General features: G+C 41.7%; 1 protein-coding gene across 3 annotated transcripts; it reads right to left on the minus strand.

Annotated features, from left to right (window-relative positions):
- Positions 1 to 18,550: 18,550 nt before the first annotated feature.
- On the minus strand, positions 18,551 to 49,057 carry LOC147620974 (uncharacterized). 3 transcript variants are annotated; one of them, XR_015270033.1, is made up of 4 exons: positions 48,884 to 49,057; positions 37,303 to 37,443; positions 19,077 to 20,122; positions 18,551 to 18,801 (listed from the first exon to the last, which is right to left on the minus strand). XR_015270033.1 is itself a non-coding variant. In XM_086825265.1 (2 exons), the coding sequence occupies exon 2, from the start codon at positions 20,055 to 20,057 to the stop codon at positions 19,251 to 19,253; it is 807 nt and encodes a 268-aa protein (XP_086681391.1). In that variant the 5' UTR covers positions 20,058 to 20,122; positions 48,884 to 49,056; the 3' UTR covers positions 18,951 to 19,250. The 3 variants fall into 3 exon arrangements, 1 of the variants encoding a protein (XP_086681391.1); XR_015270032.1 differs by lacking the exon at positions 37,303 to 37,443 and having other exon boundaries at positions 18,552 to 18,801; positions 48,884 to 49,056; XM_086825265.1 differs by lacking the exons at positions 18,551 to 18,801; positions 37,303 to 37,443 and having other exon boundaries at positions 18,951 to 20,122; positions 48,884 to 49,056.
- Between the last annotated feature and the right edge of the window lie 23,032 nt (positions 49,058 to 72,089).

Below are 72,089 nucleotides of genomic sequence, written 5' to 3' on the forward strand. Positions count from 1 at the left end.
CCCATCAAGAGGCACAGCCGTTGATTCCTATCCATAGGACAGTTACTATCCGGGACTTACTTTATCTATCGTAATAACAGAAATTGAGTCTCGATTTACGGATCCATCAGTCCAGCCTAACCCCATCCGATCCCATGGGTTAGCCAACCGCCCAACCACTATAGTGATGGGATCCAATTTGGAATTTGGTTAGGTTTTGTCTCGGGTACCAAGGAAAAGAGTTCCAAGGCCCCCTAGCCGGAAGTTCATGCAAACATAAAACTAGCCACACCACTTACACACCCAATATGAAATTGCCTTTTTCTTAGCATCAGCTAACTTTAAAACAATCCTTTAATGAAACCATAGTACCACTGATCACAATCTTCCAAATTTTCCGGTTGATTCTTAATTTTCCATCATTCCTTCATCAGAGTATCTATGGCATCATTGGCAACTAGAACGCTCACCACCTGTCCACTCAGGGGCCTTTTCAATAGTTCCTAGCCCATAATACTCGGCAATATAATCACTTATAAAAATCAAGATGGACTCTCGTTGAAGATCAGCAAGATCAACCAACAGATCCATAAAAAGAGCCATGGACTCATCCATTGAAGACCAGCAAGGTCAATCAACCAGATCCCTGCCCGGTTTCAGAAAACAACTCTTACTTCTTGTTCCAATATCTTCCTCGACGCACGTGTGGGTATCCTAGGCAACACAGAGCCCGAGTACCGTATGGTCAGCACCCTCTAGGATCCTTCGCAAGTGACCTAGCGTTTCACTCATAGGCCGCTTCCTTGGTCCCTCATCCACCGTACCGGAAGCTCACCATTTTAATCGAACCGAGGCTGGTCAAGACCTCGGCCGACTTTGCTACGCGAGACGTCCTCCATTGACTCTCCGTCTCAGCAATTGCAACTTTATCAATTAGGTCTCCACGAACTTAATCACAAGACGGTCAAAATGCTTTCCCAGCATTCTTGACATAAAACAGCCATTTACAAACAGTTTACAAATACAATTTCTATATTAACTCTCATTTTTCCACATTATCCCTCATCAATCCACTTTACTTATTCCACATTCCTTTTATATGTGTACTCATCCAATCACATCATTTTCCATCTCGTCACTTCAGATTCCTTCACATCACATATCATATATTCACATCCATACATATATCCACATCCACATCCACATTCACATCCATACATCCACATCTACATCCTTACATCCACATCCACATGCATACATCCACTATCACGTCCTCATTCATACATCCACATCCACATACATACATACATCCACATCCACATTCCCATTCACATCTATACATCCACATCTATACATCCACATACATACATACATCCACATCCACATTCCACATTCACATCTATACATCCACATCTACATCCACATTCACATACATTCACATCCACATCTATACATCCACATCTACATCCACATTCACATACATTCACATCCATATCTATACATCCACATCTACATCCACATACATACATACATACATACATACATCCACATCCACATTCCACATTCACATCTATACAGCCACATCTACATCCACATTCACATCTATGCATATACATCTCCATGCATACATCCATTTTCACATTCATACATCCAGACTCCCATCTTCATGCATACATCCATTTTCACATTCATACATCCACACTCCCATCTCCACATCCACACATCCACATACATACATCCATTTCCACATTCCCATTCATATAACCCCATATTCCTTCACATCTAATCTTTTACATCACATACATACATCCATTTCCACATTCCCATTCATATAACCCCATATTCCTTCACATCTAATCTTTTACATCACATACATACATCCATTTCCACATTCCCATTCATATAACCCCATATTCCTTCATATCTAATCTTTTACATCACATCCATTCTCGCCCTATCACAACCCATATACATCTTATCCTATCACATACACTTCTTACCTCATCCCATACACATCTTATCACATCTTAATTCATCTTATCACCTCCTAACTTATTTCATAAGCATCTTATCACCTCTTATCACATCTTATACACCTCTTATCACATCCTATCACATCTCATATCTATTTATAGAATACAAGAGAATTCTTATATTTGATATAAGATTTCTTTACACATTTATTTATGCATAAATTCTATTTAAGGAGATTAATACTTTCAAAGTAAAAATCAATCTTTTATGCATCTTCCTATGCATAAATTCATTTTAAATGAAAATGACACTTTTGAATTAAATTTTAATCTTTTATGCATTTTCCTATGCATAAATTCAATTTGGTAGGAATTACACTTTTAGAATAAAAGAATTTCTCTTATGCATCTAAGTTATGCATAAAATCCATTTATGATGAAAAATCACACTTTTAGTATAAAAAGAATATCTTTTATGCATACCTCTATGCATGAAATCCAATATGATAAAAGTAACACTTTTACAATAAAATAATCAACTTTTATGCATACCTCTATGCATGAAATTCAATTATGATAAAAGTAACACTTTTATATTAAAATAATAATCTTTTATGCATACCTCTATGCATGAAATCTAATTATGATAAAAGTAACACTTTTATGTTAAAATAATAATCTTTTATGCATACCTCTATGCATGATAATCAATTATGCATAATATAAAAATCAATTTCTCTAGGATTACAATATATATCTTTCGATTAATCTAAGATGATAATTCCTAGAATATGGTAAGAAGTCCTCTTTTTATGCTTTGAATGAAATTATTTTATGCGTAATTTTTATAAAACTTTTGCATAGCTCCGCTGCTATAACTAATAAATCTCAATTTTTCTAAGGGATAAAGCTTATCATTAAGAAAATAATTAGAATGATCCCTAATTGGATCATTAATCCATAATGGATTGAATCATCAATATACATAAACTAAAAGCATAGAAAAAAGCCATTAATTTGGCCTCACGCATAGATTAATCTTGGAATAAGGAAAAGCGTTATGAAAAGCTTCATTTAGATTGAGAATGGGTCATGAGTATGACCATTTCTTGAGTGAGAGAGAGAATTTACATAAAAACCATTTGAATTAAGCATAAATGGAAATTTATGTAATTCTTAACTATCATTAATCAATTAACTTCAATAGCATTCATCAAATTATGTAACTCTTCACTACCATTCATCAATTAACTTCAATAGCATTCAAAAACCATTCCAATTAAGCTTCTCAAGCTTGAGAGGGGTTGAGAAGCGAGAAGCATTGAGAAATTATAGAAAAGATCAAAATTCACCATTTACCTTACAATTTGCTTGATTCTTTGTTCACGGTAGAGGCCCCCAACCAATCAATTGGTTAAGTATGTTGATGGAGCCACCAATGGGGATTGAAGAAAGAGGGAAGCTCCAATTTCTTCAATTTGGAGAGAATTTTAGAGAATAGTAGAAATTAGCATTATTTCAGCATAACTCTAGTATAGCAAAATTCTTCTATATTTTTTTCAAAGGACTCGTATTCTATTTATAGGAGAGGAAAGCTCTAACCAAAGCTAACTGAATTCTAGAATCTTTCAAATTCACTTTGGTTGAATTTGGACTAGATTTGGACCTAGTTTGGTTACTTTTTGATTCAGTTTGGTTCCATTTTCATTTGGTTTGGTTCACGAGAGAGAAGAGATAAAAATATCACATTATTTTTGAGTTTAAAACTCATTCAAGCATGTGAAATATGCACCTCCTTTAAAGAACTCCCCTTCCTTACATATGTGTCAAAATGGAATCATTATACCCAAAATATCTCATATTTTTAATATTGCTTATAGTTTTTTACTAATAAACCTTGTACATTTTCAACTCTTCATCTTGTGTGAGCATTTACTCATTTTTGGATACCCAAAATATCTCATATTTTTAATATTGCTCATAGTTTTTTACTAATAAACCTTGCACATTTTCAACTCTTCATCTTATGTGAGCATTTACTCCTTTTTGGATACCCAAAATATCTCATATTTTTAATATTGCTCATAGTTTTTTACTAATAAATCTTGTACATTTTCAACTCTTCATCTTATTTGAGCATTTACTCATTTTTGGATACGCAAAATATCTCATATTTTTAATATTGCTCATAGTTTTTTACTAATAAACCTTGTACATTTTCAACTCTTCATCTTATGTGAGCATTTACTCATTTTTGGGTATCTTCTTTTACAAATTGGATTTATCTCCTCCCTACATATGGATTGATGCTATTGGCCCATAGGAACCTTAATTGGACCATAATCCAAAAATTTTTGAAAATCTAGACCCTTAGGCTAAGGTCCTTTATACCCATTTCCAATTAATTCTAATTGCACATTGGAAAGTTCTTTCTGAATTTCTGTTTCAGGGGAACTTCGTTTAATAAGATGAGATAATTTTCTATCCAAAAATATTAAAAATTTGAATATTCTCTCTCTAGAATATTTTCTCTCTCTAGGTTAAAACAGTTAGAAACAAGGTCTTTTATATTTCTGAAGAGGGATTGATTACAGGGGAAGATGCTGGACATTTTGAGAGGCTGGGGAGGAATCTTACATTCTCTCCCACTTGAAAAACGCGAGATGCCCTCATCGTAGACTGGGGGTAATTTCGCAAGATGCACAAATATGAGACTGAGAGAAAATTTTTAATTAAGATTAACCACCAAGAAAAGTCTCAAAGAGAGCAAGACTCAAGACAAGAACAAAGATTTCAACTTTATTCATTCTTGGAACATATACAGTAAAGATAGAACAACTCTTTACACTTCCATAAGCCCGTCCATCATATGGTCACAAAAGCAGCACTCACAAGCTGCACACGTATAAGGTAACTCATCTATGGGAATAATTCGGCTGGTTATACTTTATTCATTCTTGGAACATATACAGTAAAGATAGAAGAACTCTTTACACTTCCATAAGCCCGTCCATCATATGGTCACAAAAGCAGCACTCACAAGCTGCACACGTATAAGGTAACTCATCTATGGGAATAATTCGGCTGGTTATTGCAGCACCTACCTCAGTGGTATGAGGTGATCTAACAAAAGGACCTCTAAGAGGCAAGCCGAAAACGGGATAAAGGCATATCTTCTGGTGAGGAAGAAGGCACGCTAGTAAGAAGACCCGCTCAGAAAATCCACCATGCCTTGATCTCATCACGCAGTAGTATCGGGGACCCAAACCCAAAGCTTCAATAACCATAGCCAAGCGGACATTGTTACGGAAGTGCTCTCGCTCCCACGGTGTTACCCTAGTTATATCTCGACAGGTCCGCCATTTGGTCTGAGCTACAGAAGAACTCCCAAGTGAGGGAGAAGTGAGCGCTCATACAGTTCTATAAAATCCTTCTTCACAGACTCGCTTGCATCTTGAAGGTGAGAAATCATCATGGATAAAACCAATTCCTGCTGCAAAGCCATAAAGGAGATTAAGAAAGAAAGGAGATCGATGGAAGTAAGATTACTGTGAGTGACAAGTAAGCGTTACGACTTATATAAAGGAAGGAGCTAGCGTAACCTAGAAGCCAACGGGGTATCTTGCCACTGAAGTTTTACCATGTTTCCATGATTTGGTTTTGGCACATATTCCTATAGAAGGCTTACATGAGATACATTATGAACTTTGAGATGAGGAGATAAAAGAAGCTCGTAGGCTAAGTCACCTACTTTCTTTGAATTCAGATAAGGCCCACAATATCTGGGGGATAATTTCTTATACTTCCTAAGAGATAAAGAACTTCTTTTGGGCCATACTCGAATGAAGACCAAAACCTTGATATCTAAACACCGATTTTCACTTCTGAACTCATTGTTCTCTGAATCCCTAAAACAGGTGGGACTCCTGAGAAGTATTCTAGGAAAAGGGTCTTCCTTTTTTAAACAGAATCTTTCTTTTATTTTAGAGAGAGAATAATTATAAGATCAAAAAGGGAGATTCTTACTCCTGTATACCTCGAAGGCTGGAGAGGAATCTTACATTCTATCCCACTTAAAAAAGTGCGAGATGTCCTCATCTCGCAAGGTAGAGGACAACTCTTTTTCTTAAGATCCAATTTTATTCTGGGGTTCCTTATATTCTGGTCAACCCAACAGAATACGGGGATAAGTATCCCTTATATAGAACTCATCAATAACAATTCATTCAGATCATATCATCCATATTTTTAACACGATAATGGTCCATTAGACTGAAAAATTTCTTTCTGAACATTCCTCCACGGAAATTTAAGTTAAGCAATTTCTCAATTTGTCATCCCTTAACTTGATCTACCGTGATAAGAGTTAATAGTAGCAATTTGACAGCACAATCCACTAATCTCATAGTGATTTGCTGAAATCATTATCATCATTCCAGTTATGAATATCATCACAGGGACTCGTCCCATTCATCCTCATTGAGGATTCGTTCAGCTTATTACATTTCAACCAAATTTCAGGGATCAACGTTTTTCAATCAGAATCCAAATCAACTCATCAGTTCTCAAACAGAATTAAAAATCATATCAACCACATTCGAAATCATCATCTGGATAGCATTAATGCTTATAATTTCAAGTCTTAGATTTACTCGTATATACTGCCGGTAAAGAGCTGCAGTTATACCCTTGGTATATACGGGTAGTCATGCTACTTGGAACTATAAGGTAAATACCATCATGTCTAGGCCTCAAGCAAGTCAGGGTTCCATATAATTGCGGTACTTCCATTTGAAGACCCAATTACTAATTTACAAATTTTTAGTTTGAACATCAAATTGTATGAATTATATCACACAATTACAACCTTTTTGTGCTTCTTGATAAATTTTTTGACATATTTGGCTTCTCAGTTGATCTTTATTAACCAATTGCTCTGATACCAACTGTGAGATCCCTATTCCCACCGCGCAACGGATTCGGGTTACTAGCAGCGGAAGTAGCACTTCTTGCGCGAGGCAGGGTCCCACACTCGGGGCCTCGTCCACCACGGATATCCGGACAAAAGACTAATCCGTCGGTTTTTCCAAAATCGAACCCGGAAAAACTTCCCTTATCCAAAAAGCACGGGCGATTCCTCCAGGATAACTTTTTACTCTAACGTAGTCAAGACCATTAGTGATCAAACTGATCCGACTGCACCTATAAAGATACTCGGTCAGATCAAGGAAGAAACTTGCACTTGGATCATTGGGATCAACGCTTTTTTCCCCATCAAGAGGCACAGCCGGTGATTCCTATCCATAGGATAGTTACTATCCGGGACTTACTTCATTCCGATCCCATGGGTTAGCCAACCGCCCAACCACTGTAGTGATGGGATCCAATTTGGAATTTGGTTAGGTTTTGTCCCGGGTACCAAGGAAAAGAGTTCCAAGGCCCCCCTAGCCGGAAGTTCATGCAAACATAAAACTAGCCACACCACTTACACACCCAATATGAGATTGCCTTTTTCTTAGCATCAGCTAACTTTAAAACAATCCTTCACCATTTTAATCGAACCGAGGCTGGTCAAGACCTCGGCCGACTTTGCTACGCGAGACGTCCTCCATTGACTCTCCGTCAGCAGTTGCAAATTTATCAGTTAGGTCTCCACGACCTTAATCACAAGACGGTCAAAATGCTTTCCCAGCATTCTTGACATTAAACAGCCATTTACAAACAGTTTACAAATACAATTTCTATATTAACTCTCATTTTTCCACATTATCCCTCATCAATCCACTTTACTTATTTCACATTCCTTTTATATGTGTACTCATCCAATCACATCATTTTTCATCTCGTCAGTTCAGATTCCTTCACATCACATATCATATATTCACATCCATACATATATCCACATCCACATCCACATTCACATCCATACATCCACATCTACATCCTTACATCCACATCCACATGCATACATCCACTATCATGTCCTCATTCATACATCCACATCCACATACATACATACATCCACATCCACATTCCCATTTACATCTATACATCCACATCCACATTCCCATTCACATTTATACATCCACATACATACATACATCCACATCCACATTCCACATTCAGATCTATACATCCACATCTACATCCACATTCACATCCACATTTCCATTCACATCTATACATCCACATCTACATCCACATACATACATACATCCACATCCACATTCCACATTCACATCTATACAGCCACATCTACATCCACATTCACATCTATACATATACATCTTCATGCATACATCCATTCTCACATTCATACATCCACACTCCCATCTCCACATCCACACATCCACATACATACATCCATCTCCACACATCCACATACATACATCCATTTTCACATTCCCATTCATATAACCCCGTATTCCTTCACATCTAATCTTTTACATCACATCCATTCTCGCCCTATCACAACCCATATACATCTTATCCTATCACATACACTTCTTACCTCATCCCATACACATCTTATCACATCTTAATTCATCTTATCACCTCCTAACTTATTTCATAAGCATCTTATCACCTCTTATCACATCTTATACACCTCTTATCACATCCTATCACATCTTATATCTATTTATAGAATTCTAAGAGAATTCTTATATTTGATATAAGATTTCTTTACACATTTATTTATGCATAAATTCTATTTAAGGAGATTAATACTTTCAAAGTAAAAATCAATCTTTTATGCATCTTCCTATGCATAAATTCATTTTAAATGAAAATGACACTTTTGAATTAAATTTTAATCTTTTATGCATTTTTCTATGCATAAATTCAATTTGGTAGGAATTGCACTTTTAGAATAAAAGAATTTCTCTTATGCATCTAAGTTATGCATAAAATCCATTTATGATGAAAAATCACACTTTTAGTATAAAAAGAATATCTTTTATGCATACCTCTATGCATGAAATCCAATATGATAAAAGTAACACTTTTACAATAAAATAATCAACTTTTATGCATACCTCTATGCATGAAATTCAATTATGATAAAAGTAACACTTTTATATTAAAATAATAATCTTTTATGCATACCTCTATGCATGAAATCTAATTATGATAAAAGTAACACTTTTATGTTAAAATAATAATCTTTTATGCATACCTCTATGCATGATAATCAATTATGCATAATATAAAAATCAATTTCTCTAGGATTACAATGAATATCTTTCAATTAATCTAGGATGATAATTCCTAGAATATGGTAAGAAGTCCTCTTTTTATGCTTTGAATGAAATTATTTTATGCGTAATTTTTATAAAACTTTTGCCATAGCTCCGCTGCTATAACTAATAAATCTCAATTTTTCTAAGGGATAAAGCTTATCATTAAGAAAATAATTAGAATGATCCCTAATTGGATCATTAATCCATAATGGATTGAATCATTAATATACATAAACTAAAAGCATAGAAAAAAGTCATTAATTTGGCCTCAAGCATAGATTAATCTTGGATTAAGGAAAAGCTTTATGAAAAGCTTCATTTAGATTGAGAATGGGTCATGAGTATGACCATTTCTTGAGTGAGAGAGAGAATTTACATAAAAACCATTTGAATTAAGCATAAATAAAAATTTATGTAATTCTTAACTATCATTAATCAATTAACTTCAATAGCATTCATCAAATTATGTAACTCTTCACTACCATTCATCAATTAACTTCAATAGCATTCAAAAACCATTCCAATTAAGCTTCTCAAGCTTGAGAGGGGTTGAGAAGAGAGAAGCATTGAGAAATTATAGAAAAGATCAAAATTCACCATTTACCTTATAATTTGCTTGATTCTTTGTTCACAGTAGAGGCCCCCAACCAATCAATTGGTTAAGTATGTTGATGGAGCCACCAATGGGGATTGAAGAAAGAGGGAGGCTCCAATTTCTTCAATTTGGAGAGAATTTTAGAGAATAGTAGAAATTAGCATTATTTCAGCATAACTCTAGTATAGTAAAATTCTTCTATATTTTTTTCAAAGGACTCATGTTCTATTTATAAGAGAGGGAAGCTCTAACCAAAGCTAACTGAATTCTAGAATTTTTCAAATTCAATTTGGTTGAATTTGGACTAGATTTGGACCTAGTTTGGTTACTTTTTGATTCGATTTGGTTCCATTTTGATTTGGTTTGGTTCAAGAGAGAGGAGAGATAAAAATATCACATTATTTTTGAGTTTAAAACTCATTCAAGCATGTGAAATATGCACCTCCTTTTAAGAACTCTCCTTTCTTATATATGTGTCAAAATGGAATCATTATATCCAAAATATCTCATATTTTTAATATTGCTCATAGTTTTTTACTAATAAACCTTGTACATTTTCAACTCTTCATCTTGTGTGAGCATTTACTCATTTTTGGATACCCAAAATATCTCATATTTTTAATATTGCTCATAGTTTTTTTACTAATAAACCTTGTACATTTTCAACTCTTCATCTTATGTGAGCATTTACTCCTTTTTGGATACCCAAAATATCTCATATTTTTAATAGTGCTCATAGTTTTTTACTAATAAATCTTGTACATTTTTAACTCTTCATCTTATGTGAGCATTTACGCATTTTTGGATACCCAAAATATCTTATTTTTGGATACCCAAAATATCTCATATTTTTAATATTGCTCATAGTTTTTTACTAATAAACCTTGTACATTTTCAACTCTTCATCTTATGTGAGCATTTACTCATTTTTGGGTATCTTCTTTTACAAATTGGATTTATCTCCTCCCTACACATGGATTGATGCTATTGGCTCATAGGAACCTTAATTGCACCATAATCCAAAAATTTCTGAAAATCTAGACCCTTAGGCTAAGGTCCTTTATACCCATTTCCAATTAATTCCAATTGCACATTGGAAAGTTCTTTTTGAATTTCTGTTTCAGGGGAACTTAGTTTAATAAGATGAGATAATTTTTTATCCAAAAATATTAAAAATTTAAATATTCTCTCTCTAGAATATTTTCTCTCTCTAGGTTAAAACAGTTAGAAACAAGGTCTTTTATATTTCTGAAGAGGGATTGATTACAGGGGAAGATGCTGGACATTTTGAGAGGCTGGGGAGGAATCTTACAATATACCCATGCATGCCTTCAGTAATCATCAATGAAAGTCACGAAGTACAAGTGTTTACCAAATGACGGAGTTTGCATAGGCCACATACATCACTATGTACAAGTTGTAATTTGTGTGAGTGGCCTGCACAGAACCATCCTTTGGAAATGCAAAATGCTGCATTTTGCCCAAAATACAGCCTTCACAAACATGTTTCAATGGTGCCTCAAGAGGGGGCAATGAAGCAACCATATCAAATTTCTGCAAACACAGCAAACTAGCAAAGTTCAGATGACCAAAACAAGCATGCCATAGTTTTGCATATTTGAAACTACCTTTTCATCAGAAACTGCATTTGCTGAATCTTCCACACACTTGTCATAAGAATTGAGCCTATACAGCCCACGAAATAAGGTGTCAGATGCAATAATCGTATCAGCAGAAGTCAAATCATGAACAGTACATCTGTCATCCACAAATTTGACTATGAGTCCAAGTCTAGCAAGTGCAGAGACAGACAATAGATTCTTCTTTATCCCTAACACATACAAAGCATCTGAAAGTGTGAAAGCGCTGCCATTTTGTAGCAGTAAGCATAATTTTACCAACGCCCACATGTGACAGTATTCCCATTAGAGACAGCCTCAAGACAAGTGAACATATCACGATGCGAGTTAATGTGCTTTGTAGCACCACTGTCAAAATACCATACATCAGAGTCAACAGAAACTGCCAAACATGCATCATGTACAAATGGGTCATACTGGCAATACACGCTAAACGCCCATTTTGTATCCTGCACAACATTTGTAGAGTCTGCATTTGTAGAAGCATCCGCTATTGTGGCTGCATTTGACTCTTTCTTATTTGCCTCTTTAGCCTTTAGCTTAGGGCAATTCTTAATGACATGATCAGTTCCCTTACAATAGTTGCACCTGATCTTTTTCTTGCCTTTATCTCACGAGCCTTCTCAGACCTATTGTTGCTACCTGTAGAAGGAGAAGAAGTTGCAGACCTACTAATAGGAGAAGAAACAGTGGAAGGGACTGCCTTACCACTTCTTCTCTGCTGGGAAGCAACAAATGCCTGATCAACTGCATGCTGCCTAGTCCTATTTTGCCTGGATTGTGCTTCTTGCAAGAGCTTGTTGACTAAAGTATCATACTTGACAACATCGGGTTTGTCCTCAGTAACAAGTCTTCACGTGGAAGCAAAAGTCTGATATGACTCAGGTAAAGCATCAAGAACAGTCTGCACAAGAGAAATATCAGGAATAATCTCACCTGCAGAAATCAACTATTCCTTGAGATCTTTAATCTCAGCAAGAAAAACATTCATGTCATCATCTTCCTGCATAATCTTCGATTCTAGCTCTTTACGTAGGTAAGAGATTTTTGCCTCGTTACAACCTGCATACAAATCAGCTAGAATATCCCAAGCATGTTTTGCTGTTTTAGCTGAACGAATATGTGGAGTGATGTTACATTTGACAGAAAGTGCAATCAAGACATGAGCCTGCGTATCTTTACCATCCCAACGAGCTTGTTTAGCAGTGGGTAAAACAGCAACAACAGTAGAGCTGCTAGAACCTGCAATATCCCCAACAGATTCTACATCCACAGAACCTGGAATGCCACTTCATAGGGGGGGCACTTTTTTCCATTGGGTTTTCCCAGGACTTCTAGGTGTGAGCCTGACACCTTAGGGTTGGTTAGTATATAAGCAACCTCTCACCTTGTTCAAGGTTGCTGCTAATTTTGTATGTTCCTTCTTCCTTGAGCTCTTGCTCCAAGCAATATAATGAGTAAGAAATTTATATCACTCTCCTCACCCCCAAGCTTCCCAGGTATTGTGTGTGTGTGTGTTTTTTCCCAGCGTTGGTGTCAGAGCTTGGTTTCATCATTAAGCTTCCATTGAAGCTATATTTCAAGCTTTTCTCAAAGGCTGCTATTTAGCTTTACAACCAAGATTTGTGGAGCAGCTTTGGCTACAGTTGTCGGCACTTTGAGTCGAGCTGCAAGACTACTTTCTGCGCAGCCAGGTAGTAGCAGTAAGCTTTTTTTTTTTAAAAGGCTTACTAAAGCTTCAATCAACAACTCAGCCGTCGTGTCCAACACAGTGCAAGCCTATAACAACAGTGTCCCAGCTGCTACATGGCGGCCTTGCTTCCAACGGCTGCAGTAGCAGTTACACCAAGCTTTTATCTCCGACAGTGGTAAAAGCGCCTGTCGTTGGCGGCTGCAGGAGCAGCTACACCAAGCTTTTATCTCCGACAGTGGTAAAAGCGCCTGCCTCCAACGACAGCATCTAGTTAACAGTGTCGACCGTAGTGCAGCATCGCGTCCGTCGTCGTCAACTCCACCGTTTCTACAGCACACGACACCTATAGATAAGCTCTCTATTTTTTGATATTATAAAATCTCTATAATATCAGATCATCAACTCACGGGTTTGACCTCACGGGTGCTCCCGAATGTTTTTTTTTTTGGGGGATTTTTGATATTTGGTGAGAAATTCACAAATTTTTTAAGCTTCTTATTCACTACGAGCACCATTACCACATGGCTAACAATTCATCCAATGATTTGTTTGGGATTCTTTCTAAACAAGACAAGATAGTTGGGTCAACTTACTCTTTATAGAGTTTTATGGTCAAAAATATTCTAATAGTCGAGGGTATTTGGGGTCTAGTTAGTGGGACGAGCCCCATCCTAGACCAATTGCTCCCAACACTTCAACAGGGTGGGGGCCACCAACAGACCCAACCATAGGCCTCTAAAATTACTACTCCATCAACAAGATTCAAATGATGCATAAGCTGTGACATTAATTTCTTTGTCTGTTAAAGAACAATTGTTTCGCAAATTCGTTCTTGCAAAACATCTAAACTTGCTTGGGACACTTTAGAGACTGTATTAGGTTAAAATGATGCACGTTTGCTTTTGTCAAAAGGCAACTTAATAATAAGAAAATACAGAAGAAGGAACCCTTAACAAGCTACACTCTGCTATTGGGACAATCCTTGTAAGCATGGTCGAATCTGCACTTATAGCATGTGTCTCCATAAAGAATTACCTTGGGGTTTGGCACGGGATTTAGAGAACTTCGTGCACTCGGGGGATTTGCTGCAGGGTCTTTGTGAGGACGCTTCGTAATACAATGTGGACCTTTGCATTGGAAGTATTGCATTAGTGGCCTATATACATATTATTGAGGTCTCTTGATCTTTGTCGCACCATAGGTTTGAAGAGAGAGGTGTAGTCTGTGGGTGAAGGCTATTCAAGATATCCATAGGGAGCATACTATTTGCTGCTCATATGGGTCTTGTTGGTCATAAGACTAATAGCTCTCTGGTTCTTGATTTTATGTCTTTGTGGGCAAGTTTATCAAGTGTTGTTGTATTGGGTGCGGTTCTTGGAAGTGGATATGGCAATTGAGGGAGAACCATCATGAAGGACTTTCTTCCATCTAGGCATTAAGAGCTCTCTCTTTATCTCTCTTTGGCAAGGATCATTCCGGTGTGACAACAGATTGAGGACACTATGAACAAGCTAGCGCACCCACAATGGGAAGTTGCATTGTATAAATAATATTTAAATATTTGTGTTATGACATAAGTAATAATGTCATAGTAAAACCTTTGTAACCTATTAAAATAATACAAGCTAATGTCACATCATTGATTCATGTACTTTATTCTCTCTCTCCGAGTTCAAGTCCCACCGTTGGTCGTATATGCCCTCGTGTTGCATTCTACCGACGTTAATACCTCTCTCTCTTTCTCTCTTAATCAAATTCCATGTTGATGTTCCAATTCGAGCCCCCATGGCTACCTATAACCCTAGCTTATACACGTATCCTTCATTTGGTATCAGAGCCCTTCACTTGCGCAGCAGTTTGTCAGTTGATCCTCTACTGCCTATTGGTTGCCCCTCGCCTGTGCACTATGCTGCGCACACCATCTGCCACGCTGCTGGCCGCCATCGCTACAGCACAGCAGCTGCCGATGTTTCCTGTGTGACTGGCCATCATCAACTCCCTCTACATTGTGTCTGCTACTCCCGCTTGTAGCTACCTTCTAGAGGAAGATGCTATCAACATGTTCTTCACTTTATGTTGTGTGAACAACAGAGATGCCATAGTTGAAAAAGGAGGGCATGGAGGAGAAAGCGGAAGCAAAAGAGAGAAGAAGTCGCCAAGAAAGCCCACAAAAACACATTTGCATAAAAATGAATACATTAAACTACCAAAGTAAAGAAGCTTGCTGCTGATAGGTAAAATAGAGGTAGCAGCTCGTACAACAACATAGGCAACTTTTGCAAAAACAACACAAGAACGAAATTTGGGATTTTATGATTTTCTAAAAATCTTGCTTAATCGAAGCATTAATCTCAAATTCCACAACATATTTCAAAATTGAGGGCATTTCTCAAGCATTAGAGATTTGCTAGAATCTCCTATAGCATCAGATTCAAAAAGCCCTATTTTTTAAAAAACCCTAATCTCTAGTAAACCCTAATTTTTAAGAGCATAAGATGAAAAATCTTCTCTATATAATGACTCAACCTTTGACCCACAAATGTGAGTAGGCCAAGTTGGTATTAAGGAGTCGTGATAATAATTGTAGTGCCACAGAGCACAAATATGTGTTGTCATGTGCATGTCAAATGTCCATGTGTTTGTTTAAAGGCTTTTAAAAAGTCCAAGTTATGTGTTTTTTTTAATTCACTTGTGTGTTGTTTTTTGTTGCGGGTCTGTGACTTGATCTTGTGTGTACTCTACCCTTGGGATCACATAACTGGCACAAGAAACTAGGGCCTAGATTTATCCTTGACACAGTATGAGGTAATCTCTTGAGGGGGGGATTGTTGTTAGGAATCACAATCTTACTTGTGTGTGTACCCACCATATAAGTGTGGTAGTATGTTTATGTGTAATTCTATTAAGCCTGGTTTTGTGTGTGAACGGCTACTATTAAGCTTGAATATGTGTGCATGTGTGAACACCCTCTAGCAAAGGAGTAAACACCCACTTATGTGTTATGTATGTGAACCACCTCTTAGAGGGGGTATAAATAATATCGAGATATTTGTGTGTTGTGTCAATGTAAGCAATGATGTTAGAAGAGACCCTTTGTAACCTATAAAGGTACTTATACTTCATTGAAAGAATACAAGCTAATGTCACATCATATACTTCATTGAAAGAATACAAGCTAATGTCACATCATTGAGCGATGTACTTTACTTACTCTCTCTCTCTTATCAAATACCATGATGATGTTCTAGTTCAAGCATGCACAGCCTAGCTACCGGCAACCCTAGCTCACGCCTGTGTCCTGAAAATGAACCTAGACACACGAACTTGCATATGTAAAGCTACAGACATGAGCTTAGAGATGTGACTCTAGAGATATGAACCTAGGAGATGTGACTTTAGATACATGAGCCTAACAAAAAAAAAAAAACATGTTTGAAACTATTTTCATACAAAAAAAAATGAAAACGTCTTTGAAAACATATTTGAAACCATTTTTAGACATGTACAAGAAATTTCAAGGACCTTTGATGCGAACCCGATTTGAACTAATTATTGAGCTCCCTCACTCGCAGTCCTTACTAGCCTTGGCCTTGGATTGGCTACCCTTGTCTTTGCCTTTTTTGTTGTTGTTCTTGGCCTACGTGCACAAATATCTGTGTGCAAAGATGGTTTTGAACCATCTCATAAATCACTCAACTTACTCTAATCCCCCATCGGACGATCCTTGGGAGCATCAACAAAAGCTTCCAGAAACAAGCGAGAGAGTTATCAATTCGCCTTGTTTTTGCATAAAACGCTACCACTTTCTTTAATTCATGCTCATAATCGACGGGAATACACTCCTTCAAGACCTTGCGACAGTCATCCCAACAAGTCATGGAGTGGTGCCTAAGGTGGTCTTCCCACCACAAGAGCGGCACCCGTCAAAGCCGTATGTACCAAATGGAGCTGAAAAATAAATGAACCACATGTTATTGGCAACATGGCGCGCGTTCAAAATCCATCTTCAATTGCATGTGTGTCTATAGATGTGTTCGTACTGAGAAGCAAATCAATAAGTTATGAATCCATGAAGTGATCAAGGACCAGGTGAGGGATTTCAGCCCTTCACGATGAGATAAGATTTTGGTGGGACAAGGAAGCACAATAACCCAAGTACAATAAAGAGAACCCAAATATTAACTTTTCCCAAATCTAAATTTACACAAGTACCAAAAAAGAAAAGAAATTTGTAAGTTTTGTAGGCTCTAATACCAACTACAGAACACTCGAACCTATGTGCTAGGATTTTCTGCAAATGGAAAGAAGAGTGCAAAGGCATCACACATATAGCACACACAAGAGTCTAAACTATTTCTTTGTATTACGTACAAGGAAGAAGTTTTACAACTAAATTTCAAGTACAAGATGTGGCTGTGAATGAAGACGTCAAATCACAACCATCATGTGACCTGTTGTTCACTCTTGGCTGGCACTTCGCCTACATAGAAACGCTCCGTGAAGTACAACATTGAGGAAGCAGATGAATACGACAACCCACGCATATACATGCACCAATGCTCCTAGTCAACTAGTAGTAGTTGTCGACCAAACTGTATTTGATTGCCATGTCATCAGTGCCTCATCCATCACTAGCACGTGTCAATTGCGATATGACTTGCTTGTCGACGACTACTATCTGATGTCTAGCTCTTCCCTACATACTCGCAGTTGTCACATTTGGTGTGTCTTTGCTTCAACAAGAAGTGGAGATGGCACCAACTTCTACTTGAGTGAAGTAGAGATGATCATCAATACAATGGTCCGTTTTAACACTCAATGGATTTTCAAAAATGCAATGCTCTTCAAAAGCGAAAATGAGACAAGGTGTCAAACCTTTCGATAGTTACTTGGCATTGAATGCATGGTTGCAAGGGAAGCCCGTATTTGAATTCAGATCAAAAGGATCCTTCAGATCTTCCTATCCGAGGTGAATTACCATCTCTATTGTCATGTATTGGTGTGCATGTATCTCTCTTCCTTACCATGACTCGCAATGGCCTATCATGGTAGATATCTATTCTACTGGGACACAATGGTCTGTTGAAGACTATGAACACAAGGTGGTCTGGAATCCCTCCCTTATGGATGGACGTTTGTATAACTAGTGACGACAGACAACGAAGAAGTTAAAGAAGAGGTGGGGGACACCTCCTTCTTGAGAGCGCCACAATTATTCTACATAATCTTGTCATGTAATATATTACAATGACAACGGTAATATATTCTCATTCGCACTTCTCACACCGCTGGCAAAGAAAGAAAAAGAATAGGCCAGGGACGGGAACTAAACTAAACTAAAATATCCCTATTTCTCTCTTTACAAGGCAAGCCAATCACAACTATTAAGAGAAATAACTAGGTAATGAATTGCTTCAATCAATTCAAATATCACTGAACTTAGATAATATTTAGCAGAATGTCCACAATGAAATGTCAATACCATACTGTCAAATATCTACGTAAGAAATAGACATGATATAGGCTGGCACTAATGAGCACATCCTCTTATTCATCTGATGACTCGTGTTCATACTTTGAATTGACTATGGTGCAAAACCACAGAGCTTGCTCTAGGAATTAAGTGATCTTTGTTGGTCATAGATAAACTCTCCAATCAGTACTAAAACCTTTTGTCCCCCTAAAAAACAAGCCAGACAATAGTCAAGGAGTCAAGAGTCAACCAAGGAAGGTGATAATGCAAAATGATCCGAGTATCTCAAAGAGAAGGGGACAAAGAAAGAAAATACATTAACACATTACAAAAGCACAAGGGTTATGAGACCAAGGTGATACAACAAATGTATCTGCATGAACATTAGTATGAGAACAACGACATGGAGATAGAAGAAGGGAAGGGGGGTTGGGGGGGGGAGAGAGAGAGAGAGAGAGAGAGAGAGGGGGGGGGAGAGTTACCCCCAATACTCCGAAAAGTGGTACAACTGTCCTCTGCTCACCTCGACCTGCTCTGAACCCATTCCAAATAGAGGAAAGAGTCTGGACCTTGAAACTTTTCTGTATGAAGTAAAAAGGTATTTGCTGAGTCACCGCAAGCTGTGAGATGATAGTTCATAGAGAGCAGACCTTAAGTTAGCGTGTTGAATAGAGTGCATACTCTCTGAGTCTATACATGAAATACAACAGTTTTTTTCTGTCCTCTGGTTTCGAGATCCTGAGTCCCTTGCTCTGTGGATATCGGTATACAATGATATCATGGGCTGGTGCTTTGGTCAGAATCTGTTTAAAGTATTCTGCCTCAAAATCTATTCTGCAGAAGAAAAACTCCTCACCTAGCACCTTCAAACCATAGAAGGTTTTCACCTTCAGTTCTCCTCCTGTCTGGAGAAGGTTGGCCTGGCAAGCCCCAATTAGAGATGCAGCTAGTTGAATGTCACCTTTCTTATACCTTGTGTCAAACTTGTGGATGCATTCTTGAAGGATCCAAACTATTCCTTCACTATTTCTCCCTTCTCTATTAGAGATAATCATGTAATTTTGCCCCCCAGCTCTTAAAGAGAGCTTTGAAACCCTTGTGTAGAGGTTCAAGCCATCATTTAGCTGGCACTCTGTAATAATATAGTCTACAAGGTCATGAAGATACATATCAAATTTGCTGGAAGAATCAAGCCGGTTGAGCAGCACATCCTGCAGTCGCTGCGCAAAGAGCTTTTGCGATGCTGTCAGATTTGGATGATCATGGGACGTGTACTTGAGAAACTGAGAAACTCCAAACTTGTCAAGCTCCAGATGCTTGAGGTAAGGAGGCACAAAGTAGTTTACCGAGTCCGGAAAGATCATTAAAGGATCATCGGTTTCTTTCATAACTATCCTCAGCAGTTGCCTTTCTTCTCTTCCAAAGGTTGATCCATGACGGCAAACATCAAACTCATCTCCCATGTGGTTCTGAAGGCTGAATGTGTCTTCAAGTTGCCATGGTAGCTTCAATTCCAGCGAAATTTAGCCTAGAGTGAAAAAAGTAAAACAACAAAAAAACATGAGAGCAAACACACATGCACACACTCGACCCTAACCATTTCAAAGGTTCACATGGAAAGAAAAATCTCTCTACACTGAAACCCAAGAATACCTTGGTACTGCCAATCTTGAAACACTAAATGCAAGTCACATGCATCAGCCCTGGTTAGAATGCACTTTCATGACGGGGGGGCAGACTGGGAATAGGACAGACCCATTGTAAAGGGAGAAGAAAGGGCTGTGGAGCTGTAAGTGGGAGAACACGGAAGTGGCTGTGAGAGAGGCTTCGGTGCAGATGCCCGAAGGGGATTGATACTTTTATACTGCAGTGCGGATGCCCAACAAGGTTCTTGGATGGTGCCAGAGTGGTTATCGAGTCTTGAGAAAGGGTTGGGCAATATCCAGTGTCCACGGTACCTGTGTGGATTCCAGCCATGTACGTGTGTGCACATGGTGTCTGTGAGAATTTGGAGAATTAGGTGCACATTATGAGGATTCCCGGGCACCTGTCATCTTGTATTTGGAGCAAGCTCCTTTAGGGATATAAATCCATTTTTTTGTTTTTTTTTGGAGAGGGGGGGGGGGGGGGGGGGGGGTGGTGGTGTTCGGGTTGTTTGCCCCATCATTCTGGCCCTTAGTGTGGTGCACAATTTTATCAATTTGTTGTTGTGCCATGCTAGCATTTACACGCCCATAGCGTTACAGTGGGCTCGGAAACAATGGAGCAAAGAATGAACGTGCTGCTTGTTCCTTAAATGCCCATCATCTCTCTTTAAGACCAAATATTCTCTTTAAATTAGCTTTGGGCACATTCACTCCACTAAATTGAGGAATTCATGGAAGACACCCAAGAATCTCATGTGATTTCTGACTGGGATCACGTGCTCCTTGACTATGATCACGTGATTCAATAAAAAATGGTAGTTTTTTGCACTTTGATTCTCTAATTACTCCTGAATGATTAATCTAATGCTAATGCTACCAAAAGCAAAAATGAAATCCTAAGCTTTCTAACGAGCCCTACAATGCATCATTAACATGTTTGTGCAAAGATTAATGGTTGAATTGATATATTTTTTTGCCTAAAATACTTTTTATATATAAAAGAAGCTTGAAATAAAAGGAAAAGTGAAAGAACACCCAGCTGTTCACTAGGCGCCCAGATTTCCACTATGTCTTCGCAAGGTGGACAATGTTAAACCCAAAAAACTGCCGACTTTCTGGTCAAGGGCTAGTTATGAACAAGTAAATCCCCCCCCCCACACCCTTCTCCCTCCTCTACCTCCCTTTAAAAAAAACTACTTTATTGACAGATTACCACCCTAATATAGAAGAATAAAGTGGTTTACCCTATTTGTTTAAAGTGCACAGGACATAGGACACTTTAAAGGCATGTTTTATGCTGAGATCTGGTGAAATAAAAGGGTTGCAGCCTGATGTCCAACTGTAGGCGGATGCAACAGGCTAACTATGCAGAAGCGTAATGAATGATGATTAGCGCTACGCAATAAAGATTAACGCTAATTCATGCGCAATGATGAGTAGAGAAAAGGAGAAGAGAAAGACTCTTTACCTAACCTACTCTTGCTGTATATTATTGAATGAATGAATAATTACAATGATTGCAGACCATAAATCCGATCCAACTCTTGTATCTTGTGCATAAACTAAATGCTTCCTTGGTGTGGAAAATGCCATAAAACATCATAAAATGGGTTCATATTGTGCCCAATACTTGTCCCAACCATTGATGCATGTCCTGGGCAGCACGTATAGGGCTGTCAAAACTGTTCCAAACTACCCATATACAGCCTCTAATTTTTACCTTTAGGCGTGCAATGCCCATCAAAATGGTGTCCTAAGTGTACTGGCTAAGCACAAAGGGTTAAGCAGAAAGTCCACGTGGCATCCTAGTACAGTAGGTGTATGCGTGACACCAAATGCCCAAAGCCCACCGGATCATCGAACGACATTCTTGAGGCAGTCAAAAATCGTCTGGCCAAAACGCAAGAGGCCTATACTAGGTAGGCTAATAAGCACTGTAGAAACATCAAGTTTTGTCAAGGGAATTGGGTATGTCTCTAGATTATGATGCATCTCTAGATTAAGATGCAATGGTTGAAACAAGTGGGCAAGCATTGCCCAAAGTTGCCATTAGAAAAGCTTTGGTCCCTTTCCTATTCTGAAGAAAATTAATGACGTCTCAATGAAGGTTGGCCTTCCGCCTAGCTGGACCATGCGTAACATGCTTCATGTTAGTTGGCTTAAACCTTTTGCTAGTCCAATCCTTTGGAGGTTCCGGATGAGCTCGAACCAAACGTGATTGATGAGGTAGAGCTATTACTTCCAGAACATATTGTCCTCCATCGCTTCAAACATGACTCCAGCCACATCAAAAGCGTCGATACCTCACCAAAATTTCAAGATCAACTTCAAGGGAAACATGAAGCTGTTTAGCTTGACGAAGACTTCTTCACCAACTATCCAGCCTTGTTGTCTGACTAACACGTGCATCCCATGCTTGGGATGCCACATGGACATTACTATACACAACAAATGTAGGCTTGAGGTTGGTTACCAAGCATTATGTAAGCCCTTGTCCAGGGACGAATCGCTGGTGAATAGCAAGGGTGAGTCGATCATGTCATGCATGTCCCGCACCATTTGGTCGAGCTCATTGGGCACCAGCATTGTAACCCACTGGCAGTGTGAAGAGATGTACATGGTGACTAGAACACTTTGACTATTGTCAGGTGTCTTGTTGCTAACGCACAAGAGAAGTACCTCATGTTGAGTGCCCTTGCTGCCGATCTTGCAGACTCAAGCATATGGATGCGTACTGAAGTGCCTAGTGCCTCCTTTTAAAGGCTACAAGTTGAAGTGGAGAAGTAGTGTTCAAGTCGGTTTCCATAAAACAATGTCCAAAAAATCATATTTTGTGTCCAAACCAAGCCCCAAAGGTGTCCCATCCATGGGCGCACGTCCTGGGCACATCCACGGACACCATTTAGGCTGCCAAAACAGGCCATATCCTGCCGCTTATCTTGCCAGGATACTAGCTGCAACAAGCAAGCATGTGGCATTCACAGATGTGAATCACTTCACTAGGGGAATTTGATGGGGAAAAGTGGGATCTTGGAGGTGTGGGACTGTGGGCTGTTTGGAGGCCAAGCCTGCAATTTTTTGCAGCCAGGGAGAGGTGCCCATGGGCAGCCATCAGGAGGCACCCAAATAAAAGCACGAAAAGGTGCTGCAAGCACAGAATCTGAATACTACCTAGCTGGATGTACCTGCACACGTGTGAAGTACCTGATGTACCTGTTGCAAGTACAATACTTGAATACTACCTGGCTGGTTGTACCTGCACACGTGTGAAGTACCTGATGTACCTGTTGCAAGTACAATACCTGAATAGTACCTGGCTGGTTGTACCTGCACGTGTGAAGTACCTGATGTGCCTGATTGTACTTGCTGCAAATTGTACCTGCTGTACCGGAATTGTACTCATTGTATCAGGTGCCCTCATGTTTTTCTCATTTGTGTAATTCTGAAATTTGTTAATTTAAATTCAGACAATTCTTTAAGTTGTGTAGTGCAGGAGCAAAGCATGTATATGCTGACCATGCTCAGGAATGTTCTTCCTGGTGTGGTCAGTATATTTCCCTGTGTGGTGTTGTTAACCGCGCTCTTAGAGCTTCCGAGAGCCAGTGAAGGTTTGACTCACCAGTGAATTTGGGAGCAAAGCTCATTGGGGAGAACGAGGCCATGCTCCCTCCGCGGTGTACCCCTTGGCCTGCGTTAGTACGGGCGTGCCTGTTGGTGCATGGTCCCGGAAGACCAGTGAAAGGCATGTGTCCACCCAGTGAAGGTGGGAATGAGCCTGCAATTTGGGGCTACTCCAACCAACACCTCTTCATCGACTTGAACCAGTTTATTTGGTTGTTTTCACTCCCTTGTGGAGAAATCTGGCCTGTCAGGCCCGTGACACTTGTACAAATATAAATACTCCAAGAAATACAAAAAGTATTGAGGGGAGGGCCGGCCCTTTCCGGCCCCAGTGCTGGTGTCATTTGTATTTTCAATATTTCTAGTATTTGTGTTGCTGATGTTGTTTCCATTGTTTATTAACAGTTAAATTAAATGTTCTAAATATGTGTACATTGTCTTCTGATCTATAGGTCTCCTATCGGGAGCGGCTTCTAAACAGTTGACCTCAACTGAAAAGCCTCAAGATATGCCTGTAGAAGCTGAGGGTAGTCAGCAAAATAATCCTCATCTACCCACTTTGCATCAATTGGTAAATAATTTTTAAATTTCACAAGGTATCTCCTGGAAAGCTTCCCATGTGGTAACTTTCTCTCCTTGTGAAATACAATCTGCTCTGGCTGAGGGATCTCCTCAAGCTCATCAACTTCTGGCGGATCTTCTGTGACAGGCTCCTCTCGATCTGGTCCCACATACTTCCGCAAAAGACTCACATGAAAAGCATTGTGAATCTTCCAATGGCTGGGTAACCTGAAGGACACTTCATTGATCTTGTCAATCACTTGGAAGGGTCCATAATATCGAGTAGAAAGCTTTGGATATGATCCCTCTTCTCTTGGTCTCTTCCGAAGCCTAGCTTTCTCAAATTTCAGTAATACCCAATCACCTTCCTTGACTTGCATGTCTCTTCTATGCTTGTCAGCAGCCCTTTTATGCTTATCTTGTGACCTTGCAATGGCTGTTCGCACCTGAGCAAAGGCTACATCCAAGTCACGCACATACTCATCAGCTGCAAAAATCTCATCCTTTGTACGAAGGATGGGTGGCAAGATCACTCTGCCATAAATAATCTCAAACGGGGCCTTTCCAGTGGAGGGATGAACTGTGTTGTTGTAGGCAAACTCTACAAGTGGAAGATACTTCTCCCATGCAGTCTTTTGATCTGCCACATAACACTTCAACAAATCCAACACGGCTGAATTTGCAGCTTCACTTTGGCCATCCGTTTGGGGATGATAAGCTGATGAAAACTCAAGTTTAGTGCCCATGTTATCAAATAAAGCCCTCCAGAAGAGGCTCGTAGTCCTGGGATCTCTATCCCCAACAATGGACGGTTCCGAGCCTGGGAGGAGATCAATCTTGTGGTCCTCTGGCTTGGATGAGGGGAGCTGGGAAGGGAGATTGTCTCAAAGAAAAATCTTCTAGAACTTTTCATGGAGAGCTAAATACTTCTCGGAAGCACTGGCCACCGTCTAGGCATTCTGGATGTATATCATCGCACAATGTGCGCCTTTCTTGATTGCTCGTTTAGCCTGTAAGTGGCTTATAAGCGGAAAGTTCAGAATTCCTGGCTCACACTTAATGGTCACTGGGGCGTTTGACACATTCCGATTAATCTGGAAAGTATGCTTGCGAGTTGGGCTTACCATGGAAGCTGTGGAGGCTGAGGCGGCGGTCTTTGGAGCGGTAGTCTTCTCAGGACACTCTCGAGAAGTGTGTCCTTTTGTATGACAAAAGAAATACTGAAAATACAAATGACACCAGCACTGGGGCCGGAAAGGGCCGCCCCTCCCCCCCCCCCCCCCCCCCCTCAATACGTTTTGTATTTCTTGGAGTATTTATATTTGTACAAGTGTCACGGGCCTGACAGGCAAGATGTCTCCACAAGGAAGTGAAAACAACCAAATAAACTTGTTCAAGTCGATGAAAAGGTGTTGGTCGGAGTAGCCCCAAATCATAGGCTCATTCCCACCTTCACTCAATGGACACCTGCCTTTCACTGGTCTTTCGGGACCGTGCACCAACAGGCACGCCCGTACTAACGCTGGCCAAGGGGTACACCGCGGAGGGAGCATGGCCTAGTTCTCCCCAATGAGCTTTGCTCCCAAATTCCTTGGTGAGTCAAACCTTCACTGGATCTCGGAAGCTTTGAGAGCGCGGTTAACAACACCACACAGGGAAATATATTGACCACACCAGGAAGAACATTCCTGAGCATGGTCAACATATTCTTGCTTTGCTTCTGCACTACACAACTTAAAGAATTCTCTGAATTTAAATTAACAAATTTCAGAATTACACAAATGAGAAAAACATGAGGGCACCTGGTACAATGAGTACAATTCCGGTATAACAGGTACAATTTACAGCAAGTACAATCAGGCACATCAGGTACTTCACACGTGTGCAGGTACAACCAACCAAGTACTATTAGGTACTGTACTTGCAATAGCTACATCAAGTACTTTACACGTGTGCAAGTACAACCAGCTAGATAGTATTCAAGTATTGTACTTGCAACATGTACATCAAGTACTTCACACATGTGCAGGTACATCTAGCCAAGTAGTATTCAAATTCTGTACTTGCAACAGGTACATTAGATGCTTCACACGTGTGCAGGTACAACCAACCAGGTAGTATTCAGATTCTGTACTTGCAGTAGGTACATTAGATACTATATTTGCAGATTCAGCACATGGGAAGCAAGTACAGGCCGGTTCAGAGCAGGCATGTACAGGTTTCAGCAACAGTACAGCTCACGTGTGCAGGTGGAAGGCAGGTACAGTAGCCGTACAGTACTCGGGCAGCAGGTACCATTCAGGTGGGTAGCACGCGAGTCAGATTGCAGGAGAGAGTACCAGGCGATGGAGAGAGAGGGACTGCAAGCGATGGAGAGAAAAATATCCAACCACCACCCACGTGGGGAATAAAATACCAAACTTTCATGCAATACCTTTTTTAAAGATTATAAAGCCTTTATACCAATTTAATACTATGGGCACCATCAAAAGGAAATGTCCAATTCCTTTTTAAAATGTGTGTGAACACATTAGATTATAAACATTAAAGTTAACCATAGTTTTGGATTTTACCTTTTAAAAAAGGCCAAAATGCAAATACTTACCACCTGTTCACACGCCACACCACCAAGTCAGCACACAGCATTCCACGGTACACTGGGGTCGTCCCCATCTAGTGTACTGGCACGGCATAACAGGCAGACACGCAAACAAGTCATGCAAAAACAAATTTATGCATGCAGGCATAAATGCATATATACAAATAATGGACGAAATTTCCCTTCCATAAAACTTGTACAAGAGGTTCCCGTCGGGCATAACACTGGCGCGACAAATATAAATATGTCCTGGTCTTCCTATGGAGTGATAGTCCCATAGGTAAGACACCATCCTGGCCATACACGGGTGGCATCAACAGGCTCCTGTCCATACAACACGAAGCAAATCACACACGGGTGACACGAAACTGGTTCCCGTCCATGTGACGCAGCACTGGTCACACACAGGTGGCACTGATCTGACTCCCGTTCATGTGACACCGTAAAACTGGCCCTTTCACATGGGACACTGGCCTGGCCCCATGTGAACATGGCACAAATCTGGCCGCTCTATGGAAGTGGAGATGGACCACATGGTGACAGCATGTTTTCAGTAGAATACAGCCCGAGCTTCTCCTGCGCATGTACCTCCGTCCGAGGTAAAACGCAAGGTCTTTTCAGCTACTGTTTTGGGCAGCAACAGTCCTGTTTATATTCATTCATTACTCACCGCCGATACAAGTAAATACTTTCTTCGGAGAGGGGGCCCTTCAATGGGTATTTGGGACCCCATGTGGTGTACCATGCAACACTCTATATCTCTCTACTTCTCTCTTACCTACCGTTCTTGTGAGGATAACACACCGGCTTCTCTGTTGTATTAAGAAGTAAAAGTACCCCAAAATGTGACAATTCCACAAGCTGTTCCTTGGGGATAACCTCCCTCCTCGACTCCTGCCCTCTCATCTAGAAGATCATAAGGCTGACCTATGCCATGCTCAGAACCCAGGTAAGTTCCCACCATTTTAGTAAAAACTATGGAGGCAGAACTAGACCGCCTACTAGAGGAGTTTCTTGGGTCGGGCTTCATCTGCCCAAGGGTGTCACCCTTTGCAGCCCCAATTCTTTTTGTCAAGGACCATTCGGCACACTTATGCGTCGATCACAAAGCTTTGAATAAGCCGACAAAGGCCATGCTCTTTGTCTTGACCAACACACCAACCATGATTAACCGAATGATGATGAAGCCCTTGATTGGCAAGTATGACTATATCTTTTTGGAATATGTCACATGCACCCATGCAATGAGATGCTATGTGACACACTAGCTCATCATTAGAGCTACATTTGTTCAGCATTAGAACCTTTTTAGGGATTTATTTTTTGTACGCCGTGACCCCATTGTGAGCCCTAGTCCAAGGACATGTCAGGCACGAGCTACATACATCTTTTCCAACCCTTAGGTGTCAATGTTTGTCCCTTAACCCACTTGAAGAAGGGTGCCTATAGGTCATCCTAGCATATAGATGCATATAGCAAAAGCATGTGGCTGGCCATAATGGCCTTGCTCTTAGGGCAGCCCATGGGCCATCAAATGGGCCAAACATTGGCTTTAGTGCTCAGCCGGCAACCCCAAGGAGGCAGGAGGCCCAATCTGCCAGTAGTAGACTGTAGAACAGCCCTTGGCTCAGAATGGCCAGCACGGCCAGCCTAAGAGATGGCCTACTGGCCAGCATATCCAGCCCACCAATCACGTGTGAAAGCAATGGTGTTACATGTGGAAGCTCTGGGAGTCTTCTTTCAGCCCTAAACACATCCTAGAACATGCTGACACAGAAACAAAAGCAGAAGAGAGAGAAGAGACAGAGAGAGATCTAAGTATTCAGTATATTCGTATAGTACAGATTCTATAGCCATAGGCTGCCTTTAGGAAAAGGAGTGTAGCCTAGTCTAAGCCTAAAATCATGACCCAGTCTTAGCTAGACTGAATGCCTTAAAATGATGAGCATGATTGCCTTTTTCAAAGATAGCTTCACAGTCGCCTACAGCTTATGCACAGTTCTTCCCAACGTTTGGTCGCTTTGTCCTTGCGTTTGGCGGTCAGTCAATCAGTTTGTCCGCTCAGTCTTGTGGACACAGTTCAGCTCGTATTTAGTTCTCTAGAAGAAGAAACAAAGCAAATACTCCTGCTTGCAAGGGAAGGGGGGGGGCTTTCAGTGGGGTAATTACTAATTCGGGACCCCATCTGGTGTCGTCTCTACTACATCTCTTTTAGATTCATGTATGTTGTTTTAAAGGATTGCTAAAGACTCACTAAACTCAGGTTTAAAGAAAGGCTTCATTGTTTCACACGGTCCTAGTGTTAGAATTTGTGCATCTCAATGTATTTGGGCAGTGCCTATTTTATGGGCTTTTATCTATTTTTCACATGATTTATGGGTCTTGGGCTAGTCGGCCAGCTGTATCATGCAATCGGCCAGCTTTTGGCCTCCCTCATCACTTGTTCATCCATCTTGCACATTGTTCAACACTTTTGCTGGCTATTGCCATTATAAAGCTGTTTGCTATTATAAAAGGTGATCTTGTCTACAAGCTCTCTCTACTCTCTCTCTTGTTCAGTTTATGCTTCCGCCTATGTATTCTCCAACATGGTATCATTCGCTTAGGTTCAGGCTGCTCCAACACTCAGCATTCTTCTGTGTTGTGCATTTGCTTCCATCGCTTCTCCTAGCTGCAAATCAGTCTCCTACAGTGGCTGTGTTTCACTACCCGGCTGTGTTTTCTGGTCCAGCCACCATCTTCTGGCTGTCGGCCAGCCTTCTAGGCTGCATTTTGTTCTACAGAGGTAGGTTTGGAGCTGTGGCTGTGTTTTCTGCTTCAGCATCTATTGGTGGTGAGTTTTTCTGGTCCAGCCACCATCTTCTTGCTGTTGGCCAGCCTTCTAGGCTGCGTTTTGTTCTACAGAGGTAGGTTGTAGAGCTGTGGCTGCGTTTTCTACTTCAGTATCTATTGGTGGTGAGTTTCTTGCATGAGGTGTTGCCAGACAAGTGGCACTACATCTTCCTCTTCCTCCACAAGTCCCTGCTGAAACCGGCCTCTGGTAAAAACCAAAGTGCGGTAGACTAGCAGGCACCCAATCCAATTGTAGTCCAACCAATATACAAATAAACAGGAGCTAGAGTGCTCCAACACAAGAAAGAGAACGATACCTGTTGGCCCCAAAGCTTGGCGCCCCTTTCCGTATTTCTTTATTCAATTTCAATGGAAAAGTTTTAAATGATTACAACATGGCCATTCATGGCTCGTATGTCTGCAAGTCCGATCTGCCAATCCTCTGGACCTCTTAGCATAGAGGTTTCACATAGCTTTGTGTCCCAAGAACACCACACTGTTATCTCCTCTAATCTGCTAAGTCACTACATCCATGAGGCCTTGAATATGCACTTGACTAAACCATGCACATAGCCACAAACTCAGCCATGAAAACAGTCCACAAAACTCTTCCAAATTAGTCCACAATCTTGTCCTGTTTCCACCCTCTGAACTGCCGAACCCTTCCTCTCACAAAGGGCCAGAGAGAGCAACTCCGGAACAGTCATGAGGAGCCACTGAAAAGAGAGACTCAATAAGACACCTCCTGCAGTCCCACCTGCTCACAAAGAGAGAGAGAAACTTACAGTCTTTATGTCGCTTTTCACAAGAGAGAAAAGACGCGAGGAAAAGCCCCGTACTGTCCTGCCCTCTTGTCTTGCAGCTGGGAGAGAGAACCTGTGAGGGAACTTGCTGTCTAGCCTTGTGTTCCCCTCTAACACTCCACGCTTCTCAACATAGTCAACTTCTTGCCAAAAGCAAAGGAGAGAAAAGAGGAAGATCCTGTAGGCGCCTGCACATTCAGCCACATAGCAACCAACCAATCCTCCAAGAGCCAAAGAGAGAGAAAAGTAGGCCTGTGTCTCTGCCCTATAGCGCAGCACAGCAGCCAACTTTCACATCCCAAGAAACAGGCATAAATAAGTACTAGGCTGTGCCTCTGCACTCTACAACACAGCCCGCCGACTGTATCCCCTTCCAAGAAGCAACTTGTGACCAGCAGCGTAGAGGCCCTTGTAGTTGTTTTTTCCAAGCTTGAATTCAGCGCTACCCGCCAGCCCCTTTTCCCAAAAGCAAGAGATAGAGAGAGAGGCGTGTACTCCAAAAGTAGAGTAGCCCCCCCGCACCCCCCCCCATAAATAGCCTAGGGGCCACTCAAGGTTTTTAAAACCTTCCTAGGGGCCACCCAAGGTTATAAAACCTTTTGAATTTTAATTCCTTGGTCCCCCTTCACACTTGGGGTTGTCCACACATGGGTCAATAAACCTTAGCCCCAAATATGAACCTTTAAATATTTATCTTGCTCGCCGACCACCATGCTCACACTTATGCTACACCCATTTCATAGGGTCATGACATTTGCCCTTCCGGTAGGAGGTTCCCGGTGGTTCTAGGACTGTTTTGCTGCTGTCCAACCTCTTTCTTTCTCAGATTTGAGAGGGGGCTGATTGGTCCTAGTGCCTTGCTTCGTTGGAAAGAACTCGAGAAGAGTTTTAGAGAGCTGAGATTTGTGTTCTTTGTTGCTGTTGATATGGGTCCCCCCTTACGAACAAGGATGACAAGTTGAGCAAACCCATGAAGGTGTCTCTCAATAGTTTTGATAAGGCACTTTCTACAATTCAAAAGAAAGATCGAAGTCGTTGCTTCTCTTGTGGGAAGAGAGGACATCTGTCCAAGGATTGTTTGTCCAAGAAGAAGGACAAGACCAAGGGCAAGTCTTCGTCTCTGGGTAAAGACACGACAAACAACAATGATATTGATTCCTCTAGTAACACATCTAGGGCTCCCAAGGCAGTTCTGGCTCGGGAGGACCAAGATGGTGTACTTCTCTAGTATACAGACAGTTTCTCCCATGTGCTTCTAGCCAGAGGAGGCTTGTGGGCGAGAGAGGGGGCTGATTGCAACTCCACTTACTGGTGCATGGGAACCTTGATTCGGAGTTCCAAGCATTAGACATCTGGCAGGACATGGTTATCTTCGGGGAAGGGGGGGGGTCAGTGTGCATCTCAATGTATTTGGGCAGTGCCTATTTTATGGGCTTTTATCTATTTTTCACATGATTTATGGGTCTTGGGCTAGTCGGCCAGCTTTTGGCCTCCCTATATAAAGGGCCTACCTCATCACTTGTTCATCCATCCAATCCCTTGCACATTGTTCAACACTTCTGTTGGCTATTGCCATTGTAAAGTTGTTTGCTATTATAAAAGGTGATCTTGTCCACAAGCTCTCTCTACGCTCTCTCTTGTTCAGTTTATGCTTGAAGGCAATGGGTGTTAGGGTTAGGGTTTACAGGAGCTCAAGCAGGCGTGGAAAACCAACAGAGAGAGAACACGACTTCAGTCTATTGCTTGATAATCAAAAGTGAAGTACAATAGCCACATAATAGTGACCCTAAAGATAAGTGTTCACATGTCCGGCCATAAAATGTGCCGGGTGGACCAAAACACTTATAAACTGCATATAAGTGAAACTGAACTAAACTGGGGGAAAAAACCTCCACTAACTGAAGTAAAAAGTGCCCCAGTAATCTACTGATGATCACTAGCACTCCTCTGGGTGCATACACAGCATAAAACCCAACAATGCTTCCGCCTGTGCATTCTCCAACATGGTATCATTCGCTTAGGTTCAAGCTGCTCCAACACTATGCATTCTTTTATGTTGTGTGTTTGCTTCCATCGCTTCTCCTAGCTGCAAATCAGTCTCCTACAGTGGCTGTGTTTCACCACCCAGCTGTGTTTTCTGGTCCAGCCACCATCTTCTTGCTGTCAGCCAGCCTTCTAGGCTGCGTTTTGTTCTACAGAGGTAGGTTGTGGAGCTTTGGCTGCGTTTTCTGCTTCAGCATCTATTGGTGGTGAGTTTTTCTGGTCCAGCCACCATCTTCTTCTTGTCGGCCAGCCTTCTAGGCTGCGTTTGGTTCTACAGAGGTAGGTTGTAGAGTTGTGGCTGCATTTTCTGCTTCAGCATCTATTGGTGGTGAGTTTCTTGCATGAGGTGTTGCCAAACAAGTGGCACTACATCTTCCTCTTCCTCCACGAGTCCTTGCCCTTCCGGTAGGAGGTTCCTGGTGGTTCTAGGAATGGTGCTGTCCAGCCTCTTTCTCTCAGATTTGAGAGGGGGCTGATTGGTCCTGGTGCCTTGCTTCGTTGGAAAGCACTCGAGAGGAGTTTTAGAGAGCTGAGATTTGTGTTCTTTGTTGCCATGGATATGGCTCCCCCCTTACGAACAAGGATGACAAGTTAAACAAACCCATGAAGGTGTCTCTCAATAAATCTGATAAGGCACTTTCTACAGTTCAGAAGAAAGATCGGAGTCGTTGCTTCTCTTGTGGGAAGAGAGGAGATCTGTCCAAGGATTGTTTGTCCAAGAAAAAGGACAAGACCAAGGGCAAGTCTTCGTCTCAGAAAAAGGGTAAAGACACGACAAACAACAATGATACTGATTCCTCTAGTAACACATCTAGGGCTCCCAGGGCACTTTTGGTTCAAGAGGACCAAGATGGTGTACTTATCTAGTATACATACAGTTCCCCCCATGTGCTTCTGGCCAGAGGAGGCTTGTGGGCGAGAGAGGGGGGGCTGATTGCAGCTCCACTTACTGGTGCATGGGAACTTTGATTCGGAGTTCCAAGCATTAGACATCTGGCAGGACATGGTTATCTTTGGTGTAGCAGAGATTATGAACTGGATCTATTCCGAGTTCATTGTTCGAGGCTTTTGGGACGTGATGTGTTTTCCGTCCACTGCATTGTTGGGGATGATAGGCGTGGTGTGTCTAGCAGATCATCATCTATTCTTGGAGTTCACTGCATACTTGTGTGGGAATTCGTAGCCAAGCAAAGTTTCTTGCTATTCGTGGTGGCATTTGGTTCGGGGATTGGATCCCAACATTCGGTTCCCCGTTCGAAATTTTGAACCCCAGACTAATGACAAGGCTTTGACTCTTGCGCAAAACCATGAGACGATGCTCAATGGAGGCAAGCCCAAAACCGCTCCAGTCATCCCCAAACCTCAGTAGCAGACGCAGACCACCTAGTAGAACCAGGAGTCTAGCCAACAGGCAAGTAAGGGGGCTCCCAACAACAAAGACCAAAAGAAGAAGGGCCAGACTAGCACTCGGAAGGAGATGTCAGAATACGCAGCGGAAATGATAGTCAAACTTGATAAGGGCGGGCACACCCACAACAAAGGCCCTGGTGTATAAAACTAGACAGGAGATGACTTCTAACACCCCCTCTCAGCTCCTGGCTGTGAAACCAACCACAGGGAGCTGGGGTGCCGCCTGAGCAAATCCTAAGAGAGCGACTTCGTGAAGAGGTCCACCGTACTGTCCTCCGTCGAACAGAACTCTAGCAAGATGTCATCAGCAACGATCTGTTCACGAACAAAGTGCCTCTGGATGACCATGGGTTCCTCGAGTGGAAGCCCAAACCTGCAATGCAACCTCTGCATCCTCACCACCTCACAAGTAGCATCACAAACAGCCCGGTACTCTGAAAAGGGTGGGTGGGTGGGAACAAAGAAGAACTAAAACCTGCAACAAGTGGCTGTCCAGCAAATCAGCCCGCCTTCCTCTTGCACCTTCTCTTCCCAATTAGCCCAAAACAGTCCACCAATCAGCCACAAAACAGTCCCCCTCTTGCTCACACAAATCCCAAGACCTATCTAGAGCCTAGGGCTCTGATACCATGTCAGAATACGCAGCGGAAATGATAACCAAACTTAATAAGGGCGGGCACACCCACAACAAAGGCCCTGGTGTATAAAACTAGACAGGAGATGACTTCTAACAGGAGAGACAAGAGGACCTAAGAAGAGCCCTGAATAAAAGATCAAGGAAAGCCTTACAGGAGGATTCTTACAGTCGGATGAGAAGGAGCGGTACTTCAAAGAGAACCATTGTTTTTTTTGCCACCACACTGGACATGCCAAGAAGAATTGTACCAAATGGCAAGCGGAAAAAGGAAAATTGATAACTTTGCACAATGCGGAAGTAAAACATAGGAGAGAGGGAGAGCAAAGTAGAGAGAGAGACATCAAACAATGAACATCATGTTATGTGCTTTTACAATGGCAATATCAACCAAGAGATGATATAGAACATGTGCATGTCAAATAGATTAGATGGATATAGTGATGCAAGGGAGCTGGCCGACTTCCCACGACCAACTAAAAAGGAAGAAAAAATAGGATAAATCATAAAACCCATAAATAGGCATTCCCCAAAATACACTGAGATGCACAATTTCTAACACCCCCTCTGCAGCTCATAGTGTGCAAGAGTTTGAAGAAGATATGTTGATGAAGATGCAAGCATGGACACTCTAGTATTGCAAAGTACCGGATATACCTCGGAAAAAAAAAAACACCCGCCAACCCGCGAAACAAAAATGCCACCACGAACAGCAAGGAACTTTGCTTGGCTCTGAATTCCCACACAAGTGTGCAGTGAACTCCAAGAATAAGATGATGACATTGCACCCATTATCCCCCAACAGTGGACTATGAACACATCACGTCCGAATAACCTCGAAAAATGAACTTAGAACACATCCAGTCCATAATCTCTGCTACATCAAGCAATAGACATGGAACACATTTAGTCCATAGCTCCAAAATGAACTTGTCTCGCTAGATATTTTTAATGCTTGGAACTCCGACTCACGGATCCCATGCACTAGAAATGGAGCTACTAACAGCCCCCTTTCCCACCCACAAGCCTCCTCTGGTTGGAAGCACATGGGGGAGAACTATCTGTATAACTATAGAAGCTGACCATCCAGGTCCTCCCTGGCTTTTGCAGCTTTGGGGACACTAGAAGTATCAGAGTCATCATCCTATATATGATCATTGCCTGTCTTTGAGACCTTGGCCATGGCCTGGGCTGTACCTTTGGTCTTGCAATCCTTGGCCAAACGAACCTTGCCCGTCTTTGAGAACTTGGTCATGGCCTCGGCTGCTGTACCTTTGATCTTGCAATCCTTGGCCTAATGAACCTCCTTTCCACTAGAAGAGTAGCAGTGACACCATCCTGTATGTTGCATTGTGGCATGTGCCTGATCGTGTCCACTAGGAGGGAACCTTACTTGTGCTTGAGAAACAAGGATAGATGCCTCCTCCAAGAGGGAACCCATATCCACGGCAATAGCACACCTCTGCAAGCAAGCCTTTGTGCCACTGATGATCTGAACACTCCACCAATCTCCAACGGAACGAGATATGAGGAACAAGCAGCCCTCTCTCAAAAGTTAGAGAGGAAGGGGCTGGACAGTAGCAAACAGTCCACCAAAACTTACCAGTTAGAATATTTTGTCGTATTCCATGACCGGTAAGTTTTGAATATTTTGTCATATTCCGTGACCCCTTTGTGAGCCCAATCCAGGACATGTCAGGCACAAGGTACGTAGGTCAGTCTCCCAACCATAGAGGTCAGTGTCAAGTCAGTCCTCTTAACCCACTGTGGAGAATTCAGCAAGTGTTCATCATGTAGGTGCATGTAGATGTTAGCCATAGGAGTAGTCTGCATTTAAAGCATTTAATTGCACTTCATGTAGTAGGGGCCACCCCCAAGGCAGCCCCTAACCATGGGCAAGTCTTGCAAGGGGTACTTAGTAGCCCTAGCCACCCTATAAGACTAGGCGGCAGCCTATATGACCTGGAAAGGCAGTCGGCCAGGATAAGGAGGGCTTGGACAGCAGTCGACTAGTGCCAGACTTGTCACGTGCACTCTGCACTATAGTGCATGGTGACAAGATGGCTCATCATCAGTGCAACATTGTCCAGTATTAGAATCCTTTAGGATTCGATATTTGTCGTACGCCGTGACCCCATTGTAATCCTCAATACAAGATATGTCAGGCACAAGCTACGTAGGTAATTCCTCAACCTTAGTGAGTCAGTACGTGCATATAGATGTCATAGAAGCCTTAGAGTTTGCATCAGGACATGTCTGCATTTTTGCATAGCATTCATCCCATATGCATTTAAGCCATCTAGACCTTTGCAGAAGCCTCAGAACATTATCTGGAATTTTTCCATATTTTATAGTATTTATTTAGCATTTTTTCAGCATTTAATACTATCATTACTTTACTTATCCATATAGCAAGTCGTGTAGCACTTTATGCTACAATTGGCCAGCATTAGTTGCCAGCCGACCAACATTTGTACATATAAATAGCCTTCAATAGCATTCATATCTCATCTATCTCAGTAATCAGCATTAGGTGCTTCAGCGTTTCAGTCCACATACCATAGATCACTTCAGTCTTCAGCGTTTTGGAGCAAGCGTTTCATCCTACAGCCATAGGAGCATCAACGTATCAGCATTCAGCCCTCCATCAGTAAAACGCAGCAGTACACAGTATTCAGCCTTCAAGGAACCTTGCGTTTTCTGCATACAACCAGTTTTCAGCATTCATCTCTTCATCGTTTTCAGGAACCTTGCGTTTTCTACAACCATTTGGTGAAGGTAAAACGCACGCATTCATTCATTTACAGCATTCATACATAGCCTAGAAACAGTCCCAAACAGCTCATATCTCAGCCTCAGATTTGCAGCCTTCCTACATTCCATTGGGAAGAGTGCATAGGCTTGAGATCGGTCATTATTGGTGCTTCTACATCCATGTACAGTTCAGCCTGACTCTTGGTCTTCAAAGATCTTGCGTTTAGCTTATCTACAGTCCAAATTCATTCTCTTCAAAGTAATAACAGCAAATACTCCTAGCAACAGGAGGGGGCCCTTCAATTCGGGACCCAATCTGGTGTACAATTCTATCTCTCTCTCTAAATCTCTTAAAGTTTGAAAGTGATAAAAGTGGATTGCTAAACTCATGAAACTCAAGATAAAGAAGGCAGTGTGAGACTTGTGTCACAGGATCCTTAATTACGAATACTTCCACTGCATGTTACACTGGTATCAAATTCAGCTTGTCCACACACCGCATCCTAGCGTGAGGGCATCCGTCGATGGTCAGACTTCGCTCTGGCGTGACCATCGACTTCAGCAACATGTCTCCGGAGAAGAGTACACATCACCAAGAAGACGTCTCCCCCGAAGGAGACCTTGCTCTTCCACCTACTACAGATACCATAGCTCTACTCCGAGCTCAGAACCAGCTTCTTATGGAGCATCTCCAAATCTTGGAGGCAACAGTAGCAAAACCCACTCCTCCAGTTACCCCCGACTTCGTCACTCTCTTCTTTCAGATGGAATAGCAAAGACAAGAAGATGAAGCCAGACGGCGGGAAGAAAAAATAGACAGATGGGACTATGAGGAAGCCCAACGCAAGATCGATGAAGACCGGCGTCAGGTTGAACTCGCCGCTCGGGAGCACCAACGAGAGCTCGATCGAGAGCGCATGTTGCTCGAACACTGAAGGAAAAAGGAGGCCATACATTTGAGGTATCAGCACCTCTCTTCAGATTCCCCACCCATAGGTGCCACCAGCCAGCATCCCACGACATCGACTACTGTCATCCGAACTCAACCGAACTTTAGTAAGTATGATGGTAAGTGTGATCATTTAGCAATTAATCAATTTATTCATCATTTAATGCTCATTTTCCTTTAGCTAGGATCACAGACCCTCAGGATGCTCCCCACCTTACGGGTGTGGCAGCATTGGTCTAGTCTTCATACAGACCCGACCACAGGTGTCACAACTTTTAGTTCGGATACATTTGGCCATGACCTAAAGACCAAATTTCTCTCTCCCTAGTATTTGAGCAACCTGGCAGATGAGTTCTATGGACTCAAACAGAACGGGTCACCCGTGCTTCAGTTTTCTGGCAAGGTTATAACTTTAGCACAATAGTTAGGTTATCTGAGCAGGCCAAGATGGATCAATTCATTCGTAAATTAGATCCTAACATCCAATTCACAGTTCGTAACTTTGAACCCAGTACATATGATCGGGCTTTGACTCTGACTCAAAATGAAGATGAACGGAGGCAAGCCTAAGCAGTCGTTTTTGCAATCTAGTACCAAACCCCAGCAGCAGTAATCTACTGCGCGGCCAGGAAAAGGTAATGCATCTCTTAAAGATGCTAAGAAGGACAGCAATAATAGCTCTAGTTCAGGGGGTAAGAAGGATAAGGAATCCAAGCCAAAGAAAGCCATTGAGGCAAAGGCTAAAGCAGGCATCACGGGAGGTTATCTTCCTCCAGAGGAGCAAAGAAAATACCAGTCTGAAAACATATGTTTTTCCTGTCATACCATCAGGCATGGTAAGAAGGATTGCCGGAAATGGCAAGCGGAGCAAGCCTCCAAAGCCCCTTCTTCCACAGTAACCACAGCACCTTTGCTCCTCTAGCCCCACCTACTACCACACGCAGTTCAGCTTTTGCCTTCTATGCATCCTATGCCATCTGTGGTATTTGATGCTAAGCAGGAGGGTGAGAGTGATGCTGCACAAAAAAGCCTCATCCGAGCTTATGGCTCTGCCAAGGGCTAACAGTTTGTGATCCTATTTGACATGGGCAGTTCTGAGGACGCCATCTCTCCCCATTTGGCTAACAAAATGAGCTGTACATTAGTGCCATATCATTTGGATGTGGACGGGTTCACATTTGGTCTCCGCACCCACATATCTCAAAAGGCACAACAGTTTGCCTTTGTAATTCAAAAGGCCTCATTCCAACGAGATTTCATTGTCTCGCCTCTTTTGGGGTGCAACATGATCTTAGGAATCCAGTGGTTTCATCAGTATGAGCCTATTCCCGATTGGAGACATGACACTTTTACTATCTGTACAAGTTTTCCTGAGCCCGTCATGATTCCTGGGGATAGAAGCATTTTTGGCATCCCATTGATTTCTCATCTCCAAGCCCGACGAGCTATCCGCAAGGGAGCGGAAGGAGCATTGCTTTACGTTCGTGCTCAGACAGCCTCTACCTCATCGGTCACGGCTATCTCATCTTCATCCCCAGTCTCATAGTTAGCAGACCTCTTGTCTAGACATCAGTGGACATTATGCTTAGTGACGATCTCCCGCCCAGTCTTCCCCCATCCCGTCCTGAGGACCATCATATCGATTTGGTCCCTGGATCAGAACCTCCTAGTAGGTTCCCCTATTGTCTTTCCAAGACTTTAGAGGGCGAGTTAGAGAGCAGTTATCTGAGCTCCTCCGAGCCGGATTCGTTCGGCCTTCTTCCTCACCATTTGCTGCACGGTGCACCCATCCTATTTGTCCAAAAGAAGGACAAGTCTGCACGCCTTTGTGTAGACTACAAGGCATTAAACAAACTCACCATTAAGAATAAGTTTCCTATACCAAGGATTGAGTAAATTTTGGAGCGTTTAGACCGTGCAAAACTTTTCACTAAGATCAACCTCAAGAGTGGTTACCATCAAGTCCGCATTTTTGAAGCTGACATTGTCAGAATACACAACGGAAATGAGAGACAACTGCTATAGAAGAGCAAAATGCAAATGAGAGAGGGAGAGAGAAGCTGTATAAACTCTACTATATACAGTAGATCCGATACAATGATACAAAAAGATGTGGGGGACAGGGGTGATATAAATATCACCCCTCAGTGCTGGTCGACCAGCATAAAAGCAGCCAACAGCACCTAAATGTCCACGACTACAAAAATAGCAAGTCGGCACTCTTCTCACTGCTCTGCTTAGGACATTTTCTCCAATAATGGCCTTTCTTGCCACAATTGTTACGGGTCCTCTTTGCCTTCAAGGCGTCACGATCCAAGTCGGTCTCCTGCTCGGAAGACTTCTCCTGTGAAGACTTACCTTTGCCCTCATTGTGGCCTTGCGACCGCTGGTCAATCAAGGCCTCAGAACCTCCGCCCTATGGAAGGTTCGTAAAACGCTCTTCCTGGTCCAAGACCATAGGCACAAGCTCTTCCCATGTGATGGTGCTAAGCCTGCCACTGGTGATCAAAGAGGAGTAGAAAGCTTAGTACTGAGAGTTCAGATCATAGTTACCAAGGGACGGGGACGGGGACGGGGGATGGGGACGGCTAAAGGTAGGGAACGGGGACAGGGGGGTGGGGACGGTGTAGTGAGTAGGAGAGGGTGGAGAGGAAGGTGATGGACCGTGGAGTAGGAGAGGGAGATAGTGGAGAGGAAAGCTTGAGTAGGAGAGGGAGATCATGGAGAGGAACTCAAGTCTTGGAAGGCTTGAGTAGAAGAGGAGTGGCTCCAAGCCCATTATATAGTTGTGTTGCTCTCTGTTAACGGCTAGTAGCCGTCTATTTGAAAAAAATGCCTGAAGTTTTAGCTGTTGTTGCAGCCGTCCCCGTCCCTTGCAGACAACGTCCCCCCGTTCCCACAGGGGGGAATGCCCGTCCCCTGGTCACGTCCCCTCCGTCCCGTCCCCCTGGCCGTCCCCAGCCCGGTGTGCAGGTCTCTCTGCTCGGGACGGCGTTCCCACGTCCCACGTGGGCGTCCCTCCGTCCCCCTGTCACTATGGTTCAGATGAGACAGCAAAGTGATGGCCATGTCCTTTGAAGATATCTCCTTCCCAGCCTGAAGAACCTCCTGCTAAAGAGCCTGCAACTTGTTGAGGTGCTCCCGCATCGTCGAAGACTTTGCAAGATCCATCACCTACATATGCACTTCCAAGGAGATCCGCTTCATGGGTGATACCCTGTTATATACAGAGAAGCCAAATGCTGCCAAATCCCTCTGGCCAGCGTCATATGTTTTATATGATTAATCACCTGTGGTGTGCAATTAAGGAAGATGAAAGAACGCACATGGGCATTGACACGATCCCACAACTGTGCATGAGCCTCCCCTTCTTTCCTAGTAGAGGACAAAAGCTCCCCGTCCTCCAACTCCGACCATGGAACACCAACCACAATAAAATCAGCCAAGTCATAAGACTCCAAGACAGACTCCATCATTACCTTCCATATGCCATAGTTGTTCCCATCCACCTGTCGATCCACCGGGAATGTGGGGAGAGTAGGGATCTTCACATGCTTCTCAGCCATCTCAAGCAAGTCTGCCATCTCAAGGGTTCACAAGGTCTTGTGAAGGGAAGTGGGTGGGGAAATAAAAATGAAGAAGAGGCTGCAAATAATATGCAAGGTGGCTGTCCAACGACGGTGATGGCCGCCTTCTACCCGATCTCCAAGTCCCGAACAGCCCAAGCAATTTCCAATCATCACCACAAATCCGCAAACCCTCAAGCTCCCACTGTCTCCAAGCTTCAAGCCACCTTGGGCTCTGATACCATGTCAGAATGCACATCGGAAATGAGAGAACTGTTGTAGAGAGCAAAACTAGATGTGAGAGGGAGAGAGAAGCTGTATAAACTCTACTATATACAATAGATCCGATACAATGATACAAAAAGGTGTGGGGGGCAGGGGTGATATAAATATCACCCCTCAGTGCTGGTTGGCCAGCATAAAAGCAACCGACAGCACCTGAATATCCACGACTGCAAAAATAGCAAGTCGGACAGAATATGCAGATCGGCCAGGACAATCTCCAGTCGGCCAGGTCTGAAATCAGCCAGCCAACACACTACAGCCCTACGTCCACAAAAATAGGAAAAAATGGAGATAAGCGATGACAACCAGGGGGTGGCTTGGAAGCAGCCATCCCTCAAAGAAAGCATAATAGCTCACTCGTCTAGCTTCATGGCACTGAAAATGTCTCGGGGCTCAAGTGACTCACCGAAGCGACGAGACCTTGAAAGAAGCTTTTTCAAGTGTCAGTAGCGGAACGTTCTGTCAATCGAGGAAGGTTGTTGGTGACAACACCCGGAGGTACGAGAAGTGAAAATGCTGACATGAGTAACGAGAAATCATGTGAAAAACATGGTCGCCTGCCAGTTCCAGGGTTTCTACGTTCAGTCAATCTACGCAAAGTGAATCGGTCCCTAAGGAACCCTGAAAGGGCAACGTCCGATGGGTACACGAAAGCGACAAAGTTGCTTTGACCACTGAGGCCCTGGTGTACACCTAAGTGGGCGGACACACCCACATCAGAGGCCCTGGTGTGTAATGTACAGACAGGAGATGACTGCTAACAGACATTCCAAAAACAGCTTTCCGGACAAAGCGTCGTCACTACGAGTTCGTAGCCATATGCCTTTTGGGCTTACCAATGCACCCACAATCTTCAATAAAATGATGTCCAGGATTTTCGCAGTCCTCATTGGTAAGTGTGTTTTCATATTTCTTGATGACATACTTGTCTTCTCAGCCACTGCAGAGTAACATGAGAAAGATGTAGAGAAAGTCTTGCAACTTTTGCAAGATAATGGGCTCTACACGCCAAAAAGTCTATCTTCAGCGTTATAGAGGTTCAATACTTGGGCTATATCATCGGTTCTTATGGGATTCGATTGGACCCCTCAAAGGTTCAAGAGATCTTGGATTGGGACATCCCTCGGACCGCCCAAGAGATCCGTTCTTTCATAGGCCTTTGTCAAGCCTACAACACTCATGTTTACCAGTTTTCCAACCTTGCAGCACCTCTCACCGACTTGCTCAAGGGGGTGAAGACTCATAGACAGAAAGTCAGTCACAGGCCAAGGCGCTTGATGCATTCCGTGCACTCTAGAAAGCAGCCTCAGAAGCGCCTGTTTTGGAGTTAGTATCTTGGGATGAACTTTTGCAGGTCATTACCGATGCCAGCAATGTAACCATAGGTGCAGTTCTCCAGCAGGACAATAGACCCGTGGCCTACTACAATAGAAAGTTGGATGTCGCCGAAAAGAATTATTCGGTTTATGACAAAGCTTTTGGGTGTGATCACAGCGCTCAAACATTGGAACCCTTTTATTTATGGACAGGTTTTCACATTCAAAACAGACCACCATGCACTTAAGTGGCTTCAAACCATGCCCAGTGCCCAGTGGAGTGATCGGCAAGCCAAATGGAGTCAGATCTTCCAACAATTTGGAGGAATGATCGAGTACATCCCTGGTAAGCATAACTTAGTCGCAGATGCTCTTAGTCGAAAGGCCAGCATCCAGGCAATGCAGGAGTAGAGGCCCTACAAAATGTCGATGCAAGTTTTGTGGATCGCTTCAGTAAGTTTTGCGTGCTCATCCCATGCAAGCATACGACCACAGCTAAGGATGTAGCCCACCTTTTTCTCAAGCATTGGTATCCCATTTGTGGTTTGCCTAACACCATTACATCAGACAGGGATTCCAAGTTTACCTCGCATTTTTGGAGGACATTATTCGAGAACTTTGAAGCAAGTTACAGTTGTCTAGTACATCCACAGACAGACGGCCAGACAGAAATCTATAACCAATTGACCTTTGATGTTCTCAAGTCATATTGTCATGACCAGCAGTTCAAATGGGAACATTATCTTCCATTGGTCCAAGCCATCTTGAACGATACTCATTCATCCAGTGTCGAATGGACTCCGTATAAGGCAACCTTTGGCCGCCGTTTCTCTCCTCTTTTGACGAGAATGGTGTCTCCATCTCTTGAGGCTAACAAAACGACAAAAGCATTTTCCAAAATCATTGAGTCAGTTAAAGACTGCTTGACCAAAGCCCAGGGAGCTTATAGCAGACAAGTAAATAAGTCTAGACGAGATGTCCACTTCAAGGAAGAGGATTGGGTCTATTTGCGCATCATGAAATAGAGATTGAAACAAGTGGGTAAACGCTGTCCCAAGCTTTCTTTTCGTAATTTTGGACCTTTTCCTAAAGTTAAAAAGATAAGTGATGTCTCCATGAAGTTAAAGTTGCCTAACATTTGGACAATGCATGATGTTTTCCATGTTTCTTGGCTAAAACCATATGTTGGAACTTGGACCAGAAGTGTTTGATGTTTCACATGAACAGCAGCCAGACGTGGTAGACAAATCAGAAGTCATTGAGCCTGAGTAGATCCTTCTTCATCGTTGGAAGCATGGTTCCGATTGAAGACTCCGTTAGTTCTACACAAAGTTCCGAGATCGAGGTACCCATGAAACCGTTTGACTACACGAGGAGTTCTTTCAAGAGTACCCCCAGCTTGTTGGCGGACTACGGGGAAGCCATGAACCTGCCACCAAGCTAAGCAGGAGGGAATGTCACATGCAATCTGCACTATAGGGCATGGTGACAAGATAGCTCATCATTAGTGCAACATTGTCCAGTATTAGAACCCTTTGGGATTCAATATTTGTCGTACGTCGTGACCCCATTGTAATCCTCACTCCAAGATATGTCACGCATGAGCTACGTAGGTCATTCCTCAACCTTAGTGAGTCAGTCCGTCAGTTAAAGTCCCTCAACCCACTTGGAGAGAATCATTCATGCATATAGATGTCATAGAAGCATTAGAGTTTGCATAAGGACGTGTGCATTTTTGCATAGCATTCATCCCATATGCATTTAAGCCATCTAGAACTTGCAGAAGCCTTAGAACATTATTTGGTCATCCCCATATTTTATAGTATTTATTTAGCATTTTTTCAGCATTTAATACTATCATTACTTTATTTATCCATATAGCAAGTCGTGTAGCACTTTATGCTACAATCGGCCAGCAGTTGCCAGCCGACCAGCACTTGTACATATAAATAGCCTTCAATAGCATTCATATCTCATCTATCTCAATAATCAGCATTAGGCGCTTCAACGTTTCAATGCACATACCATAGATCACTTCAGTCTTCAGCGTTTTGGAGCAATCGTTTCATCCTATAGCCATAGGAGCATCAACACATGAGCATTCAGCCCTCCATCAGTAAAACACAGCAGTACATAGTATTCAGCCTTCAAGAAACCTTGCGTTTTCTGCATACAACCAGTTTTCACCATTCATCTCTTCGTCGTTTTGCTACAGCCATCTGGTGAAGGTAAAACGCACGCATTCATTCATTTACAGCATTCATACATAGCCTAGAAACAGTCCCAAATAGCCCATATCTCAGCCTCAGAGTTGCAGCCTTCCTACATTCCATTGGGGAGAGTGCATAGGCTTGAGATCGGTCATTATTGGTGCTTCTACAGACATGTACAATTCAACCCGATTCTTGGTCTTTAGAGATCTTGCGTTTGGCTTATCTACAATCCAAAGTCATTCTCTTCAAAGTAATAAAAGCAAATACTCCTAGCAATAGGAGAGGGCCCTTCAATGGGTAATTCGGGACCCAATCTAGTGTAGAATTCTCTCTCTCTCTCTCTCTAAATCTCTTAAAGTTTGAAAGTGATAAAAGTGGATTGCTAAACTCACGAAACTCATGATAAAGAAGGCAGTGTGAGACTTGTGTGACAAGATCCTTAATTACGAATACTTCCAATGCATGTTGCAAGACTGTTGTTGGCCAGGTTACGCAACAGTCGACTGTCGACCACCAGTAGCCCGACCAACAAACAAGGCATTAAATGCCATTTTATCCAGCCGTGGGCTCTCTCAGCCGGCAGCTGACAGCATGCTTTGGCAGCCGACCAGTCCTTTGGGTTCATATAAAAAGACAAGCCACAGTCAATCCCAAAAATCGTCGGATAAAATCAGAGATATCAAGCAAATTTAGTCAAACATGTGTGCATAGACTCCAGCCTTTGCATACTTACAGCCACTCTTGTGCTTTCAGCCCAAGGCAAAAGAAGCTCAGTCTCTTCAAGAGTATTCAGCACACCAACCCTCAGTCTCGGGCCAATGTATCCTCTTCGAAGATAGCTTCACAGTCACCTATAGCTTATGCACAGTTCTACCTAGTGTTTGGTCGCTTTGTCCTTGCATTTGGCGGTCAGTCAATCAATTTGTCCGCTCAGTCTTGTGGACACAATTCAACTTGTATTCAGTTCCCCAGAAGAAGAAATAAAGCAAATATTCCTGCTTGCAGAGGGCCTTCAGTGCGTACTTACTAATTCGAGACCCCATCTGGTGTCGTCTCTACTACATCTCTTTCAGATTCATGTATGCTGTTTTAAAGGATTGCTAAAGACTCACTAAACTCAGGTTTAAAGAAAGACTTCGTTATTTCACATGGTCCTAGCTCGGCACATGCTACATTCTACTTATATATGGGCTGGAGGTGCTGGTCGGTCCACTTGATTGCTGTTGGCCTGTTTGTTGGACACGGAATAATCATAAAATGCTCTTTAAATGCTGCACTTATTTCCTGGCTTGCCCCAACCTGCTGGCCGACTTACTATAGACTGGCCGCGTGCTTGCCTGGGCCCCATGTGGCTGCCAACTGCTGTATGAGACCCTTGCTGCTGCTGGCTGGGTACCCATGCCCTCCAGTATGCTTATGATGTCCTAAATGCTGTCCTAAACAGGGATTATGCTGAATATGCTGAGGTTCATGCCATGGCATGGGCGTGCACGTCATAGTCACATGGGACGCGAAATGGGGACTGGGAACGGGGACGGAAAAGATTGAGAATGGCCATTCCCTGTGACTATAGAGTGACATGGGACGGGAATGGGAACGGGAAGATGCTGCCATCCCCAACATTCCCTAGTCTAAAAATGCCCATTCCCTGTAGACTGGTGCACGTGGCACCGAGCTTGAGGGTGAAGACGGGATGGTTGGGTACGTTGTAGCTGTGTACTGTTAGGGTTTGTGCAGAGAAAGACACTATGCATGCTTTTTATCTTGGTATGCGTGGAAATGGGGCTGAATTGAGTCTTCTGCAGACTACCCTTAAAGTTGCCTTATGGAGGAGAAAAATGCCTATGGGTTGAAGCAAGCATAGGCGTGGACTTTGGACATGAAGAGAGGGCTGTAATAGCTCTGTACAGAGCATGAGAGAGAGAGAAGCTGTTGCGTGCTGCACTGGCCACCCAGACCTGGCAGCCCATATGTGGGCGTGGATGCCGTGCATGATGGACACTAGGTGTGGGTTTGAACAGCCTAAGGCTGGCACACAACAGAAGGAGGGCTGCCATTCTCCCAAAACAGTGGGAGGTGGGTGTATGATGGTTTGTGGTACCTTTTGTGGCAAAACAGGCTGATTATAGCATGTAAATGAGATGCTATTTTCAGGTTTTAGTATGTTTGTGACATGCTATTTCAGGTTTTAGTATGTTTGCGACATGTACAATGACTGCCCTTTGTGCACATGCTGCGTCCACACTGTAGTCAACCAGTTGGAAGCTTCTGGGCGCCTCTAAAGGCATGATTTTGGTCATTTCTCTGTAGCACATCTATTCCCTGTTGGCCCATACTTGTTTACCACCTTCTACACCTTAACATTATTGCTTTTTGGAACCTCTCTACAGGAGCATTGTCTGGACTGAATCATGGCTGAGCATGTGGACTCCATGGCTGTCTACACAGATGCTCGAAACCTCACCAGTTAACCTGCAGAGACCCTATCCAGGGCTGCCATTGATTCCACCACTTCCGTACATAGTGGTGATACTGTACAACAGCCTGGAATTGCACATATGTTTCCTACGTATGTGGGATAGCCTATACCAACATTTCAGACAGGTATGGATCTGAATTTTTTCTAATGCTTTTTCTTGATTCCGTGCTCCATATGATTTTTGACCAAACTTGGATGTCCAAATCTGGTCCAGTGCTAATGCCTGTATGCACCCATTCTATGATCCTACGCATGCATCCTATTGTTTTTTTTTTTTGTTAAAGACTTAAAGAATTGCAAGCAGAGCCTTATTAAAATATAATGCCATGCTTCTGAAATTAAGATCTGAATTTTTACCCACGTTAGCCAAAGAAGCAAAAAAAAAAATCTATGGCTACCTAAAACAAAACGATTAATAGATCACACCGGAAGCAAATGAATATAGATAAACAACGATTTCATTCAAAGGTTTTCTGTGAGAATTAACTAACTTCGTTTTAGCAAAAAAAGATACAGAGGTACGAAAAAACAAAATTTAAGGAGCCTAGAAGTGTAAGCTCTGAAGGATTAGGATCTACCTTCCAAAATCTGTGCCTGCAGACTTGAATTTCTTAATCGTTTGTGATTAGGATCTACCTTCCAAAAGACTCTTGGATTGCTTAATCATTTCTTGCTCTCACACTGTGCACGACGCCAACGGTGTACAAGTCGTACGAAAAGGACTATTTCTCCTTTCATATTACTGCGGCGGGCGGGCGGGCGAGCATTTCATACGGCCCGCCCACGACTAAGTTTGTCCCAGCCCTACATCTATTTCTTTTCACAAACCTGGCCAGCCGTCCGCTCCATTTGCACGTTAGTTTGAAATAGCACTATGGCTAAATTTCCTTTGACTAGTTCTACACCTCCACTTTGGCTAGTTCCACACCAAAACCTCCACTTTGGCACCAAAGTTAGATGCATTGTTGCTGGGGGGGTGCGGGGGGCGTCACGGCACCGAGGTGACAATAGCTTACGCTTGGGATCTCCTCATAGATACCAGGGGACAAAGCAAAAGGGTAGTTTGCATGAAGTGGAAGAAAAGGTGGCAAAGGGAACCCTTGCATGACAAGGATCTTTCTCCATGAAAATAAGAGGATGAGCTCATGTGCATGAAAAAGGAGAAAGTCAAAAGGAGTTAAAGTCTTTTTATTGTACGCATGAGGATGAGCTCGTGTGCATGAAAAAGGAGAAAGTCATGGGTAGAGATGCTGGTTTTTGTGACCTTCTTGCATGCATGGGACAATGAGAAGGAGGTGAGTGCCTATTTGTTCATGGTGATGGAGCTTGAAGGGGAGCTCATGTAGTTGTGAGGTTACTCTTGTGTAGAGTCTTGTTTCAAAGGATGGTGATCCCCACAAGAAGGTTGATACAGTTGTGGTTCTCCTTCCATAGGGAGGTTGATCTTCTAAAATAAGAGCATGGGGCCATGACAATGGGGATTTTTTAGCAACTATAAAGGGCAGTTTGTGAGGAATGCAACCAGAGCTTGAGGAAGGCATACACAGGTAGGTAGCCCCCACTCATTGGCCAGCCAACCCACTCATTAGGGGCACATGTGCTTGTTAGCAAATACCAAGGGTGCCCAAACATAACCCCGAAGGGCACGAGGTGCCTAGTATAGACTCCAAGCTACCCACTATCGTCGCCATCTTGACTTTTTCATCTATATCATTTATGTGATCTATAGTTATTAGAATAATCTATGGGGTCTAAAGGCTAGAGCAGAAGCATTCTTCAAGCGTTTATGCATGTGGACGAAGCAGGATACATATGCCCATGGCTTGGGCGATGTAGGATGTTTTGCCAATGTAACTTAGATGTGATTTTTGAGATTGTGTACTTGGATATGCCATATTTTATGAGAACTTTGTATGCACATAAGAAAGGTCTCAAGTTAGACTTCATGTTTTTCGATCTTGGGTCATGTGAATCTTTAAGTTGGATCTTTTTAATAGTGATTGTTGTACATGGCAATTCTAATGGGTGTCAACAAGCTGCTTATCAATAATGAGATGACTTGTGATTTTATTATTTAATTAGTCTTTGGAGAGGGGGGAATTATGCAAGTGAGAGTGTGAGTGCAAGTGAGAGCATGAGTGATAGTGAGAGTGGGAAACTTGGGGGTGGTCGAGAGCTCTTCCATATAGTGCAAGGAAGAATATAGTTGAAGTGAGAGCTACCTTTTTATAGTGCAAAGAAATGTGTTTCATCACCCTTACATCACTTTTCTCCATCATTTTAACCCTTTCAAACTTTATCTCTCTATGAGAAGGACTTGAATGGGTCACCACCTCTAGACTAAAGATCCTTTTCATCAAAATATGTTTGACAAAGCCTATGATAGGGTGGAATAGGACTTCATAACTTAGGCACTTTATCTAAGTCAAAAGCTTACCTTAGCCTAAACGCGTTTTTTAGCCAACAATTTCTAGTGAGTGTTGTCAAAAGTGGCAAGCAGTTTCATAATCTTACTCGCTCTCTCTCTCTCTCTCTCTCTCTCTCTCTCTCTCATCCCCCCCCTCTCTCTCTCTCTCTCTGACTCCCCCCCCTCTCTATCCCCATCACATATATACATACACAAAATACACACATGCATGCATGTATACATGAATGTATGCATGTATGGACACATAGATATACATGCTCTGTCTCCAAAACTCTCTCTCTCTCTCTCTCTCTCTCTCTCTCTCTCTCTCTCTCTCTCTCTCTCTCTATCTATCTATCTATTTATCTATCTATCTATCTATCTTCACACATGTATCATTATCCCTCTCTAAAGCCCACATCTCTATACATGCACACATACATCTCTCTCTCTCTCTCTCTCACACACACACACACACACACGCGCGCGCACACACACACACATGCACGTGCGCTCCCCCCCTCTCTCTCTCTCTCTCTCTCTCTCTCTCTCTCTCATAATCTCACTCACTCACTCTCTCTCTCTCTCTCTCTCTCTCTCTCTCTCTCTCTCTCTCTCTTCACACACACACACACACATAGAGATCCTCTCTCACTCTCTCTGTGTCACACACACCCACACACAATCACACCCTAATCCCCCCCTCTCTCAAAGGCATGCACACATACCCTCTCTCTCTCTCTCTCTCTCTCTCTCTCTCTCTCTCTCTCACACACACACACACACACACACACACACACCCTCTCTCTCTCTCTCTCAACCACTCCCCTTCTTCTCCTCTCCCTCTCGCCGTGCAAGCACACACACATACCTTCTCTCTCTCTCTCTCTCTCTCATACACACAACACACACACACACACATTTGGAAAACAAAACACACCCCCCCTAAACCCATCCACACCCACACACACATGCATACACACAATCTAAACCCCTTCTCTCTCTCTACACACATTCTCTCTTTGTCTGTGTCTCTCTCTCGTCACACACACACATTTGGAAAAGAAAAGAAATAACACACACATTTGTCTCTCCCTCTCTCTCAACACACACATTTGGAAAAGAAAAGAAATAACACACACCCTAAACACACCCACATCCACACATAACCTAAACCCACAATACACACATTTTCTCTCTCTCTCTCTACACACACACATATTCTTTCTCTACACACACATTCTCTCTCTACACACACATTCTCTCTCTCTCTCTCTCTCTCTCTCTCTCTCTCTCTCTCTCTCTCAAAACACACTAATGGCTTCAAGAGATACTGCCTCTATAGCTCTGTTTGAAGCACACCACCGTGAGAGGAGTCTATTATTACAAGCACCACCGTGAGAGGAGTCTATTATTACAAGCACCACAGCCCAACAAAAATAACAATAAAAGGCACAAGAACACCCAACCACTATCCCTTGGTCCTCAACTGCCCCCAATGAGATACTTCAGTACCCTCCTAGCCTCCCTAATCAATCCAGCAGCTGACTCAAGTTGTCCTCTAAGATCAGCTCCTACTTCTAATGACTTTGATCTACCATCTAACAACCTCTCGTAACCATAGCTGACATCCAGCTGACCGAACTCATCTCTAGTTGACACAAAAAGGGCTGGTTCTGCCTCCGAAGTCCTCTCTTTGTTTCTTGTCTCTCAGAAATCTGCTTTCCAGAGTGTCAAAGTATCCTCCACTGTTAGCTAGCTTTAAATCCTTATCTTAAAACCTCAGAACTAAGTAGCTGCCCTCATTTGATCAATGTCTAACCATAAACTCTCCTGGCTGTCCCAAATAAGTTAGATTCTGTTTGTCTTCTGCTTTCGAAATCGGATGGCTTACTCTAGTCTAAAATTGATCCTCCAGTATCCGTTATGATCCTCCAGTGTCTGTAGACCAGATAAACACAATCCCTTGACCTTCCCGAGACTATCTTGCCGACTCTCCTCTGACCACCTATTGACTATGCCAGACTGAGTTCTACCTCAGAATTCAGCCACGGAACCTTCTACCTCTGGGGTCTACAGTAATTCTAAAATTTCCCAAAATGTCCTATGACAGCTATAAACCCTCAGAAGTCTTTAAACTTATCAAGATATCACCTCATAACCTCTCTGCTGACTATTGTAAACCCATAGTTGCCTCTGAATGGACAGTTTCCACCCAACTAACCAAACTGACCAAGCTAACACAAATTCTCACTCTTCTGAGCCTCATAACACTTAAACAAAACCAAAACCTACCCTTAGAATCAATCAACGGACCACTAATGTCAGACTGCTGCCACAGAAACCCTGTAAGATAACCAAGCCCTCTGACAGTTTTCCTCAGATAGATCTAAAATTATCACTTGTATCTCAGAACCACTTCCTTTAGATCAAAATAAGGTCCCAACACAACTTGTTAACCTTTTTGATGTTTGGCTAACTCAGAATCAACCCTTACTCAGGCTAACTAACCCAACCCAAACTCTAGAGTTAACTCTCCACCTACAGCCTCTTCACTAAGAGAACTCCATCCATGCAACACAGAGTTGAACCAAAACATAGAAGAAGTCTTTAATACCACACAACTTGATTCTTTGTGTACTCAAAGAAGACTTTGCCACATGTAACAAACCCTCAATCTTGAGCAGATGAATGAAACAAGCAACATATGAAAAGAAACTCTTACACAAATGACCACAAAGAAACCCAAACATGTATTCTCAAACTTCCACAAGATCATCAATAACTATATAAGCTGTAGCAACTGTCTACAGGCTTCACTGGCTAATATAATAGGGAGTTGCTTGAGCAATCCTCAAGTTTGGTCCAAGTTTCAAATAGTATTGCACTATGAGAGGTGTTGGGACACAATATCCCACACAAAACCCTCTCCCACTCCTACAATTCCGTGCTTTGGACAGATCTTAGTCTTCTCTCACAAACCCCATGTTGCCTTTCACACAGAACAAACCCTTAGATGACCAGCTTCACAGCAATCTCACAACCCAGATTTGGCTCTCTTAGCAATCACTTCTTCAACACCAATGCTCTCACAAAAGAAAAACTCACTTACACATTCCCCTTTCCTTCTTGCGCAACTATGCTCTATCTCCATGCATACTCTCATCTACTCTATCCAATCCTCTCGGCTAACCACCATGCAACAATTCTAACAGTAGCTTATTACAACGAGTTACCAATGCACAGCTACCCCTGCAAGATCCTATGTTTCCTAAGGTCTTTGATCATACCTAATGTATTATTTTCTTCTCTTGGGGTTGGGGTGAGCATCTTTATGGAGCATATCCCCTTGGCCACAAAAAAAAACCTATCATCTTTTGCCAAACCCCCCATGGTTAAAGAATTTATGCTCAACCGCATGTTATGACTCTTTGAAACAATCTTCAGCAAAAAAAACAATACATCCAACTCCCAACAAACTTCTTCATGCTCTTCTGTAGTAGCTTCATCATCAAGTAAGTCTTCATCTACTATCTCTGAATCTTTCTCGACTGTCATGACTCTACACCAATATGGCTTTGCTCTGTAGCCATTTACTCTCTTTGAATGAAGTTGATCATCCAAATCTGCTAGCTGGTATGTACCATTCTCTCATAGATGTGCACAACTTTGAAAGGACCTTCCCACTTGATTTGAAATTTATTTTGGAAAGTGTTATTCAATTTGTTGTTGTACCCAAGCACCAAATCCCCCTCCTTAATGACTTTATCCTTTAGTGTCTCATTGAACAACTCAGCCCTCATGTTGCTCAGCTGAATGTAGTAGTCCAGAGCTTCTTCCCTAGCGAGCTGTAGCTCCTGAAGATCTAGCAACCTCTCTTTATTTTCATCTATGTCTTTTTCCTAATGTTTTAACAAAAATTGCAAACTGAGGATTTCCACTTCAATGGGCATTAGAGCTTCCTTCCCAAAAATTAGATGGTATGGTGAAAATTATGTAGATGTTCTCACAGTTGTCCTATAGGCCCATAGAGCTAAAGATACATGTAAGTCCCATTGCTTGGGATGTTCTTCCAGACAGTTGGTTAACATTGTACACAATTCCCCCTTTTAACTAGCCTGGACTCCAACAGTGTCTTAAGAGAGGGATTAGCAGGCTAATTATTAAGGGAGACAATTTACTAGTTATTAGAAACCTTCAAAATTTCTGAAAGGCCAAGAATCCCAAGTTGAAGGAGTGGTGCTTTCAAATGAGAAGAATACTGTAGAGATTTCAAGAAGTCCAGATTCAACATGTGAAGAGGAAATAAAACTAGGCTGCATATACATTAGCCAGAGGGGAGTTAGGTAAGGATTAGATGCATATGCCATGACTGTAACCCATCCTAGTTATGTTGGAAGAGAGAGTTTACAAGAAGTTGAAGAGTTTTTGCACATAGGTCTGGTGCCTTCAAGTTTATCCAGAAAATAGAAATATGGTTTCATAAGGAGATCTTTGTAGTACAGTATTGTTAATGATCAATTGTACATGAAGGGCAAGGATTTCCAATCAGAGAAGAGATCTTCACCATAATGGCTTCATGTCATGGAGGGGTATGTGGAGGGAACATTTCCTTGAAGTTAACTCCGAGAAAGATTCTTATTGTAGGTTATGTGTGGCCTAGTTTGAGGAAGGATGTCTACCATTGGTGCAGAAGCTGTGAGCCATGTCAGAAACAAGGACGGCGAGTGTTGCACCATGAGTTGAGGAAAACCATTATTTCATATGGAGCTTTTGAGAAATGGGGTTTAGATGCAATTGGATTTACAAAGAATTCCTTATTGTAGTCTAGGGGCATAACAACAGTGTGCTCATAATTCACACAAAGGGATCCCTTTGGGATGCTTGTTGCAATGGGTATAAAGCTTGAGAAAGAAGATAAATAAATTGAGCCAAGTATCTTACCTTATGTGTGAATGTCATTAGTTGCTTCACATTCTAAGACATTCTAAGGTGCCTCTAACAGAAGCAAAGCTTCCACTTTTGTGCAGGATCTACCCTCAATTCCATTTTTAGAAACCACATTTCCAAGTAGGGTTACCTTGAGCTAAGTGACACTTGTTAGTGTTTAACTGTCCACCCAGTTCATCGAGCCTTTTCAATGCCATCCTCAGCTTCTCTTCACAGTGAACTAATCTACCACTATAGATACAGAAATCATCTGTGAACATTTTGATGAAGGACCCCAAATAGGGCTCAAACACCAAGTTCATAAATCTTTGGAAAGTAGCAGGTGCATTTGTAAACCTAAAGGGCATCACCCTATATGCAAAGCACCCCCATGGTGTAATGAAAGTAGTTTTCTTCTGATCCTCTCGGGTAATAGAAATTTAGAAGTAACCAGAATATCCATCACAGACATTGTACCTCTCATGCTTAGCTACACTATCTAAGATTTCATCTCGAAAAGGCAATGGGTAATGGTCCCTCTTGGTCACAACATTCCAAGGTTTAAAGTCTACACATACTCTCCACGTTCCATTCTTCTTAGGAGTAATCACAACTGGAGAAGCCCCCTTAGAGTTGTCAATTGGAAAGATGAAGCCTGCTTTTAACAACTTAGTCACCTCTTCTCTCAATACCCGCTACACTACCCCCAATCTTCTTAGTCTTTGCACCACTTCTGGCTTAGCTTCAGGGTTCAATGTATCTCAATGTCATCACGTTAAAACACACACCCCCCCCTAAACCCACCCACACCCACATGCCCCTCCTTAATCGACACATATATTCTCTCTCTACACATACATACACATTCTCTCTCTCCATGCACACACATTCTCTCTCTCTCTCTCTCTCTCTCTCTCTCTCTCTCTCTCTCTCTCTGTGTGTGTGTGTGTCTATCTCTCTCTCTCTCTCTCTCTCTCTCTCTCTCTCACTTTATTTTTTCCAAATGTTGCTTTTCTAAATCAAATCTCTCATTCTCTCTCTCTCGCTCTCTCAGCACACACACACGCACGCACACACACCCCTCTCTCTCTCCCCCCTCAACACACACACACCCTCTCTTTCTTTTCACCCACACACACACACAACACATACCCTTTCTCTCTCTATGTCTCTCTCGCTCTTTCTTTTTACACATACCCCCTCTCTTTCTTTTCACACACACACATACCCCCCCCCCCCTCTCTCTCTCTCTCACACACACACACACACACACACACACACATACACACACACACACACAAAGATACACACATATTCCTTCTCTGTCTTTCCGTCTCTCTCTCTCTCTCTCTCTCTCTCTCTCTCTCTCCACACACACACACACACGCACGCACACACACACACACACACACATACCCACATACACACATACCCCTTCTCTCTCTCTCTCTCTCTCTCTCTCTCTCTCTCTCACACACACACACACACACACACACAAACATACACACATATGTTCTCTCTCTCTCTCTCTTTCACCATTGACATGCATTTAAAGAAGAAAATAAAGAAAAAACACACGTAGCCCCTTAATCCACATACTTGTTCTCTCTCTTTACACACACACACACACACACACACACACACACACACATATACATTCTCTCTCTTTCTCTCTCTCAACACACACACACACACACTGCTTCTCTCTCTCTACACACATACACATACACACATTCTCTCTCTCTCTCTCTCTCTCACACACACACACACACACACACACACACACACACACATTCTCACATCCACATGCTCTCTACATATGTACACACATAGACATTCTCTCTGCACACACACACATTCTCTCTCCCTCTCTCTCTCTCTCTATCCACATAGACACACATTTTAAAAAGGAAAAAAATGTATACACACCCTAACCACCCACACCCACACCCACACCCACACACCCCCCCTCAACCCTTCTCTCTCTCAACATATACACACACACATTCTCTCTCTACATGCATGTACACACATTCTCTCTCTACATGATGAGTGCGTGCACACACATTCTCTCTCTACATGAGTGCGCGCACACACATTCTCTCCCTCTCTCTCTCTCTCATGTGTGTGTGTGTGTGAGAGAGAGAGAGAGAGAGAGAGAGAGAGAGAGAGAAGAGAGAGAGAGAGAGGAGTGGGAGGAGAAATAGTTTGTGAGGGCGGATGTAGAGAGAGAGTGTGTGTTACTTCTTTTTTGTACTTCTTTTCTCTACACTCTTTGTAATGGCTAAAGGCCCACCTTTGTTATGAAAGCCAGCTATATAAGGCTTGTATTTGTTGTAAGGAGAACATGTTTTGGGCACCCATAAGTGTGGGTGATCGAACACAGGCCACTTGTATATAAGTGACTTATGAGGGTGTGTAAGGTCACTTTTTTCATAATATAATCTACTATTGAGCTCAAGCTTGGGAGGTCCTTTCATTCTTGCTTATCTTGTGCATGCTTCCATGTTTATGCTTGTATTTAGCTATGGAGTCTTGTAGGATTTTCTTGCTTGCATGTGTGAGTGCTTGAGAGTGTGTGTGTGCTTGAGGTAAGCTTGCTTGCGAATAGCTAGATGTGGAGTGTGTGTAAGAGATAGAGAGAGAGAGAGATGGAGTGAGTAGAAATGAAGCTTACTAGCTTCTCCCTCATGTGTGATTGGATTAGGGAGGTCTAAACATTAGATCAGTAGAGCTTGAGGGCTTGTTCACCCTTGAGGTTTTTATTCCCATCACAAGCAATGTGATGTCATGACTAGATCGATTGTACTCCTTGGTGTTGACATGCTTGTTATGAGTCTATAACTACTCTACACAAGAGGCGATGCTGCCATTGCTACCAAGGAGTAAAACTAGTGCTAGAGTGGAATAGAGACACTGCATTGATCTATTGTGTGTTTTTTCTTACCCACCATGAGTTGCAAAACTTGTGGTAGTATGTTGTGTGTTGAGCTTAGGTGTGATTGAGTGATCAGGAATGAAGTATGTGTGATTTGATTGAGCTTTTCTTAACCCATATAACCTTATTTTGTGTTTTTTATTATTTTTGCATCATTGGTTAAGATGGATGGTTAAGTTGAGCTCCCCCTTTCAAGATTGACGTTCGCAATCTGGCTTGTTAGGCTTTTCCATTAACATCATAAGCAATAGATTAGGTTAAATATGCTAATTAAGCTAAGCTAAGAATGTTCCCACTATGTCTAAAGGGTAAAAATTACCCCATTCTTTCAATTGATTCATAATAATTATTCATTTGGATGTTTGCATGGTAGAATAACCATCTTGGAACCATTGTTAAGCTAGGTGTAGTACGAAACAAAAACCATAAAAAGTAAGGAAAAAACTCACTGTCAAGTGGAATTGTTTCCTAGTCATATCATTTTGATCCTACTAGTAGGATTGCTTGGGGTAGAATTTCCCGATCCAAGCCCTAGAGTTAAATTGTTTTAACCAAGCTGGCACACGAACGTTGTGACCTAACATCTAGAATCGTCTACAATAGTGCATTAATGCACATTTAATTAGCAATAACGATTGTGAACATTGGAGTCAGTGTCAGTGTACATACCAAATTTGCAAGGAATATTTTTTAGATGTGCAATAATTACATATCTAAAAATGTAGTCGAGGTGCCACCGGCTTGATACTAACAGTTGGCTAGATAGTCAGATCGTTTTGACCCCATAAGTATAAGCTTAATCCAAGTCTTGGATCATGGGTCAACTTGAATCGCTATGATCCAAGAGTTAGAATTATTCTATAGTTGAATAGCTATGATTCCAAAAGTAGAATCGCTCAAGTAGGATCGTTTTATGACCACTGCCTCAGGCAAACTCTACACAATCACTAATACTCCTAGGGACTTGTAGGGATATTTTTGATTCCTTGAAGCACCCCTAGTAAAAAAGTGGTACTAGCTAGCCATGGATCAAGAAAATACATATGCCCTAAGAATTGCCGAGGAAGCAAGGAATACAAGGAGGTCTAGGTAGGGGGAGTCACACCAAGATGTTTGTGTTGATGAAGAAGGTAACACATATACCCCAAGACTTACCGAGGAAGCAAAGAATACAGGAAGGTCTAGGTAGGGGAGAGTCCAACACTCATAGCCTAATAGATTGGGGAGGAAGAACCTCTTGGGAGGAAATCACTTCGAAAAGTGGCAGTCTAGTGCAGAAGCAATAATTCTCATTCTATAGCCATAGACAAGATGCCAATTTTGGATTCCTTCCCCATTGGAACCAATTAGGGAAGAAAGGATGACGGTCATCCGAAGAGAGCCAGTACCTCTCAAGAGAGTAAGGGTAGCCACTCACTTAGAACATAGTGTACTAGCTCAAGGAGCATGGAAAATTGAAAGATTTTATAGTCACAAATGGAGAGCTATAAGCCTACTAGCTGTACCAGTGGGATACCAATAGTGGGATACCTAATGACGTATATACAAAAACGTACTTCCGAAACTATTACCAAAAACATCAGTTAGAGTACCAGCCTATGGGTATGTGGGACCATCCTATGCGCCAATACCGAGGGCTGAACCAAGATATGTAGCCTTAATGGCTCTAGAACCAATAGTCAAGCCTACAGAACCTAGAGCATGAGCTCGTATCCCTAGCAAAACGAGAAGAGTACTATCCTAGGGTGGTTAGACTGGCTAGAGGAATGAGAGATGAATATGATCATGGCCATCCGAGGATTAGAGGCTTACATATATCCAAGCTAGTTTCAAAGTTTGATGGATCAAGGGACCCCTCATACACCTAGCCATATTTAGATAAATCTATACGGCTGAGAGAGTTAGCTGTGAGAGAGTAATCGATCCTAGAACTAAGATCGATGCCTTCCGATTGACCTTAGAAGGTAATGCTTTATTGTGGTTTCAAATGATGGAAGATTCACAAGAAGGGACGATGGAGGATCTTGAGATAGCATTTACAATGCTATTGTCAAAGACTAGCATCAAGCAAAAGCCTATTACACAGTTGTATCAATCCAAGCATCTTGAACATAAGTCGATGAGAGATTGTATCAACTGTCTTAAGAACTTAAACAACAGATGCCTTGTTGAGGAAAAACCAGACCAAACTAGGATAATATCATTATTCTTAGAGGGTAAAAATTTGCATGATGTTTTGTACACCAGAAGGCATAGGACATTAGTGGAGTGTTGCCTAGATGCGATAGATTTTGATGATAACTTTATAGGCATCTCTTCTATGGAAAGTAGAAGACTAGACTCATTGGTCAAAATGGAATCTAGTGTCAAAAGCCAGGATACTAGAAAAATTGAAGAGCCCAAGAGTGTAGAAGACATTGCTAAGATAGTGATCAAAGGGCTAGAAGAAGTGTGGAAAGCCTCTCTTAGAGAGACAAGTCATCTACATTTGGCTCCAAGAGGGGAAATTGCTTGGTGTGTAGTTTGTCGAAGCAACCACACGATGCATGAGTGTCTAATCTTCTGAGCAAGAGGGAACCAATGGTGCAGGTATCGTAGGAGGTATAGAAATCATGAATCATCTAACTGCTACCACGCACAACGAATGGCAAGACTGACAAGAGTGCATGCATTATCAATAGCTCCTTAACCATTAGCTTTACTAGCTCCACTAACACTTAGACCAAATGCTACTCACGTAGCAATGAACCCTAGTTGGTAAGAAACCCATATAAAACATCGAATGTACCTCCTTTGATGTTACCACCATAGCCAACACTGATAAGAACCACGTCAACAAGGCTAGTTAATACTAAACACATTCTAGATGAGCCCCCTAGCATGTAAAAATTCAATGTTGACTATCTAGATTCAATCCCTAGGATCTCACCCAGAAGTGAATATACCATTTAGGACAACCAAGAGGTGAGGAAAGTGAAGTAAGATCGATCATAATGGACCAAAAGGACAAGCTTCTTGAAATGGTCAAAAAAGTCGTGGAAGCAAAGTATAAATTCAAAGGATTAGAAGAACCAAAAGAGGAAACACCAAGGGAGGTGGAACTAGGATTGCCACAGAAATGCCTGAGCTTCATGAAGTGCCTGAAAATGAAATGAAAACATTAGAAGAGCTTTGGGAGCTTGCAAAAATAGAGAATATGAGGTTGCTCCATGAGCACATCATAAAAGAAAGACTTGATGTAGAGAGATAATATGCCCTTAGAGAATCCCTGATGGGAGTATACACCGATGGTGGATAGCATCAAAAAGGGTGTGGGTACCACATAAATTTAAGACTAGCTCATTATTGATTGCACCATCCTACATGGGTAGGGATGAGGAGTCAATCTCAGTCGCAAATGTGCCTTCTACATTGAAAGGAGAAACGAGATCCTCAAGAGCAATCCTTGCAACCCCTGTCACACTATAGCCATGGCCAAATACTTAGCATGCAAGTCGAAAGCTTAGAATGAAGTCCATCAACGATAAAAGAGAAGATTAAACCAGTTGAAGAAATTGAGGAGAGTGACCAAGCTGAAATGACAGACATTCAAGGATGTACTAGTTGATGCGGTTAGGAAGTACTATGAAGGAGATGATATGAATGCCACCATTCAAGGATGTACCAATTATTGCAATTGGGAAGCACTTTAAAGGAGATGATATGAATGCCACCATTCAAGGATGTACCAATTACTGCAATTGTTGGGAAGCACTTTAAAGGAGATGATATGAATGCCACTATTCTCATCAAATTAGGAGGAGTGATCACCATTGCGATCCTTGATGGGAGAGCAGGAGTGATCACCATTGCGATCCTTGATGGGAGAGCAGGAGTGAGCATTGCGACCAAAGACCTGTGGCAAAATTGGGAAGAAGTGAGCAGTGCGACCAAAGAAATGTGGCAAAATTGGGAAGCAACCCCCTTAAAAGAACCAAAATAGTCCTCAAGCTAGTGGCAGACATAAATTTAGGAACCCCTATGGGAATTTTGTGAGATAATATGGGTGGCATGATCTATGAGCATACATTTGCTATTGTTGACTTTGGAAGGCCTACCAATTATGAAATAATTCTGGGAAGACCATTTATGCACCAACTATTGATGAATCATGATTGAGGTTATGATGTCATTTACCTCTGTCTCAAGAGGAAAATATCATTAAGGTGAACTTGAAGGACTATAAGTACAAAAAAGTGGGATCAGATACTACAGCTCGCTTGGACTTAATACACATACACCACTTCAATGGTGGACAAAGTGGCAACAGATGTAACTAGGAAGATGAAGCTTCCATAGCTTCAGTACTAGAACTTGAGGAGGAGGAAAACATGATGCACGTACCAGCTATGTCCTACACCCACGCGAACACAATTTTGTGATGAGAATGGTATGGACATAATTCTAGACCCTGAGGAGGAGGAAAGCTAGATGCACTTACTAGCTACGATGGATGTATGTCCTACACCCATGGGAACAAAATGGTATGGACATAATTCTAGTCAAGACAGTGATCCCAATGCTCCTAAAAATAGAGACACCGGTTCCACCAAGGAAGGAGGAACCAAAAATGGAGAAAGGTCTTTTGATGAACCGAAAATTGTACCAATCAGGGGCTTAAGTGCAAGTCTTGCACCAAATAGCTCCTCTAATGTGAAGATAGTGAAGACAAAGAAGGAGAATTGTCACCAGAACACTAGGCCCTTCTCAGAGAATTCCTCAAAAAAAGAGAGAAACTCTACTCAAAAGAGCTAAGAAACTAGTAAAAATTAGAGCTAGAAACCCACTAAGCCTCAAGGGGGAGAACAATACTTACAATATTTGTTAACCTTTAAGGCCAACCAAGAAGTTTTACTTTAGCTAGAAGGATTTAATGAAAAGACCTAGTGTAAATTCCATGAAAATAGATCCTGGGATAGCCAAAGTGCTAGCCCATGACTACTCCTATGGAAATCCTATGCTCTGGTCTCAATGGACTCTAAAAAGGCTTCCAAGTTTGGATGGAGAAGACGAAACAAGGTCATAAAGGAACGGAGAGTCAAGAAGGAGGTGGAGCCTTCTAGCCTTAGACAAAACTTGTAGCAATTCTCAAGGAATACAGAGATATGATGTGTTTACTTGGAGCTTTGCAGATTTGAAAGGAGTCCTAGCACACAATTCCTTTAATGGATGGTGCTAGTCTCATGATTGTGCCCAGGAAGAACAATAAGATTCACATGTATTGAAACTTGAAGAAAGTGAACTCACCACGGTAAGAGATCATTACCCACCCTACCATACACTAAACATATCCTAAAAAGAGAGGCAGAAAAGAAGCTTACAGCTTCTTAGATAGATTTTGTGGGTATAACCAAGTATCCATAGACCCAAGAAACTAGCATAAGATAGTAGAATGGGAAATTTTTGCATATAAGTGATTGTAGAACTCAAAGGACCCAAAACACCAAAAGCATTCTAAAGATTCATGGACCATCACCATGGGGTATCATATTCATGTATGTAGAAATTACTAGATTGTGCTATGCCTTATTAGTATGTTTTGTGTGGACTGAGTAGTGTGAAGAGTCATTCCATAAGGTGGCCTTGATAACAACTCCGATTCTTAGAGTGCTAAGGTGGGATGCCATCTTCCATGTACACATAAATGCATCAGCTTATACTATGGGATGCACATTAGGTTAACTTGGCAAAAAGAATATGGACTTTCCTATTAGCTATGTTAGTAGACAACTCAATGAAGATTTATACAACCATAGAGTAGTGCCAATTCATATAATGGAACATCTCATGTTAGAGATGTGAGCACATGTCTAGAATTTCCAATAGGGAGGAACCAATAGGGGTCGAGGATGATCTTTCAGATGTGTGTCTATTTTAAATAAGCTTAGTGTTAAGGTGGAGTTACAAGGTTGCTATTTACTCGGGCAATGGACTTCCCTTAGATGGGAACATGTCCCTAAGAAGAAAATAAATAGAAAACACCCTCATCTCAGGATAACTCTATAGGAGAGGGAAAGATATTGTTTTAAGACTACATATGCAAAGATGAGTATGTTGTTATTCTTTAACAAGCTTAGAGGGCCTTTACAGGAGACATTAAAACAAGAAAAGTCCTATATACAAGACTATGGTGGCTGCCAACACTCTTCAGTGATGCAATGGAATACGTCAAATGCTGTAATGATCAGTGCTAGTGCTTCACCATTCCATAACAAAAGGATAGGATGCCATTATAGCCAATTATGTCCGTAAGACATTTCACCAAATGGGGCATAGAATTATTAGGACCCATTAGCCCAGCTACACTTCTAAAAGCACACAAGCGTGATACATCATCATTGCTAGACTTCTTAGGACCCATTAGCCTAGCCATGCCGCTAAAATCACACAAGTGCGATACATGATTGTGGCTACATGTGACCAGAACTGGGCTGAGGCTAAGGCCACAGTAAAAGCAAATGATGTGTAAACGACCGCCAAGTTCATTTATGAGCACATCATCACTAGATTTGGATATCCTCTAGAGCTAATTAGCGACAAAGGGACTGATTTCTTAAGTGACATGGTGGAGTTTCTCTTAGAAGAACTAATGGTAGTACACCGTAAGTCTTCCTCGTACTATCCACATGGTGGAGCTTCTCTTAGAAGAACTAATGGTAGTACACCATAAGTCTTCCTTCTTGTACTATCCACATGGTGCAATTCCTCTTAGAAGAACTAATGGTACTATAGTGTAAGTCTTCCTTATACTATCCGAAAATAAATGGACATGCTTTAAAAGCATAAACAAGGTCCTATACAATTGTGCTTATACAAAGAAAATTGAGGCATCAAGGAAGAATTGGGACCAAAAGCTCTCATCCACTTTATAGGCTTACAGAACTAATGGTAGTACACTATAAGTCTTCCTCGTACTATCCACATGGTGGAGTTTCTCTTAGAAGAACTGATGGTAGTACATCGTAAGTCTTCCTCGTACTACCCACATGGTGGAGTTTCTCTAAAAGAACTAATGGTAGTACATCATAAGTCTTCCTTATACCATCCACAAATAAATAGACAAGCTTTGAAATCACCAACAAGGTCCTATACAATTGTGCTTACAAAGAAAATTGAGGCATCAAGGAAGAATTGGGAGCAAAAGCTCTCATCCACTTTATGGGCTTACACAACTACCTATAAAACCTTAACTGGGACAATGCTATACAACCTAGTCTTTAGACTTGATGCTATTCTCCCGCTTGAATTCATGATCTCAACCTTGAGGGTAGAAAAGAAAATGGAACGGCGGATGGGTGATGAGTGGTTTTTTGAATGATTCGTAGAGCTTGAGAAACTTGATAAAGTAAGGCTACACTTAGGGGTGGGCATGTATGCCAAGAAAAAGAGAAGGAAAAAGTGGTTTGATACCAATATCCAATCCAAGAGGTTCAAAAACTAAATGAAGCAAGTGTAAGAAAAAATTGAAAGCCATACAATGATCTAGCCACACAAGGATGGGTGACTCGGCAAAGGTCACTAATAATAGCCCAAGGATACTACCAAGGAAGAAGCTAGATGTGGATGTAATTTGTACAAAGATGCAACCCTCCTAGAGTGAAAAGAAAAGTTAACAAAATCTTCATCATGCTCAACACGCATGGATTGTGGAAGAGCAAGAGCAGGTAAAAAAAAATCTAACCCTCTTCTTCAGTTCTACATGAAATCCTAGCTTTTGTACTTGTTGGACTCTCTAATGAGCCTGGTGTCAAGACTATCCCATCACAAGAAGGCCCAAAGATAATCGAAGCCTCATTCTTAACCTAGGTAGAAGCCAAGCTCATCAAGATGATGTAGACCCCCTTAACTCAAGTCATAAAGCTAATGACACCATTTCTTAAAGCATAGTAACCATGGAAAAAAAGAAAAAGAAAAAGTTAATGACATCAGGTATTTGACCGACTCAAAGGTCAAGTCGCCCGAGGCTAAAATACGCCAATGGCACAATAGTTCAAAAGTTGAAACTTTAACAAATTGAGTTTTCATTAGAGTCATCACATGTTACACAAGAGTCCTCCATATGGATAAGTGACATGGCAACATAATACAACGATACACAAAATTGTAACTTCTTGCATGCATGAGGCTTAGCACACACAAAATTATAACTTTTTACATGCTTGGGGCTTAATGGTTGGAGGTGGGGGAAGTGTGGACATCAGTTGGCGTACTTTTGGCTAGGCTTTTCCTTCTCTCTTTAGTGCTAGCACTGCATGTTACTCTGATGTTCCATCTCCCTTTCTTTTGTTTGCAAACGTGCAAAGCAATGGAAATATTTCTCCACCTTTCTCTCTTAGGAGGCAATAAACAATAGTTAGCATACTTTTGGTTGAGATTTTCTTTCTCTCTTCAGTGCAAACACTGCGTGTTACTCTGACATTCCATCTCCCTTTCTTTTGTCACGAACCTGTAAAGTAATGGAAATATTACTCCACCTTCCTTTCTTAGGGGGAAATGATTTGGACCATGGTTCATACGTACCAATATCGAGATTGATGCTCATGTTGTTGTTGGCATTTATCTTATTTGACACCATCTTTGCCAATTGCTTACTCTAAAGTAATCAAAAGGTGACTTGTTAAAGTACTCTAAAGCACTCCAAAGCACACAAAAGCAATGACTTGCTCAAGCACTCAAAAGTAGACAAAAGCACATAAAAGCAATGACTTGCTCAAGTAGTGAAAAGTACCTAAGTCTACATAAGCACTTTAAAGCACTTTCAACAATTCAAAAGAATGTAATAGCACCCTAAAGCATTTAGAAGCACCTAAAAGTAGTGACTTGTTCAAGTACCTAAAAGTATTCACAAGCACCTAAAAGCACATAAAAGTGATGACTTGCTCAAGCACTCTAAAACATACAAAAGCACATAAAAGCAGTGACTTGATCAAGGACTCTAAAGTAATCAAAAGGTGACTTGTTAAAGTACTCTAAAGCACTCAAAAGCAGTGACTTGCTTAAGAACTCAAAAGTAGACAAAAGCACATAAAAGCAATGACTTGCTCAAGTAGTGAAAAGTACCTAAGTCTACATAAGCACTTTAAAGCACTTTCAACAACTCAAAAGAATGTAATAGTACCCTAAAGCATTTAGAAGCACCTAAATGCAGTGACTTATTCAAGTACCCTAAAGCATTCAAAAGCACCTAAATGCAGTGACTTATTCAAGTAGTGAAAAGCACCTAAGACCACATAGTTTTGAGGTACTTTCTATTTGTTGAAAGCACATAAAATTAATCACTTATGAAGTAGTAGAAAGCATTGATAAGTATCCAAAAGCCAATATTTTTCCTGTCTTGACAAGCCATGAAAGTGCTGCTTTCAAGCAATGAAAAGCACCATTAAGCAGTCATTTTACTACTACTTGATAAGTATCCAAAGACAACACTTCTTGCATGCATGAGGCTTAGCACACACAAAATTATAACTTTTTACATGCTTGGGTCTTAATGGTTGGAGGTGGGGGAAGTGTGGACATCAGTTGGCGTACTTTTGGCTAGGCTTTTCCTTCTCTCTTTAGTGCTAGCACTGCATGTTACTCTGATGTTCCATTTCCCTTTCTTTTGTTTGCAAACGTGCAAAGCAATGGAAATATTACTCCACCTTTCTCTCTTAGGAGGCAATAAACAATAGTTAGCATACTTTTGGTTGAGATTTTCTTTCTCTCTTCAGTGCAAACACTGCGTGTTACTCTGACATTCCATCTCCCTTTCTTTTGTCACGAACCTGTAAAGTAATGGAAATATTACTCCACCTTCCTTTCTTAGGGGGAAATGATTTGGACCATGGTTCATACGTACCAATATCGAGTTTGATGCTCATGTTTTTGTTGGCATTTATCTTCTTTGACACCATCTTTGCCAGTTGCTTACTCTAAAGTAATCAAAAGGTGACTTGTTAAAGTACTCTAAAGCACTCCAAAGCACACAAAAGCAATGACTTGCTCAAGCACTCAAAAGTAGACAAAAGCACATAAAAGCAATGACTTGCTCAAGTAGTGAAAAGTACCTAAGTCTACATAAGCACTTTAAAGCACTTTCAACAATTCAAAAGAATGTAATAGCACCCTAAAGCATTTAGAAGCACCTAAAAGTAGTGACTTGTTCAAGTACCTAAAAGTATTCACAAGCACCTAAAAGCACATAAAAGTGATGACTTGCTCAAGCACTCTAAAACATACAAAAGCACATAAAAGCAGTGACTTGATCAAGGACTCTAAAGTAATCAAAAGGTGACTTGTTAAAGTACTCTAAAGCACTCAAAAGCAGTGACTTGCTTAAGAACTCAAAAGTAGACAAAAGCACATAAAAGCAATGACTTGCTCAAGTAGTGAAAAGTACCTAAGTCTACATAAGCACTTTAAAGCACTTTCAACAACTCAAAAGAATGTAATAGTACCCTAAAGCATTTAGAAGCACCTAAATGCAGTGACTTATTCAAGTACCCTAAAGCATTCAAAAGCACCTAAATGCAGTGACTTATTCAAGTAGTGAAAAGCACCTAAGACCACATAGTTTTGAGGTACTTTCTATTTGTTGAAAGCACATAAAATTAATCACTTATGAAGTAGTAGAAAGCATTGATAAGTATCCAAAAGCCAATATTTTTCCTGTCTTGACAAGCCATGAAAGTGCTGCTTTCAAGCAATGAAAAGCACCATTAAGCAGTCATTTTACTACTACTTGATAAGTATCCAAAGACAACACTTCTTGCATGCATGAGGCTTAGCACACACAAAATTATAACTTTTTACATGCTTGGGTCTTAATGGTTGGAGGTGGGGGAAGTGTGGACATCAGTTGGCGTACTTTTGGCTAGGCTTTTCCTTCTCTCTTTAGTGCTAGCACTGCATGTTACTCTGATGTTCCATTTCCCTTTCTTTTGTTTGCAAACGTGCAAAGCAATGGAAATATTACTCCACCTTTCTCTCTTAGGAGGCAATAAACAATAGTTAGCATACTTTTGGTTGAGATTTTCTTTCTCTCTTCAGTGCAAACACTGCGTGTTACTCTGACATTCCATCTCCCTTTCTTTTGTCACGAACCTGTAAAGTAATGGAAATATTACTCCACCTTCCTTTCTTAGGGGGAAATGATTTGGACCATGGTTCATACGTACCAATATCGAGTTTGATGCTCATGTTTTTGTTGGCATTTATCTTCTTTGACACCATCTTTGCCAGTTGCTTACTCTAAAGTAATCAAAAGGTGACTTGTTAAAGTACTCTAAAGCACTCCAAAGCACACAAAAGCAATGACTTGCTCAAGCACTCAAAAGTAGACAAAAGCACATAAAAGCAATCACTTGCTCAAGTAGTGAAAAGTACCTAAGTCTACATAAGCACTTTAAAGCACTTTCAACAATTCAAAAGAATGTAATAGCACCCTAAAGCATTTAGAAGCACCTAAAAGTAGTGACTTGTTCAAGTACCTAAAAGTATTTACAAGCACCTAAAAGCACATAAAAGTGATGACTTGCTCAAGCACTCTAAAACATACAAAAGCACATAAAAGCAGTGACTTGATCAAGGACTCTAAAGTAATCAAAAGGTGACTTGTTAAAGTACTCTAAAGCACTCAAAAGCAGTGACTTGCTTAAGAACTCAAAAGTAGACAAAAGCACATAAAAGCAATGACTTGCTCAAGTAGTGAAAAGTACCTAAGTCTACATAAGCACTTTAAAGCACTTTCAACAACTCAAAACAATGTAATAGTACCCTAAAGCATTTAGAAGCACCTAAATGCAGTGACTTATTCAAGTACCCTAAAGCATTCAAAAGCACCTAAATGCAGTGACTTATTCAAGTAGTGAAAAGCACCTAAGACCACATAGTTTTGAGGTACTTTCTATTTGTTGAAAGCACATAAAATTAATCACTTATGAAGTAGTAGAAAGCATTGATAAGTATCCAAAAGCCAATATTTTTCCTGTCTTGACAAGCCATGAAAGTGCTGCTTTCAAGCAATGAAAAGCACCATTAAGCAGTCATTTTACTACTACTTGATAAGTATCCAAAGACAACACTTTTCTAGTCTTGACAACAAGCAGTGAAAGTGTTACTTTCAAGCGATGAAAAGCAACATTAAGCAGTCATTTTACCACTACTTTTGAAAGTAGTGGAAAGCCTTAACAAGCACTCAAACCATTTAAGTTGTGTGACAAGCTATGAAAAACATGGAAAATCAGGAACATAAAAACCATAAAACCACCATTGTTCGAGAAACATACCTATAATGACTCCACAAATGGATTTAAATTCAATGTCTCATCGTCCACTCCATACTTGTAAGCAGATCGGTACATGCTGTGATTTTAGATTTAAGTTTCATTACTTAAAGGCACAAGGCTGTGCTTCAAATCTTCTAATCATTGCCTGGTACTTTCTAATTACTATCAGAGATTGGTACATGCCATGATTTCAGCTTCAAGTTTTATTACTTAGTCTTCACAAGGCACAATGTTGTGCTTCAAATATTCTAATCGTTTCCTGGTACTTTCTAATTACTATTGTAAATGGATTGTAACACCAGAGGCACTTGTGGTGATGTATCTTCTCTTTCTTTTAATCTGATGCTGCTTTTGTTTTTGCTAGTAAACCCTTCTTCACATCCACTTTGCCTTGGCTCAAGAAGCCATGGCTTCTAGCAACCTAACATACTTTGTAGAGGGTGGCTGCATATACACTTGGCACAATTCTTTGAACAACTTGTGCCTATGTCCATGAGCCTCTTATATTGAGACGGTGAGCGCGAGGAGCGAGCTCTTATGTATGCTTGCCTACTTACATGTGAGAGAGTAAGTTGTGAGGAGGGTTGAGCTTCCTTTGGAGGGCTGTAGTGGTGGCGGGCGGAGTGTAGCTTTGGAGTGCGGCTATGAAGCAACATGGTCTCCTATGAGAATCTCGAGCACAAGTATTCACGAGGTAAGTGACACACCTTGTCCATGCAATTGTGAGCTAGGCCATGGAAGATTGGCTTCTTGGTTGCACTATTTTATGCTCCTAAGTGTGGTTGAGAAAAGCCCTATGACATTAGTTTGTTCCTGCACTCTTTCTATGGTGCAAGGGCTTTCCACTAAGCATAGAGCTCACATGGGTAACATAGAGATCATTTGCTTAGACATAGAGCTCTAATTCCATAAAAATCTGTGCATAGCCATAGAGGCTATGCTTATGCATAGAGCTCTATGATTAAGCTAAAACATCATAAATCTATACACCTATGCATAGAGTTAAGACCTAGAGATAAGATAATATGCATATCCCCACATAGAGAACCCTACACCTAAGCATAGAGCTGAAACATAGATCTGATATGAAAATATGTCTACACTAGGGTAAAAAATAAGACACCACTAAAATAGTATAAGCATAGATGGGTTGGCAAATGTTTGTATATATGAATCTAAAACTTTAGAAGACTTGGCCAAATCTT

The sequence above is a fragment of the Cibotium barometz genome, chromosome 31, assembly GCF_041138505.1.
Source record: "Cibotium barometz isolate CiBa-2024 chromosome 31, ASM4113850v1, whole genome shotgun sequence".
Lineage (NCBI taxonomy): Eukaryota > Viridiplantae > Streptophyta > Polypodiopsida > Cyatheales > Cibotiaceae > Cibotium > Cibotium barometz.

What these genes read in the sequence shown, in the direction of transcription:
- LOC147620974 (XM_086825265.1), bottom strand. Translation starts at nt 20,057, where the DNA reads ATGGGAGATGAGTTTGATGTTTGCCGTCATGGATCAACCTTTGGAAGA.